The 61,749-nt window shown below is 32.1% G+C and overlaps 1 protein-coding gene across 1 annotated transcript; it reads left to right on the top strand.

The window, feature by feature from the left end:
- The first annotated feature begins 14,745 nt into the window (after window positions 1–14,745).
- LOC126867194 (uncharacterized) lies at window positions 14,746–20,398 on the top strand. Its single transcript, XM_050621441.1, has 3 exons — window positions 14,746–14,957; window positions 19,406–19,636; window positions 19,909–20,398. Exons 1-3 carry the CDS (start codon window positions 14,897–14,899, stop codon window positions 20,148–20,150), a joined length of 534 nt encoding a protein of 177 aa, XP_050477398.1. The 5' UTR covers window positions 14,746–14,896; the 3' UTR covers window positions 20,151–20,398.
- The last annotated feature ends 41,351 nt before the right edge of the window (window positions 20,399–61,749 follow it).

The raw sequence follows: 61,749 nt of genomic DNA, 5'->3' as shown, positions 1-61,749 counted from the left end.
ATATACATGTACATATACATGAAAATCGTATTTAACTTGCGCTTATAAATTTGGGCAAGACATGGACGATTTTAAAGCTACTTGAACCTACTTTCATTTATAATTTATTTATGATTTATAATTTATGATCAAGGAAATATACGTTCGAGACACGCAAATTAATATGTCTTGCGAGAGTTACACAGTCATATTGCTTTATTACTTCCACTTTTATAAAAAAATTTTATTACATTTAGACTCTATAAGAACCATATAAGACATTCTAGCCATAAGGCTAAAATTTGTTCCCTTCGAGAACTGCTTTTGTTACTATAGTGAATCGTGTGTGAATAAGAGTCAATCGCATATCGTATTTTATTTTCTCCTTCTTTTTCTTTTTTTCACTTTGACGCAGAAAAATATAGTAGACAAAAGTCGAATAGCTACAAAGGAGACAGAATTTGACAGTGTAAATGAACATGTAGAGCATATATGAATTAGCGTATTGAAAGAGTCTAGGAAAAAATTGCCCAAGACACACCCAGAACAGGTCATTCTGATACCGTTCGAAGAAATGTAAAAGGGCAAACGTTGAAAATTCTGAACACATATTCTGAATAAAAATATTAAGAATAAGTGAGCCAACCGTACTCGATAGTTTCCAGTGTTTCGATAACTGATCGTTCCGTTAAACGGTCTTCTCATAATGGTTTTTGAGCAGTTTCGTCGTACTTGAAGCGACAAATTTGAAGAAATTAGTTACTGCTTTTAGCACTATTCCTACTTTTTTCACTTTTCTTTTAAAGGCAGTGAGAAAGAGACTCTCTTCTTCGCTATTTTATATAGAATAATATACAAATATTTATGACATAAAAATATTTATAATACGTATAAGGAGGTATGGAAAGAATATTTTGGAAAGAAAATTCGGGGACGAAGCAGAAGATGTTAAATCTAACCTTTTATAGCGCTGAACCTCGTTTATTAATCACCCAAAATTCATTACATTCTGCTGTTTCAATACTGTTTATCTTGAATGTGACTTACGTATGTTGTGGTTTAATGATGTTACTATTATGCAACTAATATGCAGTAAATCGCTACGTTTATGCACTGTGGACTGTGGACTGTGGACTGTGGAATGTGGACTGTGGACTGTGGACGAAGTGTCGGCACTTCGGCTTTCTGGCGACATTGTTTATAGTTCGCCCGATATCTCTTAGATCTTTCATCCACCATACTACAATATTTTTCAGAAAAAAACAGTTTTCTTCGTTTGGTATGTCCCAAGGACCACGCTTAATACTTTCTTCCCGTTTTTAGAAATGTACAATATTTTCTCGCGTTAAGAATTAATATCGTCAATTAAGAGCTATTATTTATAACGTATTAAAAAATAATGTTCAATAAAACAAATGACTATCATCAAAATTTTTTACAATTGATCTTCTCAGTAACAAATAATCTCATATTTTTACAGTTTGGAATGTTTTCAGCATGCTTATCCTGTATAATTATTTTTTATTTCCTCTTATGCAAATTTCAACACATATACCTCATTATTATTATAGTTGCTAATTATTATAATTATTACAATACAGAGCCAGCAGCATTACCGAGAGCTACCTCATTTTATGTGTACCTACTGTATTCGCAATCATCATTGCCTGCATACAAGGATTTGGGAAATTCACAGGAAAGATCAGACGTAAAAGTTTGGTCTCACAGAGCTGCTAAATAAATAAGAAAATACAAGCTTATCGTTCATGTTCTCCGATAAAATTTCATGGGTTCGCCGTAATGATAATTTAAAGAATGACGTATGATTAATATCAGAGTTCAAAATTGCAAGAATTAGGAATTATTCTCTAGAAAATTCGGTATAATTAATACAAATTGAGGATTTAATATAGTATACGGGCTGTAAAATTCTTATTCTGAATGTATTTTTCCGGTAGTGTTTTAGGTCGCTAAAGCTGAAAATGAGTGTCGTTTTTTATAGAAATTAACGGTTTTAACAATTCGTTCATATGAACATTTTTTACGAAACATTCGTCGTTACGAACATCGACAAAGGTTATTGGACATACAGAGTGGATATACAGAGCGATAAGCGGTAAGTGGAAAAACAAGGGTTGGCACAGCCAATGTCAATGTTCCAAATGCCAATTTTGCTGCTCACCGCTTACCGCTTTCTGTTTGGTCGTGACCTCACGACACGGAGAGCGGAAATAAAAAAAGATAAGCCAAACCTAATCCAATACTAACGATTCAAACGTATTCATAGTAACCCTTCAGCGGATTAAGAGAATCAAATTTTGAAAAAAGTACCATCAAAATCCATAAGGACGTTACACATTAATAGATCGATTGCAATTTTTTACGCGTTATTTCCGCGAAAAACGATCCTCATTTTTGGCTTCAGCGACCTCAGAAATCCTCAAAAAGTGTCATTCTAGGGGAATATTTTGCAGTCCGGGCACTATACCACAGTCCAAATTGATATAACTGAAGTATTGTACAATTGATAAGTAAAATGAATATATACTGTGATAATCAGTCAAATATCATTGATGGATTAATGTAATTTTAAATATTACTTTTTATTCGCGAAATATTTTTAAACTGCATTCTTCGTCATAAATCGTAATTCTATGCAATTTCTTATAGTCAGAAAACAAAGTTTTCGTAACTTGCGATGCAGACTATCTAGAAAAATATTAAAGTATATTATAAAAAGCTTTTACAATTTATTTAGAAGAATTGAATTTAAATATTAATGAAAACACTCTTTTTAAACAAACATAAAATACATTGTACTATTACGCTATTAAGAAAGGATTATTTTTTAACACTTTTCAGTTCGAATATAATTTTGCTATTTTTTTATGCTTTAAAAGTTATGCAAGCGAATAATTCAAATTTTTCACCTGAACCAACATTGCCAGATGTTTGACATACGCACGTATTTATGAAGGATAACTTCTATACGTAAGATGAATTAGAGCGTACTATATTTACATATTTCTCGAGATTTTCTTTGTTCTTTGTTTGGTCTAATAACTCGCGTTCCTGTTTATAGGATTACATAAATACTAAAGAACGTAAATGATATACCGGTCATAATTTCAACGACGAGAAGAGAAGCTTTTGTATTAACTTTTCCAAAATTTAATATTCTATAATTTCTATAATTTGCATTTACTCCTTTAAAATGTTAATTCTCTTGGTGTATTATAAAAGTATGGGGGTTAATTTCTATTCTCTCTCCCTCTCTCTCTCTCTCTCTCTCTCTACTTGGTATTAATTAAACAAAATAAATCTATTTTGTAGTTCAATCTATTTCTGAAAATTGCTTCACTGCACAGCATAAACAAGTGTCTGAATATCAGCAGGATATGAAAACAAGACAATTATTTGATAAAAAGGTAAGTGATAAATGATAGGATTGAATGCTATTCTTATGAAGCAATTGTTTACGTATCTTCGCGTTACAATGAACGATTCGTATTCTCTTAGAATAAGTAGCACAATATTTTACCTTTTCGAGACTATTGGGACAACATGTCCCGAGATAACCTTCAGTATGTCAACTGGGATATATGCTCCTGAATTCAGTTGCTTATCTTTATTCACGTCACAGATATATGACATGCAAGAGGTCCACAATAGTGAGAGCAATGCATAAATGAGCGAAATAGAAAAAAGGAAATTCATGTCGATAGTCTCACGTTATTAACATAACCTTATATATGTATATATATATATATATATATATATATATATATATATATATATATAATGTAACTATGTAATAATATATGTAACTAATGTAATATAATATATATAATGTAATATATATATATATAATATATATATAATGTAATACAATATATATACATATATATATGTAATATATATATATATATACATTTACAGCTTTATATTTATGTACATATATAATACAATTTTTCCTATTCCCACTAAGGCTTGTTGGGACATATGACTCCACTGTGAAGAACTGATGAGACTATATATCTCAATTTCAAAGATACGCTTAACTTAATTTTTTTAACCATCGAATATACTACGGTACACGTTATATTACTGCATTCATGATCGGAAAAAATACGCCTCAAAGCGGTTAAATTATTCCCTCTTGTACGCAAAGCAAGAAATACAGGGACAGTGCTGTGTTCGAAGTGATTAACGTGAGTAATTGTATATAATTATATCTTATCACTGTATGGACTTATATTTAATCCTTTGTCGAATGCGTATTATTTATTATTTGTACAATATTTATATTTATTTATATTTATTTATATTTAACTATTTAACTATTGCCATAAATTTCGTGGTTAGTATTCAAAGGTAACGAATAAATGATACGAAAGGAAATCGATTAACATGCCTACACAGGATTATGTATTTGAAAATAATTTGTTAAGACAAGATGATTTGCAAGAATAGAAAATCAGAGAAATATTTGAATAGATCGATTCGTAAACTGCGATGACGAAAATAAAGGAAGTTCTGTGCTAGATCTTATAGTAATTGCTAAATTCAAAACTGAGCTAGACGATGGCGTCGTTCGCGTCGTGGATAGGCGCCGCGGTGCCGGACGTCTCTCGTTTTCATCCTTCCCCTCCTTTATCCTGTTTTCTTTGCTATACCGTACTGATTTTACGCAAGAACGAAGTTTACGACGTATCCGACTACACAGCGAGCAAAATGACTGGACAACGATTAATGATGCTGTCTAATGAAAATTGCAGTACAATTTTATAAGCAGCGATTTTCTCGGAAATTTCAAAACTGGAAACGTTTGAACGAAAAAGGTCATAGCGAGTATATATCGTAGGCGAAAAGCACGCACTTTATTAAATTTTCGTTTAACCATAAAACTAAAAGAATTCTAGTCATAGACATACGCTATTTATATAGACTATAAATGGGCGGAATAGCTTTAGCAGTTTACGAGGCACAGGATAAACAATTCAAGCAACTGAACCGAGTCATTTGTGAAATTCGGTTATTGTTATTCTCATTTGATTATTTTTAATCTAGTTAGCATTAGCAAAGAGTATTAGTGCAGAACAATATTTCTATACGTACAATTTTTATTGCCAATATATGATGATATTTCAATCGTTATAAATTTTATTTATTTCTTAATCGTCTTTAAATTTTAGTAAGCATCCTGATAAATTAAATTGTATATCCTTTTTTAAATAGGAAAAGTAGTTAAGTGGAATTAAACACTGGGTATTATCATGCCATATCTTAACATCTTTGTGCTTTGAAGCGTTAGGTTGTCCTCAGACGATCAATACATATTGTCAATACAGTACTGTCAATATTTATTGATAAATCGTGTCTTCGTTGAGATCCTTGAAATATTAACAATATTATTGATTGTCGAAGGAGACCCCTATAGAAATATGATTGCATGCTTTTATTTTGCGTAACGAAACTTCTTTCGGTATATTAATCTAAGTAAATGCAAACAATTATATTTTAATAATTTCCGAATAAGTGATTACTTTTTGTTTATTAACTTGTCAAGAAGACTGACAAGGGAAATTTTCAATTACGCTAGATGTTGGAAGTAGAATTTTGAAGAATTAGGAACGAAATTTTACGCTAGGTCTATAACATAACAGGCAATAAACGTAATGTATAATAATTTTGAGGTACTTAGACTCTCTGAAAAAGTGAACTTAGATCGATTAACGAAAGTGATGCTATCTGAACCAATTTGTACTTAATACATAAATATCAAGTGTTTTAATACTTAGTGTTTTAATATTTTACCAGTAGTGTACATTTCTTAAAAATCACAAAGTTATTTAAACAGTTAATACCACTATACTAATAAGTTTCAGCATTATTAGACTATTCGTATCATGCTAATTTCTTTCTAAACGCATGTTTGGAATAAACGTCTGAAACTCGTAACTTTTATACATATACTCAGATTGATTTCAAATTTTACTAGCATAGCGATATCTCATTACAGTGTTAATGAAAAAGATTTCAAAAAATTTTATATAATACCTACAAATTAATATACTGATAAATTTCTCTATAATAAGCGTTCAAATACTTTCATAAGCCATTGTAGAGTTCATAAAAAAGTACGTTAGAATTTAGTATTGAAGACGAGTTTAGAAAGATTTTATTATTATTATTCGGTAAGGATGAAAATAACAGAAGCAGAAAATATTGAATACATGAGAGACCACATTAAGGAAATTAAAGAAAAATGAAAATAAATTTCATGCTTCGTAGATAATTATTTGAAGATTTTTACAAAAAGTTTCTCGATATCATTGTATAAAAATGAATATCAACGAATCCTATTAATTTCTTCAATGAATAAGTGTCTTGTTGTCACTGTACCAGTAGCACTCGATCAACGTGTGATTAGGAAAACATTAATGTTGCGTTAAACAATGCGATGAGAATGTTGCTTAGTCATAGATGAGTGAACGTATCTATATCTAAATTACCTATAATAATTTTAAATTGAAGCCATTTACGTGCTCTGACGTTAAGTGAGCGACAGTGTTAATAGTCTGCACGGTCGGAAGATCTAGGGGGAAATTTTGCGATTTTGCCAAAAATCGTCTAGAAGCTGACATCAGTGCAGACAACGTTTATCTCTTCCACGAAAAGGCATACTAAGAGCGAGTAGAATAGAAAAACGTTCGCAGTACTATAAAAGGATACTAATTGGAAGTCATCTGTATTCAATAGGAATTATTGGTATACTGAAAGTGTAAATATACTTCAGTATACATATTTCCAGAAACTAGACTAGGAATTATAGTAAATGGAAGGGCCATGTCGGGATGGTAAAATTAGTCAGTGATTAAAATTTACAACTTTCGGTGATCGCGATAATTACTACAATTGGAAGTGGCGATTGTAAAGAGTAGAGCTTCGCCTACGAATGTATCATGTCAGCTCTTGCTTTACACTGCCTGGATCTAGAAGAAGTGTATCTCCTTGTAAAGGAAACGATTAGATTAGTTGGATTACGCATGTTTCCGTAATACGTGCTGCAATTAAATCTATAACTAACGTGAGAAGATTCATACTTGGTAAATATATTGATTTATAAACTCCATTAACAACGAAACTGTTAAATAGGCTAATAATAATTAGACCAAATAATACAACAATGATTATTATTACTATTAACGAATTTTGTGACTGTATTCTATTAGATATGTTTCGCTTTAGTTGCACCGAACATAATAATTATAATATATGATGACCATAAGTGACAATTAATAGTAAACAGTCAATAAGACGGAACTTTCGTTGAAAGAAACAGTGGAAGATAAAATGTCTGCACTATTGGTCCTGCTATTAACTCATGGTAAGTCTTCGTGTATTCTAAATGCGCTAAAATACTCAGAAGAATGCGTTGTTTTCCTATTTTCCTATGTAAGGGGAAATATTTCTAAGAAAAATATAGAAATTAAGCACTGGAGTGGTTAAAATATCTTCTCTGATGAAACGCACGAGATCGTAGAATGACCTGGCACGTTATCTACAATCTACCTATGTGATATTTACATACGCCTTGGGTCGTAATTCGTAATGCGAGTGAAGTTGAGAATATTCTGCATCTCAAGATAAGATGAAAATGAAGAATATCAAAATCGCCTTGTAAGTATCATTTTTTAGAGGATCAACCTTGAAAACTTGTCAGATATACGTAAGCTTGGTTAATTCCCCTGCTTGCAATTGACCATCGGTCAATCTGTTTTAATATTATTCACAATTTGCCTTATAAATAGAAATTTGATTTCCGCTTAAAAAATTCAAGACGATCTGGAGCCTTCTTTATCTTCTTCTTTTCATTTCTTCTTCTTCTTTATCAGACTGCCGATGAAAATAAGGCGTACAAATGTATAAAAGGTGCACAACGCGAGAAGGTATATAAAATATTCGAATTTAATATTTTGTAATATTTAGTTACTAAATAATTTAGTAGTTTTTATAATATTTAGCAAGCGAAACAACAAATCTCTACTTCATTAGTTCACTGAATTTATGGTTGTTTCTGTTAAAATTTTACTATGCTGTTCTATGTTTTACAGTGTGGTCACTTTGCATTTGAAGAATTACATTGAAGCGAATAATTTTTAAGAAACATATTTTCATGTTTCGTACTACAAAAATATGGTCTGTGTACCGTCTTTGTCATGGATATCGCTAGCTTTAATTAGGCTAATAGACAATTAACGTTCTTCGACGTATTCGCGCTGCCCTTCAACCCCGACGTCAATCGTTACTGCCACAATTTATACGGTTCTCTTTAGTAATGTGTTACTTTGATGTGATCTGCAAGGAAATGTATTTGGAATTCTTGCCAACTAGTTTTAAATGTATTTCCCATGTGGATTGTATACTAAATCTTAATTCAGTGAGAGTTATACAATCCATGACTCATAGTTGATTAAACAAATGTGTACGTGACTAAACGTATTAAATGATAAAGTGTCTCATTCATCATGTTACGTAATATTTAAATTAGATAATATTTAAACTAGGTAAATAAATTAATATTTTTAATTGTACAGTATCAGGTATGTACATATATGAGAAATCAAAAATGTTTAATAAGATGTAAGTACTTCCAGTAGTAAATTCTATCACTTTATCATGTCACGTAATTGTCGGTTGACGAAACATTTTTTAAGAGGAAGTATTCGCTCGTAACTAATGTAGCTAGTCGTCATACATTAAATGTATTTGAAGTCTGACTTTGATGACCAGCGATTAATAAAGGTTCAGTTTTAATTATTAAAAGTTATTGTAAATTATAGCGACAAGCAGTGTTGCGTAAGGTCATATTATCGATTTATTATTAATTACGTAACTTAACTAGTTTAATACTAAACCTACCGGCGCGGTCAAATTGACCGCTCTCGCGACTTCTACACAAATTCAACCACATTTAAACTTTATCATATTGCTTCATAATTTCTGACTTTTCCTAAAACATGCATACAATATATTTTTCGGTATTTAATTTTAGTTTGCTCTTTTATTTTCTAAGAAAAATTTGTACTCTGCCTTGTCTACCGTGAGCGGTCATTTTAACGGCCCGACAATATATGTTAGTTATTCTTAGAATAAATGCAATCAGTACAACGAAAAGGCTATCTTAAGACAAACAAAATCAGTAATAACAAATAATAACAACTGTTACACCCGTAATCTTGTCATAAAACAATCCATCCCTCGATCAAGATAGTCATCAGCTGTCAAGACATATCAACTCAGGTTCATAATAATCCTAAGGAACCGCTACAAAATTTAGCACTTTTTACAGTCCATTGTTACAAACATTTTTAAAAGTCGAGAAGTTTTTTAGGGTTATTGCTCATTGCTATAAAACACGGGAAAAGTTTTCCCATCCTCCAGTAATCGAGTAACCGTTGGTGGAGAACAGTCATCAATATTTTCATATAAATATCGATATTTCGTATAAATATCGCCGTCACAGATCATATTTTTACATGCTATTGCCTTTTCGACTGGAATACATCCCGGCTTGTTAGTCAATTAGTCGATATCTAAACTTGTTATCTCTAAAACTCAGACAGAAAGCATCTCAGAGCGTTTTGTATAAAGTTGTTATAAAAGGAAAAGTAAAGCATGTCAAATTTGACAATAATTTTGTATTCCGTACATGGTATTATTCTGTGATAAATATTTACCCTAGAAATGTCAAGATTTAAAAAAAAATTATAAAAATAAAAATAACGGACATAGAGGAAGACTGTTCAATGTGCGATAAACAAGAAACTTCAGCAACTGAAAACGGCATGGAAACATATGAAAAACTATTTACAACTGGATCAGAGTTGAATATTATAAATAAGCGTTTATGTAAGGGCAAAAAGGAAAGAAATTATCGTTGACAGCAGAGAGTGAAACTGGGCCCGATGGAACAGTTTGGAAAGAAATAGATGCAAGTTCCAAATCTGGCAGGACATCAGTTCATAATATTTTTAGGGATATGTTAAACGGCATACAATGAAAGGACAAGCAAAGACGGCATATTATCTTATCATTGATCACCATATAAGGGATCATATAATAAAATGTACGGAAGTAGAAGCATTTAGAGTATTGGGGACTAAGAGGGAGCTAGATGCAACAAAACTAGATGCATTTATTGCTCTGCTATATATCCGCGGTGCATATCAGGTAAAGAATTTAGATCTCTCATATATATGGAATAATATTTGGAGACCTGCATTTTTTTAAAAACAATGAACAGGAATGACTTTGCTGAAATTATGAGGTTTATAGGATTTGATAAGAAGAACGAAAGAAGTTAACGTTTATGAACCAATAAATTTGCAATGGTATCTACAGTATGGGGCCAATTTACAGAGAATTCACAAAATTGTTATAAACCTAATGCATACATTACTTTTATGTAAGGAATCGCGGGAAAAGACCATGCAATAAAACTATCAACAAGTTCAGATTCATTACTACAAAAAACTTGTCAAGTAAAAAATTGTAAAGGTTACAAAATTACCAAAATTTGTTTAAGATGCGGGAAATATTTATGCGGCAAATGTACATTTGATAATAAGATAATTTGTAAAAAATGCAGCAAAGTTGAATAAGATATATCTCTATATAAATAAAAGTGTAATTCTATCTAAGTCTATAATTGCAATTAAACAAAAGTAAATTTGGACGAAATTTTATGAAAGTTCATCATTTTATATACATTAAGTTATAAATTAACCATTATCTAAGTTAAGTCATAAAAACTATTACTTCTTTAATCATCGGTCATTTTGATCGCACACGGTAGGAATAGGTATACACGAAGTGTCGGTAGGTTTAGTGTTAATGGAAGAGGTCGGTAAAGTTCGTGTATAACTAAATATTCAAATTATGATAAAAAACGAATTTCATTTATAAAATTCAAAGTTATTTTCGTATTTCGTCGAAGATATTTTTCTACAAAAAATTATTTTGACAATGTGACTAATAAAATGTCTACGAATTATGACGTAAATGCTATAATATTATAGTACACAGAGGATTTTTAATAAAAACGTGTTCCCGAGATTGATTTCAACGTTAAAATTCTTTTTAATTTAACCAATCTATTGCTTTTTATGACTTGATTGATTCCAGTGTAGTGAGTCCTAAAACATACCAGATGTAACATTGTCATAGTTTTGCTTTCAAACATAGTATGATGTTAGACATTTAAAATTTTTTATTGTGATACTTTATAATCCGACTATGAAATTAATACTGTACCAGTTCAGGGTTAGTCAGTTTGTTTGCTCAATTATGTTTCATTCTTCGTGAACGATGTCTTGCACTATTTGAAACGTGACAATTTACGGATACAATTACAACGATAATAAACAAAAAGCAGAGAAATAGAATAAATAGAGGAAAAACAAAAAATGTAGAGGAAATTAAATATCTAAGGATCTTAAAAACACATTTTGTGTGATACATAACAATAGTGAATTTCAACAAAAGCTTCATAGAACTCTGTTTACCTTCACAATTAAGAGACGTGTACATATGTTGGAGAACGTTATTTATTCATATTTTTTATGAAGATATTAACAAATATCTAAAAAAGATAGAGGGAAAATATACGCCTAATATGTATTCCTACATGAAATTGTACATAACGTGATGATACATACACATGTACATGCGTGAAATGTTAGTACAATTAACATCAGTATCTAAAGTTACCGGTACAGATAGACTTTAAAGTAACGAGAAGGCAACTAAACGACTGAAAAGGAAAAAAGATGTTATTGCAAATTTTCGTAACAAGTGCGAAGTTCTGCACGAAGTTTTTGAAATTGGAAATAAACTAAGATCAACAATTCAAGGAATCATAGACAGATATAGCGATGGAAAAATTAAAAGAGAAAATAAACCAGGTAACAGGCGTTTAGGAAAGGGAAATGAATATACCGGTCTGTGCATAATTGGCAAGATAAAACAGCAGAAAACAAATGCGATGAAAATAGCATAATGGGTTTGAAAATTGTTTTAATGTTAATGTACAGTCTGCCACAAAAATATTCGGCCATCGTGATATTAACTATTTTACTCTATAGTTTAAGTAATTATGGGAATAAGTAAAAGTATGCTTTACTTTATGTTAGATTATAATTTGCAGTTAACGTAGACATTTTATTCGTTTATTAAATATTAAATAGCTTTACAAATACTAAATTGTAAAAGGAAACGTCCAGTTCTGACGTTACAAAAATATTCGGAAATACTTTGCAAAGACTATAGGACATTAATTTATATCTGGAATATAAAGTATGGCAACAAAGAAATACTAAACATAAAGCAGTCGACTATAAAACATGATGGGGAATAAGATCAGTCACAATTTGGGGTCGTGTGAATGCCAGCTAGTTTATGGTATATCTTATTTATCTTATATTATCTTATTTATATTATATTGTCTTATTTATGGTATATATTTATGGACCGTAAAGCGCGTATCGATATTTTGAAAGAACATATTCAAGTTAATGCAAACAATATTGGGCTAGAAGATAATTATATTTTTTTCACAAAATAATAATGAAACACGATGTTTATAAATTTAGGTACGATGTAAGATGAAAATCCAAATTCCAGTTTATCAATATTTTGTGCAATTATTTCAAATTTACACATGTGCATTTTACAATAAAAGTATGTCACTTTCTATTATCATTTTTAAACAAATGAATTTTTAAAAGTCCTATTTACGCAAATGAATTCCTTAGTTAAAAACAACCAATTTTGATAGTTGAACCACTTTTCTAGACCCAATAGTTTTCGAGATATCCTGCAAAATATGTTCCCAACCCCCAACTTTCTTTTCATCCCTCCAACGTGAATATGAGCACATAAAAGAAAATGTATCTGTCAAATATTTTTCGAGAACTACACATACATAAATTTGGTTACAATTAACGTTTGGAGATGTTCCCTTGTTAGTGTTGATATGAAACACCTTATACATATTTCGTTAAATGTATTTATTTCCACATCATTCTCCTTGAATTCAATTCAAGATATTTTTTAATCAAATTATGTTTTATAACGAGTTACCATTTCCAATAAACTCTTATTTGTGTATCAAATTTTATTCTTACCTTTTTTCACTAGTGAAAAATGACCTGTCTCTGTTTAGTAATTCAAAAATTTGTTATGATTACATACAAGGATTTGTCGTTTAACTATGGTTGGGAAAGGTTTCATTGAATTCACCGACACAATTTTTATCGGCACTGTTTTTACCGATAACAATCCACCGGCGATAGCTTTAACCGACGACAACCTCGATAGCAGCTTTAACTAACAAGCAATATTAGCACAGAAAAATAAGAGAGGGTTTTTGGTTACGTAGGTTTATCGCTGCAGATAGTTGATAACCAGCTGCCTTACGGTGATCGGATTAAAAAAACTAATCTAAATGCAATACAGAGCACGGCTGACCAGCAATTAAGTAAATTATGCTTTTGTTTCAATTAATTTACGTTCGTAAGTTCTAGTGTAATCTTAACACAAATAAATATCAAATTCATGGTCCGTGTTAGGTTTGAGGTGACATTTTTAATGCAACGCGGCGTGAGGCAGCCGATCATCATTAATTACAGCAATAAGTAAAAAAAAGAAAAATAAAAATACAGCAAAGGTACAATAAATACAAGTACGGCAAATAAGCAAAAATACCTACATAAGCAAAGATCTTTTTCTATTTCCCCTTGCTAATACTGTCAATCATTTGAGGCACTAGTTAGTCAAAGCTGTTGTTAGCGAAGTTTGGTGTCGGTGGTCTGGCATCGATGAAATCTGGTGTCGGTGAATTGTTGTCGGTGATTTCAATGGGAACCGATTGAAAATGATTGAAGTCGTCTCAGTGATTACATCTTTCAATCTTAGAGGCAACAATAGAGTAACTTGCTTCTTCTATATTTAATACGTATATCCCATTTTATATAATTTTTAAAATCTAAGTCAATTTTATTAATTTCAATTTTTCACGCGAATAGAACAGATTATATTTCAACTGTAAATTTTCCATACATTCAGGTTGTAACAAAAGTACCTTTACTAAAAGAAAAAAGAAAAAGAGAACAAGAATGTAATACCCATAGAAAAAATGTATATACAAATTGAAAAAAAATTTTAACTTCATTAAAATATAAAAATATAAAAAATTTTAACTAATTCTCGATCAGTAGTTTAAAGTAATTTTTCATTTATTTCCACATTTTTCTTTAAATTTCGCTTTGCTTAAAGAAGTTACATCAACGTGTAGTAACGAATATTATTGCATGATGTTCTAGAAATTTGGAAGAGTATTCAAGAACTTTAGAGGCTTCTACAAAGCACAAAAATCCAAAAAAGGACTGTATGGACTTAAACGACCCAGTATTCGGACGACGTCAATAAAATAAGGTTGCAAACGAAGGATTAATAATAGTATTGCATAAGAGATTAGTTTTCTTTTCGGAAAATAAGAATTCACATGAGCATTTGGTAAAGCTGAATGCCTAATACTGATCTAGACGTCGAACGATCTAGAGGAAAGGCTTCAAAGGGAAAAAGAAGCTAAATCTCTGCGCGACTTGCGCGATTATGCGATCTGTGGAGGAGAGGCGAAAAACAGTGAGGAGTGGTGAAAAGAGGAGAGGAGGTCGGTGAGTGGCGTGGTGAGTGGCGGACCTCGCAATCTCATACTCGCGATCAGGCTGTCGACTCGGCGACAATCCTTCCTTGTGCCAGTGCTTCAACCCCCGTCACGAATCGCAGTTTGTATTCTGTTCCCCGAGAGTAAACTTCTTCAAGTGAAACCTTGTCTCTCGCAACTCCCGGGATGTATCGAAGAATCCTAGTGTTAATTGTTAATCTCGCGTTCGTGTTGACGGCTCGTGCAGGTGATTATACTGAAAATTTACTTTTTACAAAACGATGCGAAAAGATTTCTTTTTTTTTTCAAATATGGTGGAACACTAGTGAAAATACAAATGAAAGTTTGTTCAGCAATACGTTGATTTTACAAGCTGTTGGTGTGCCAATATGAAACATTTACATTTTATGTTTTTAACATTGATCCCATGTTGTGATTAATTTATTGAACGCTTTTCTTTGCAATTTTTCTATAGTAACGCTCATAGGATATATAGTGGTTTATAAAATACAGTCTATTAGAGTAATAGGATAAACATAACAGTACACATACTGTGCATATAGTATATGTATGTGTTATTCTTATATATATATATATGTATATAAAGTGTTCCAAATTTCTTCCACCAAACTTCTGCGTATTCTATGAGTAACAATAAAAAAAGGAACTGAACTTATATATAAGCTCATAAATATTTTATTAAACACTTACAGGAGAAGTATGAAATAACAATGGACTAATTTTTCATTTAAAAAAGCATAAGGGCATGCGTATTAGCGGTATTTACGTTAATTCCATTTCAAAGTATTGTTCGATTTTATAAAAATATAATTGGTGAAAGTTGGATTTACTACGTTACGAAACTTTCATTCGTTTCTTTGAATTTCTTTATATTAATTCTTTGTATTGATCCTTTATATTATCTCTTTGTATCAATTCTTAGTGTACAATTAATTCTTATCTGGCAAATCTTTCGCTTTAAAGTTTCTTAATATTTGGTCATATGAGGGGGCGAATAATTGGCCCTCCTCAGCTTGTCGTTGAGGTTAATGCTCGTTTAAACATTTTATCAAACGAAAACGCACTTTCCTGTTGTTTCGTATTTTTATCATAGTCTGTGTATGACACTTTTTTTTATTTTTATTCTAGAATGTAATAGTACCGTTTGACGGAAAATAACTTCAGACACTGTATATACACATCATATATGGTACTTATTGTTAATATATGTTAAAAATGTGTTAGTTTAAAATTTTCGTTCATAATATCCTATACAAATTGATGACATTATTAATATGTATTTCAATTAAAATTAAAAAAGATGTAAATATAGAAAAGCTCGTTAAAAGCTAAGTAATTAGAAATTTTTATTTACGAAATAGATATATGAAGGTAAGAAATTAACTATGATAACTAGTATAATGTATTAGATTATTTCGGAAACTATGCAGATAGATTTATTAGACGAATTATTAAACATCATAGTACTTTTTAGTCCTTTTACTTTTGTTACAAAGAAGTTCTCATTACCTATTTTATGGTTTTATATTATTATGATTATTTCCAGTCCTTATGTTTCTAAACCGCAAACATTAATTTCGATACCAAAAATTAATATAACATTTAACTCTTACAAGAATATATTTGCACTTGTATTTCAGAAGTACTGTGATTAAGGGCATAGAAACAAATATTCTTTATCGAATAAATATATATTTCTGATCTCTTTGCATTGCCTTTTAGCATAAAAATTTCAAAAATACAAAGGTACCCCTACTGGCAGGCAATTTATCATACACAAGTAGCCCTGGATATTTCGGTAATGCTTTGAGTAACAGATTGCATATTTCCTGATTTAGAAGCTGTACGTATTTAAATTTTATTACTGCCTAACTATATCAATCACAATATTTTTGTAAATATTAAAAGAAATTTCATCATGTTATTTTCATACTAATTTCGGAATAACCGATTAAAGATGTTCCTTACAATCTAATGATTAGACAATATTAGCTACTAGATTCTGCTATAGTTGTGCACTATGATAACTGCTGAAATTATTGGGAACGTTAACAATACAGTATTATGATGTTGCCGTATACACGTTAGTACAAAAATATTCCAATTAATATTGCTAACTGTGTTAAAATTAATGTACATAAATTAATTATCATATAGTATCTAAGCAGTATAGACAATGCAATTTTTATATAAAACTATGTTAAAAACCTATACATTGTATAAACGTTAGGCCAGTACATGACAACTTAACGTCAGTAAACGTTCCTTTGCATGATTAAAAATGTTACAGGAGGCTACGACTAGATCAGATATATGTAGATTTGCTGGTCAAAGATATTTCCCAATATTCCGCATTGTTCAGCTTTCGATTAGCTATTTGTCCCGTGTATATAGTAATCATATTTACAGTTGACGTTAATTAACTGTCAGAAACTCTTGATAACTTCGAGATGTCTTTTAATATATATTTATGAGACAACGTGAAAATAAAAAAGATAAAAAAACCGTTACTCTCGAGTCGCGGATATTCTCAATCGATTCGAAACAGTCTGAAACTAGATGAGTAGTACGTAGGAGTAGGTTAACTATCGTTTGTCGAACTACGAGATATGGAACAATTTGTAGGGGTGAGTAATATAGTGTCGCGACTCTTGGCGCCACAATACTGCGACCCAAATAATAACTACATTGAACATGCGTATGTTTGAAAACGGGACATTGGAAATATACGCTCGATTATAAACATTCTCACGGTACGTAAGCACCATCCATTGGTTTGTTAGAATTATGTGCGACAGTAGAGAATGTTCCGACGTCGTAGAGGCGTCTACCAGGCGCCAGAGGAAATAGATTATTTACTTCTTCCGGAAAACAAACAATCGTTGAATTGAAATGGACTATAATCTAGAAAAATGGCTTCTATATTTTTCTAAGGAGATTCATACGTTATTATTCTGGAACATTTACGTCTTTCTCTATTTTCTTACCGTTATTGTACTAGATATACGCTGAACAAGAGTGAAAAACGTTTCATCTATGTAAGATTAATTTTTGAATCTATATGTTTCTGTATATATTCTTATTTGTTTGGATTTTAAAAATAATTATCGTGATCTTTTCACGTTCTTATTTTATGTAATATTTAATTCTATGTGTTGTTCACTGACTTTTTTACCATATTTTTTATATCAATGTAGAAAGTTGCAAAAATCGTAGCACTTAGTTTTGCAATGACAATCTAATCATTATCTAATAATTATTTGAGCGTAACTTTAAATAGTTAGAAAGCTAGTAATATCTTTTTTATTATTTCTCGAACAAAATTTAAATTTGTTATTAGCTGTTATCAACTCTTTTGTCTGTTAAAACTAAAAATCCAGTTTTATGAATCAAATATATATAAAATCACTTAATTATAATCTCATCTATTTTCTAAAACGTGAACTTTATAGTGTTTATAATAACGGAGTGGTGAGTTGTTTTGATTTTTAAGTAATAAAATTTCTTGCTGAAACAAACATTAAGCAAATACACACAACCGTGATCATATCTTGTAAATATTTCGTGTCAAACATGAAACATGTAAAGTACTTGTGAGAGGTGTATGAAAATACTGCAATGTCAAACTCAACAACTTTCGAGTGATACAAACGTTGAAGGTGAAGAATCGCGAGATAATGACGAAAGAAGTGACTGTCCGTGCACAATGGGATATGAATTTGCTAATTGCAATTTATGAAAAAAAGTTCGATATTCTATTTACTCGACGAAATGGAATTCTTGTAGATTTATCTCAATTTCCAAAATTCAATTAGAACTGAAAAATCAACGTTTTGCAAAAATATCGATTATTCAAAAAAATGTTACAAGTGAATCAAATGATATATAAAAACAAGCTATTGTTTATTACTTTTCTGTTGTTGAACGATTACTGCAAAATATACCATGTTCATGTAGTTTTATGTATGTTTACTACATGTAAGTAGAATTACAAGCAATAACGTCATTAGTAGTATGCTTGTACTTAATATTAGATTGTCCGAAAAGTTTCTTTCGTTTTATGAGGAATTAATGGACGTACAACGTTTTTTGTTTTATATTATTTTGTCGAATTACGTACGATTCATTTTGTTCCGTTGAGATAAACACCGTGACATTTCACAGACTTGGTTTCACGTTTGCTTGAAGGTGCACTGTTGTAAAAAACACGTTTGGGAAAGAAAGACACTTTTCGGGCAACCTAGTAATTACTTCATTAAATAATCAATTAAACTGTATTATTTCGTACTATTACAACAAGACTACTGGGGTATTCATAATCTTCAGAAACCTAACAATATTGAATCTCTATTATCATAATTTTGCATGCTCCATCAATAAAATCTGATATATAGAGAATATCTTTTGAGATTATATTATTTGAGAAAAATGGTTCAAATCAATGTTTCAAGGTTTTAAAAATTCTATTGAATGTTCATATTCGTTTGATCTTGAGTGGATCTAGGTTACATTTTTGGAAAAATTGTTTCGTTTTCAAAATATTTGGCCGTTTTCAGGCTTATCTAACGTCCTGTACGTTTAATATTATGCGACGGAAACAATTCTAATTCTGAAAAAATTATTTTTATAAGAACCTATTTTGTATTACAAATAACTGTTCTTTTTGTTTCACAGATAAGAATGTAAGATGCTATGTGTGTACTTCATTAACGCATCCTAATTGTGAAACAGATCCTAAGGCACATAACCTTGAACTTGTCGAATGTACTTTAGACCAAATGCTGGATTGGAAACTGAGAATTCAACAGCATAAAGCTTTAACTTGGGCAGCTCCAATTTTTGAGGTTGACGATTTGGATCATCAACTTGTCGCTCCAATGGCGTGTGCTAAAATGATTTTGAAAGGTAAATTATTCAGAGTATGACAATTTTAGTTCATCATCGTGATAGATTTCAAATTTAGAAATGGTGTGAATAAACAAGCGAATGCGTGAATACGAGGGTGAAAGTGCCAAACGAAAAACTGTTGCGCTATACTTCTACTATTATCTTTATATTCAAACGTATCATTATTATTCAAATTATCATTTATCTGATTAATTACCTACCTAATTATTTAATTACCAATTATCCATCGAACGAATGTAAGCGAAGGAACTTTTATTTATGTTTATTAGATAAATATCAAAACATCACAATGAGAAGTTGCCAAACAGCGAAGACTGAGACCGTTGACCCGTGCAAATCGATAAATGCAATGATCCCTACATTAACTACGGACGATAAGAAGCTGGAATTTTGTGAATTATGCACGGAGGATGCTTGCAATAGTTCGATTACAATTTCGCCAACAATTTCCTTTACTTTGTTATCCGCTCTTGGAGCTGTAATTTTGGGCTGTTTTTATAACAGCGCGTAACCTTTATATATCAAAATATAGAGTTGATTGCGATCAGCCTTACAGGCGTTGCTCGTTAATCGATTCATAGCGTATTCTAAGACTTGAAAACACACACATTAAGCATATATATATATTGTTCACTAATATTTCACATCGTGCCACGAGTATGTATCATACAATGAATATTCGAAAAAAAGAAAAAAAAATTAAAAATTCAGCGTTGTTAGATTAATTTTTCACTAACGAATAAATTATTTTTCTGTATATTTTTATTGTTTTCTATATACGCACATAATTTTTATTTGTATTTTCTGTAGCGAGATCGTAAATTCCTATTTCGTACAGACGAAAGATGCAAATTATTAAATAATCAAACTTCTTGTCGTGGTTAAATTACCTTTCGATAGTCTATAAGGGAATTCACCAGATTTGTTCCATTACTTTAGAATGACTTCTGATATATATATAAACGTTTCCGTCTTGTTTCTTTCTTGTTTCATAACGAAATGAAAACAACGAAATACCTATGAAAGAATTCCAGACAGAAATGTGACTTTCCACACAATTTCTATTGTCCAAATTTTAAGAAAAATTGGCTAGCAGATTTTGTATATCGAATACTTCGAGAAGCCCATGTCTATAGAATTATATTTAACGATTAATAACTTTATGCTGATTGAGCAATGGTCATTGCTTGTATGTGTGTTCATTATAAAAATTCGGATGTTATGTATATTTGTCAAATTGCATTTGCGATTAAATTCATTAAGCACGACCTTACAAGCATAAAGAAGTAAATATATGTATATTATATATGTACTTGAACTTATATGTGTATTGTACATACAAACGAAGAGGCTTATGAAATATCAAATTTGGCTAATGTTTATATCACGGAATGCTACTTAGCTTCTAAAGATGGAATATATTATTATCGAAAATTGTGACGAGCAATAAATATATATCGACCGGTTGTACTGTATTATCGTTAAAAATTCAATCCGCAATTTTTCGACAAATAACTGAATACTAAGCAATAAGAATTTTAAACTTTGTACATAAATGTGCGCATTAGAAAAATATACGTAATCCGTGAGGTTTCTCCAAGCGGATAAGAGCGATGTCTTTTCATATTAATTGAAATATACGTTTTCGAGAAAAATTTTAAAGAATGATATTCTCAAACGTAGAAACGTAGACTACCAATTTCAAGCTTATCAAATAGTGAAATAAATGAAAATTTATGTATGCGTGGTTCTTAAAAGAAATGATAGGTGATATGCGGTTAAAACTTGTCACGGCATTATCTATATTATTCACTTTTCTATTAATGTTATTTGTAAATATGTATTAATATTCACACTTAGTTTTAATATTAACACCGTGTTTTTTTACAATAATTCGAAAGATATTACAGCTTGATTTTTAAATTTGTATTCTAACGTAATATCTGTGCACTATAATTCTAAACGAGAATTTAAAAAATATATGATTGGAAGGGTTTGAAAATGCAATTACTCTGTACAGTTTTTTTATGGTACTTACTTTATGGTGATTATTCAATTATTAAATGCAACACTGAGGAACAATGTTGTTTGATAATTTTAACGTTTATAGATTATTACGTACACGAGGAAGATTGTATGCATAATATGTATGTATTTCTTAATACGTTTAACATCTGCACTGCAGACATCTGCTACAGTCCTTACCTTTATTATCATAGATAAGATAGCAGGTAGAACCAACATGGCTGCACAAGTAAGTTTGGCGATAATAATCGTTCTCATGAATTTGGGTAAGTAGAGCTTAAATCGGTAGCTTTTAATATTATTTTTGTGTAAGCGTTCAATGGAAATGACACATAGTTAAATTTACTATTAACGCAATTGATAAGTGTTAGGACAATTCAAAACAAATTTAATAGACAGTAATTATTGTAAGTATTTTGTTATAATTCTTAGTCGAAAAAGTTTAGTAATTCACGAAAGATCCATTTACAATTGACAAAGAATAATTGCAATTATGCAAAGTGTCACCACTATGATATTCATTAATATCTTGTATATAGCTGTAATGATTTATAGTTAGATTAATTCCGTTACTTCACCTTTAACTTTGTTTACTTTTAAGCTTAACATTCTTTTCAACCTTACTTGTTGACTACTTTAAAATCGAGAAAATTCAACCACTTAACAGAATACACGACAGGAGGAAATCTATGGTGTTACCAATGCAATACCGATTTGACAAACGGACATACAAGAGAGTGCAACGATCCTTACGTCCCGACGCCTTATTTCGACTTAGTTCTCTGTCCCCAAAACGAGTCGCAGAATTGTCTTAAAAGTGTCATCGATTGTGCGTATAAAGTATATCCAGTTGTAAATTACTGTTGCGTGCGCTCACCTTCATTACGTGCACGCATCGTATACATGTATGTAAATCGCATATGCACATATCTACTACGTGCTTATATTAACGTTGATTGCATTCGCACACGCTTCTACATACTAAATAGCTAATACCTTGGTAGTCCTTAGACTATGTCAAGAAATGTGTTTGTATTGTCCAAATGTCATATAAGTGACATATGCGAACATTTACAAATGAAACGTTTACATATCCACAAAGCGTTTCTTCTTGCAAAACTGTCGGTATATTTTATGTATGAGTAAGAATGAAAAAAATGTTATGCAAATGAGACTCGTAAATGCTTTATTAGCAAATTTACTGCTGAAATACAAAATGGTAACAAATTATTTTTCATTTAAATATAGTAATTAAACAAGCACAAGTTTAATATTAATGCAACTCTCATTACTAGACATTGCGACATTGGATTTTTCATTGCATAAAATATCAAAAGAAAACATTTGCACGATAAGATTAAGGAATTTTTTTACAATGGAAATAAAAAAAATAATCTTTTATGTACATACAGGGGTTGCGAACAGTATTTGTACTATTTTTGACCTACATTTCATTTTCACAGTACGAATTTTTTAACAAAAAAAAAAAAAATGCTATGATAAATACAATAATAAAAAAAAATGTATTGGAGGGAAGAACTTTATATACCTAATGGTGTTTATATTTATGGTGGTATATAGACATGTATCTATCTATCGTATACAGACTCAGAAATGCTATACTTTATGTAGCTCACTCTGTATATCATGTTTCTAATTACAAATATGCAAATTTCAAATTGAACAACAATGTCACGCAATCGAACTTAATGTACATTTTGCAATTAACATAGCACAGATGCTTTACATTTTTCAAGAGTATATTCAGTTTTTGATGAATTATTTATTAACTGTGATACAAAGTGTTTCAATTAAAAACTGGTTATTATATTATAATGCAATAACATCATAAAGGATTTTTAATTATATTTTCGTAACTTAAGAAACATATGATTTTATAATGATTATGCCATAATTCAAAAGCATGTAGTTTCTCTTATGATCTTCAATTGATTTGTAATATTTTTGAAACATATGCCACAAACTAATTTTCAGTTAAAACTTGTTTTATGCTTTCACTAGTCATTCTTTTTTATTATTTAGTGTTAACTTTTCTTTAATTAAAGAGTCTTCTAATATTGCTTTTCAATCATTTAAAATTTCCCATGTAGTCTACTCTCGGTTGCAATTCTCCAGGATTTACGATTATGTATTCATAATTTATTCATAATTAATTTATAATATAATATTTATTCATAATTATCATCTCATGATTTTGAGCTTTATCTTATTTCAAATGTTTACGCCACTCGAAAATTATTGAGAAAATCTAAAGAAATATTTTGATATGGCTTTCTTTCCAGTTAATAATGTTTACTTAATACTTATACTTTTAGCGTAACACATGAAATTTCATAATTTAATTGAGTATTATATTATTTGCGTTTGATATTAATATATACAGGGTGGTTGGTAACTGGTGGTACAAGCGGAAAAGGGGTGATTTTACGCGAAAAAAGAAGTCGAAAATATAGAATAAAAATGTTTTTTTAATTTTTTTAAAACTTTTTTTAATTTTTTTTAAAAATCTACAGTGAGATCTGTTATAACGAGACGCGATAAAGTGCACGCGTACCGAGCGAAAATTCAAAGTCGATTTTCTCGAAAACAAAGCCTCAAACGAAAATTTTTTATTCTATATTTTCGACTTCTTTTTTCGCGTAATCACCCCCTTTCCGCTTTTACCACCAGTTACCAACCACCCTGTATATAAATTGATCACTTTAATTGTTTCTTTGGAATACGTATAGGAGCATTTGTTCCGTTCAGAATATACTAAAGATTTCGTGAGATCTTCGCGAGTAAAACTTACCAGCATGGTCACAAAGAAAGAATATTTTTGAGCAGGAATCTTAAAATATTATTTTTTAGAAGTTTTAGTTTCTTCTGCAATCAATAATCAGCGTACTAAAATAATAAATGAAGTGTTATAAACTCAGTATTTTCGAAGGATAATATAGAGACACGTTGCTGAAAGATACAAGTTGTTGAAGTTCCTGACCTGGATAAAATATGGCCAAATTTTCAAGGAACACAGATTATTTCACGTCATGTCAGTTCAGATACCGTCACACCCTTACCGGAAAAGGGATTATTGCGACACTAATGGTGATCGGAATATTGACTTTTTAATAATAATCATATGTATCCTAATATATATATGTATCCTAAGCATACTAAGGGTATCTTGGACATTCTGAACAAAATCCACAGTAGGCGTCTTTTAACATTCAAAATACGAACGTTAAACAGGCACTTAGGCATCTTTTAACATCTACGAAGTAGACATCTTCTAATACTAGCAGATCAAATATCAGGCGAACACACAAAGATACATTCTGTATTTACAGCAACACGATTGTATAAACACATATAATTATGTTCAAAATATTACGTAATAAATCTTTCGCATCTAAAATGACGGATACGGACTTTTGAAGGATTAATGAAACATCAAAATACGTTTGAATTCTTAATTTTTCTCTCATAAAGGGATATGTCACTTTCAATACTGTATTGAATAATATAAACTTCGGACAGATGTTACATTTAATTTTTTGATTTATTTTTACATGCAAAATCATTCTTCGAAGTATCACTTTCCAAAGACGATAGGATAATGCTTACGTTTAAACATAAACATAAAGTTTATGATCGTATAATAATTTAGTCATTTATTGAAGTCCACAACAAAGATCTATCTATGTCAGATGAGTGACATGAAGTAGTGATAACAATTTATAGTAACTATACAAACATGGAATTATTTTTTTATTTACTGTTAATTTGTTAGTAAAATCAAAATCACATTCAGTCTTCTGAGAAGTCAGTTGTTTTAATGGCGTCGTAAGATTCCTTCTCACGTTTGTAAGCAATTATATAAAATAAATACTTGATACGCTACATTCAATGCTAAACTTAGCAACGCTGGTATCCAATCTTGTAATTCTTGCTTTTTACCACCGTCACATTGATTTTCATTTAGCTTAGTTTTAAGCTTTTTCTGTTTATGACACTGCCAAGACTATAAAATAACTACATATTTCCTTCATGATGTAGATGGGCACATATTGGTAACGGTGCGAGGGTGCGTCCCGTCACGAGAAATCGATGGATACTGCCAATTAGAGGAATATTTTCAGGGATCCAGCATTGCGTGTTCTTTCTGCGAAGGCTACGCTTGTAACAATCAAAGTTCTATTCGTGTATTCCTGCTACACAATTTAGCATTTCTTTTAGCTTCCATCGCTATAATATTGTATTTATAATAATATTTACTTTGCGTCTTATTTAATTCATAATTATTCCATTCCAGAAATATTAAGTTGCAACATATGATACGATCGATTCCACAAACACGAAAAATGTTTCAAATTCTAGCGTAGTTAAATGTGTAGTTAAATACGTTAGTAGTCTGTAATCTGTAATATTTTTATGATTAATATTTTAAAATAAATGTAAATAATAATTCCTCGCTAATATTTAATTTTACAAATAATCTGTTATTTAGTATTCTGATGGTGATGTAATTAAAAAAATTTTAATATGCGCGATGCCGAAGTTGCGGAACCGATTTGTTTTCTCGTTAGTGATATTAAAAATTATATTAAAAATTTATCAACGAAAAGATTTAATTCTGTGTGAAAATTTGTACAAATCATGTCCTAGTCTATGAGAAGATAGATTCCGTAGAAAATAGATAGATGAAAATTATCGAGTCAAAATGAAATTCAATCATTTATCGCTCTGGAATATTTCAATTTTTGAGAATAAAGATTTTGTGCCACAAAACACGTGAAATGTAAAATTAAAAGTATAAAATTGTTTTCTACACTCGATATATCACTTTTAGATTTGAAGCTGTTCGGATACAACATGATCGGTGTTTTATCAGTTGCTTTATTTTAAAATGACAGGAATTGCGTCGATACGGACTATAGATGAGAATCAAATTTGTGTGCTTTTTCTGTATAAATTTGGATTTGATTATATCACAGTGGAAAGTGTTCACCATATTGACATAGTTTTGAGAAAAGATGTAATAAATGAACATACCTAAAGATGAGGAGATTCAAATGTCGACGACCAAACAAAACAAGTTTCAGATTAAGTTCAATTAAAGATTTCAATTGAATATCGTATGCGTAAGTTCACCAAATGTTGTATAAAAATTAGATTTATATAACACATTTATGTCATTTATCAGCCACAGAGAAAATCAAAAGTTGGTCTAATGATTTTATTATGTTTAGAAGCAATAATACTTAGAAATATATAAACTTTTTTTTTCTCTTGTACAAAATAATAAACTTAAGCATTTATACACAAAAAGGTATACCTCACCAATTTCATTTACTTTCACATATATTGTCAAGCTCAATGTTCAGAATAATTTCACTTGTACATACATACATACATACATACATACATATATACATATATACGTCTGTCGCAAAAGCAACCGAACTTTTAAATAACAAGGCAGAGGCATCGTTTTGAGGAAAATTTTTCATTTTATTCAAACCACATTTCCTCTAGGGCGATACAACTATTTGTATGACAAACTAATGCGACAAACAATTGTTACACGTTTTCTTATTCCTTTGAGAATGCTCGTCACAGCCTTGCAAATGTCTTGAATGTTGAATACTGTCATAATACGCTATATTATATTACGTTATAATCTATTACGTTATAGAGTATGACGTTATATAATATTACGTTATAACGTATTACGTTATATTACGGTATATTACATTACGTTATATTGTATTATGTTATACAGAATGACGTTATATTATATTACTTTATAGTGTATTATGTTATAATAAACTACGTTGTATTATGTTACCTTATAATGTATTTACATTATAATGTTTTTCGTTATATAGTACTACATTATATCATATTACGTTATATTATATCACGTTACAATGTATTACGTTATATAGTATTTCGTTATATTGTATTACGTTATAATATGTTTCGTTATAATGTATTACGTTATATTATATCACGTTATAATGTCTTATGTTAAATTATATTACGTTGTAGCATATTACCTGTATTGTATTGCGTGGTATTATATTAGGGTATATTATATTACCTTATGTTATATTACGTTATACTGTATTACGTGGTATTGTATTACATTATATTACATCACATTATATTATATTGCATTATGTTTTATTACGTTATATTATATTACGTTATTGTATTGTATTTCGTTATATTATATCGCTTAAGTATCACTACACGTAATTAATTTATGAACTTTTATGCACGAAGAATTTAGTACAGAATCTAAGGAAGCTTCTGCAATTCCTTGGAGAGTGACTTAATTTCGCATAAAGTTGGCATATATGAAAAATCGCAGACACGAGGGGCGACTCCTCGAACTTCCACATAATGTACGCCACATGTAATTATTTTATGAATATTTATGCACGAAGAATTTAGTACAGGATTTAAGGAAGTTTCTCCAATGCCTTAGAGAGTGAATTAATATTTTTTTTTTTTATTTATTTGTTGAAATTACAATCAATTCTCGCGTTGAGAATTTTCAGTAATTTTCCTGGCGTGGCGCAGTGACATGGCTGTTTATTTACAATAAGTTAATACTTATTATAGATAGATATAATTTATAATCTATAAGTATTATAAGTAAGTGCATATGCTTGATTTGGATAATTAAATGAATCTAACGTTTAGGTCTAGCGGGTAGTGCCTCTTCAGCCTGCGAATCTGGTCCGTCGTATCGAGTAGTCCAGTGATTAGGGGGTTTCGGTGTTTGTTGATTCTTTTGCTGTATCTGTCGCTATATTTTGCTATTTCCTCTTTGACGGTGGGTATCTTGAGGTCGCGGTGTATTGTTTCATTGGTTACATACCAAGGTGCGTCAATTAGGGATCTTAGCGTTTTCGATTGAAAGCGTTGGAGTATTTCGATGTTGGAGTTATTTGCTGTTCCCCATAGTTGGATTCCGTAGGTCCAGACAGGTTTTATTACGGTCTTGTAGAGGGTAATTTTATTCTGTAAATTTAGTTTGGAGCGTCGGCCCGTGAGCCAATAGAGTTTTTTTAGTTTGTCCTTTAGTTGCTTCCTTTTATCTGAGATGTGTGTCTTCCACGTTAGTCTCCTGTCCAGGGTCATGCCCAGGTATCGGACTGTGTCCCTGCTAGGAACTGTTGCATTGTTGATGGTGACCTGGGGGCAGGTTTGTTTTCGGAGCGTGAAGGTTACATGTGAGGATTTCTTTTCGTTGATTTTGAAGCCCCATTTGTGAAACCACTTTTCCATGGAGTCGAGACTTCGCTGGAGAGTGGATGAGGCTATTACCGGGTCTGCGTGGGAAGCTAATAGCGCTGTGTCGTCTGCAAATGTCGCTATTGTTATATCGTTTGATATAGGTAGGTCGGCAGTGTAGATGGAGTACAGTAGGAGTCCGAGGACACTACCTTGGGGTATGCCGGCTTCTATTGGGAATGTTGCGGAAGTGGCGTCTAGGTATTTAACCATGAATTGTCTATTGGTTAGGTATGATTTTAGGATGGAGAAGTAGGGGTGGGGTAGGATCTTTTTAAGTTTGCATAGTAGCCCTTCATGCCATACTTTATCGAATGCCTGTTGGATGTCTAGGAAAACCGCTGAGCAATATTTTTTCTTTTCGAGTGTTTGGCTGATCGTATGAGTTAAGCGGTGGATTTGCTCTACTGTAGAATGATGTTTTCGGAAACCGAATTGGTGATCTGGGAGTGTTTTCAAGTTCTCTAGGATTGGAAGGAGTCGGTTCGTGAGCATCTTCTCGAATAGTTTGGACAGGGTAGGTAAAAGACTGATTGGGCGATAGGAGCAGGTTTCGTGTATCGGTTTACCGGGTTTAGGGATGAGGGTAATCAATGAGATTTTCTAAGCCTTAGGATAGTGTTCCAGGCGAAGGATAGCATTAAAAATCGATGTGATGAGTGCTATCCCTTTTGTGGGAAGTTCCTTGATTGCTCTATTGCCTATTAGGTCGTGTCCTGCTGCTTTCTTGGGGTTTAGGCGACTGATTGTTTCTATAGTCTCAGCAGAGGAGAAGGGTTCGATAGGAGGGGACATTTGGAAGGGGGTGTGTAGGTATTCAGCAACGTCCGCGGCGGCTTGGGGGGAATGGGGTTTGAATACTTTTGACAAGTGTTTTGCAAACAGGTCGGCTTTTTCTATAGGGCTTCGCGCCCATCCACCTTGCGGACGGCGGATTATTTGTGGGGGGCGTGTGAGTTTCCTGGAGGCCTTCCATAGTGAGTAGTTGGTGTCGGCTGTGGGCGATAAGCTGGCGAGGTATTTATGGAAGCAGTCGTTTTTATAGTTTGTTAAGGTTCTGGTTAGCTTTCTAGTTGCGTTGTTAAGTTTGCGTTTGTCCTCCGATGTTCTGTGGGTCTGCCATACTCTTCTTAGTCTACGTTTTTCTGCTATTTTTTTTAGTATGTATTGGGGATATTCTTGTTTGCTGCTAGATGGCTTTGTCGGTGTGGAGAGGCGGATTGCGTTTATTATGCTCCTGTTTAAGTATTCCGTGGCTGCTTCGATATCTTCCTTTGTTTTTAGTAGGGTGAAGGCTGAGGTTGAGTGTGTAAAGACTTCTCTGAAGAGTTGCCAGTTGGTGTGTTGGTTGTGAATGGAGCCATTAGGTGTATTCTCGATGATTGTTGAACTGACTGTTGCTATCACGGGAGAATGATCAGAGGAGAGATCAGCCGAGGAGTTGATCTGGACGTGTCTTGATGGGATATTTTTAGTTATGAAGAAGTCGAGAAGGTCGGGTATTTTGTTGGTGTCAGTGGGCCAGTATGTGGGTTCGTATGTGGTGAGGTAGTTGAGGTTGTTGTTTATTATGCTGTTTAAGAGGTTTTTGCCTCTTGCTGTAACCAGTCTGCTGCCCCATTGGATGTGCTTGGCGTTATAGTCTCCTCCAACTATGAATCTATTGCCCAGGGTGTCCAGGAAGTTATCAAAGTCTTCTTTGGCGATGGAGTGTCTGGGAGGGCAGTATACTGCTGAGGTGGTGATTGAGCCATGACAGTCTTCTATTGCTACGTTTGTTGCTTGGAGGTAGTCTTTCTGGAATGGTGGGAGTTCGTAGTGCTTAATACTTGCTTTGATTATTATTCCGGTGCCTTTCCGCTGGGGTGTTGGGTATGGTAGAATTTGTAACCATTTATTTTCAGGTAGCTCTTATCGGTGAAGTGGGTTTCCGATACGAGCATTACGTCGATTTGCTGGTGTTTTAAGAAGAGTTCTAGTTCACGTTTGTGTTGCGCTAGAACGTTGGCGTTCCAGAGAGCTATGCGTCTTGGTTTTATTTTGAGTCGGGGCGTGCTAATTTTTCCACGATGAGTGTTAGTAGCGATAGCAAGTGATTTATTTGCTCCGATTGTTTCTCTATTAGCTTTTCGAGCCTTGAGGAGTTGTCTGCGTTTGGTGGGTTGGGGACACTGTTTTGGGGAAGGTTCCTTTGGCTGTTCGGGTTATTTTGGATGCCTTGTACTGCTTGGGCATAGGAGGTTGAGGTGGAGATGAATTTGGTAGGACTGGGTGTTTGGTTGGTTGAGGGGGTTGGGGTAGTCGTGAATTTCGGCGGGCTGGGTGTTTGGTTGGATACCTCTTTTGCTCTGAGCTTAGGGTACCTGTTCGTGTATAGTTTTTTATATGCTGGGCAGCCTTTGTAGTTGGCAGGGTGGTCCCCTTGGCAGTGGATGCATTTCGCTGGGGTTTCCGTTGATTTGGCGCACTGGTCAGTGGAGTGAGTGCCTGCGCATTTAACGCAGCGGAAAGTATGGTTGCAGTATTTCTGCGTATGACCGTACCTTTGGCACCTTTTGCACTGCACTATTTCTTTTTTCACACGGTGGTTCGATCTTTACTATCGCGTTCATTAGGCGACTGATGTTGTATATTTCCTTGTTATTCGGTTTTTGTTTAATGTCTAGGAAGAATAAGGATAACGGGTCTTTCGAGACTCTATGCCTTATATTACTTACGTTGATGACTTCGTGGCCGAGTTTTGAGAGTTCGTATTTGAGTTCGTCTATGTCTGCTGAGTGGTGTATGTTTCGTAGGACCACCCGGAAAGGCCTTTCCTGTTTGAGTTGGTAGGTGTGGAAGTTGGCGTTCAGGGTCCTGAGTGTCTTGGTGAGTTTTCTGTAAGCTTCTGGGTTCGTCGGTAGTATTTTCACCTTGTTGTTGCTTATCTTAAGGTTATATTCCTCCTTGTTGGTATCTCTCTCTAGGGACTTGGTCATTGTCTGTATGTCAATGACGTCGTCTACAAATATTGGTGGGGGAGGGGGGATTCTCTGTGAATGTTGGTTTGGTGGCGGTTCTACGATTTCCATAGCGTCGTTTGAGGATTCCAATACGGCGAATCTGTTGTGTGTGTTTATTTGCGTTGCTGGTTCTATTTTCCTTTTCTTTGTAGTGTTAGCGTCGTTAGTGCGGAGAGTTCTGCTGCACTTCTGCCACGGGGGGGGGTAGCACGGGGTAGCTGCGAGTCTGCTCCGGAGAGCCTGGTCGCGGTTGCTGGGCCATCATCGAGCTAGTTAATTCGGAATGAACAACTAGTCGTGAGGCTGTGAGGCTAGTATTCGGGTTGGGGTTAGGTGCGTGGGATTTTCTTCACCCTAGAGGGTAAGGGACACTTAGCTGCGTTCTCTTTCGACGGTTGGGCGACACGTGTTGTTTTCGAACTACGCTGGGCACTAGAGACACGTCTGCACGCTAGTGAATTAATATAGCAAAGAATTCTCACGTATGAAAAATCGCAGACCCCTATCGCGCTAGCCGCGATATTTGCTACGATAACTGTCCATAACTAATTAACTAAAGGGAAATTGTTTCTAAGAAGACTAAAACAGAAAAGAATTTCTAAATTTGTAAGAAAGCAAATATGGGAATTTTACTAGGTTACAATGAGGTCGGTTATGGCGTTCTTGTAGATAAAATAATAGTTGCGAGACATGTTGATATCGTAGAAAAAGATGTAAAATGTATTGGTTTAGATAAATCAGATGAAGAAAATAACGATTGTGTAAATGACAAATCATCGGATGATAGCTTTGAAAGCGCTGATGAAATTGAACAAGAAAAAGTTAAAGAAAATAAAAATGATTCGAAATCTAAGATTGATTTTGTGCATATACCACGTAAATCAAAACGCGAGAGAAAAGAACCAACTAAATATCCAGGAAATATATGTCGGAGATGAAAGAACACCGGAGCCTTTGGAATTTTGGATAATCCCGTAACATTGTAACCTAGAGTCTACTATAGCTGTAATTGAACAATTGTAGTTATTCAATCCGATTGTAATTGTTCGAGAGTTGTGATAAAGAGCTTGGGCTCGAGGCGACAGTCAGTCGCCGAACGTAGCCGCGGTCACGGGATGAACGCTTTGTCTAACAAAGGCATGGAATAATTCTATAGCTCTCTTTAAAAAGGAAATAGTTGTAACACTCGACAGTAAACACTCCAACGGTCTCTGTCCCGCAGCTCGCCACACGCAGACCCTATTCTTCGAGTAAGATGATTGCCAGATGTCGATGCGTCTCCGCAGTACATGTTCAGCTAGCCTGAGGGCCCGTTATAAATCTTAAGATTTAGCCAACTAAAGTCCTTCAAAAGACAAACAGTCTTTGTCCCAACTATGGGAAAATAGGGGAGACCTATTTTTCAACGAGCGGCGTCTCCCACTAGCAACTTTCCCTCGAGGGTGGCTAGCATCTTTTTCTAACCACCGATATGGAGATTGACAAATTAGCAGCAACGCCAATTTCCCTCACTTTCTGAACGAAGGCTTTTCTCGACGAATCCGATGATCTCGTGTCCTTAGACACACCCCATTATAATTTTCCTCTGTGGCATCATCGGGACGGGAAAGTCATTCTCGCTCGCGATCTCATCGATGAAAATCTAACCTAACCCCAACCTAACCCCAACCTAACCCTTTACGACCAGTGAATATTACACGTCCGATTTAGATTTTGTGAGTACGTTCATCTATCATCCCGTCGACCGCGGATTCGTTATTGAACCTAGGATCATTGTCATTAGTTTCTCGAGTACCTAAGTACCACAGTTACTTGTCCGGTTCTATAATAATCGTATTTGCACTAGTCAATGTCTTCTCTATTGCATAACGACAACGTGTAACCCAAACGAAGATTCATTTCACGCCCCTAACCCTAATTCTAATGTAAACCCGACATATATATAGTAATAATATTTACGCAAATTATTGTAGTGTAGATAGTCCTCTTACATTTGAGGAGACGATGGAAAGTAATTTTTTTTTTATTTATTTATTTTACAATTTTACAATTTGTCCAGTAGGACATTTGGTAAAATATTATAGCGGTATGCTAATATAACATGTGGGTGGCTACCCCCAGCGGGATACCATCATCGTGTTTGTTAGGTTATGTCCTTTGTGAGATCTGTTGGGTGTTTCCTTTTTAATCTTCTTTTTATGCTTGATGTGTCGACCGTTTCCGCTGCCAGCCGGTTTGGGTGCGTTGCTATTCTTTCTCCGTGCCTTCTTGCACTTTTGTTAATCTCCTCCTTGACCGTTGGTATTCCCAGGTCTTTCCGAATGTCCTCGTTCCTAACGTACCATGGCGCGTTTACTATTGTTCTGAGTATTTTCGATTGCGTTGCCTCTATTTTGGTTATATGGCTCATTGCTGCTGTTCCCCATAGTGCTATCCGTTCGTCCAGATTGGTTTTATGACCATTTTATATATTTTTAGTTTGTTTTCTATGCTTAGTTTGGATTTTCGACTTGTAAGCCAGTACATTTGTCTCCTTGCCATCTGTATTTTGTCTATTGTTGCTTTAATATGCTGTTTCCATGTGAATCATGTATCTAAGTGGAGTCCTAGGTATTTGACTTGCCTTGTTTGTATTATGTGCGTGCCGTTCAGTATAATGTTTGGAGGTATCTGTTTTCGCAGTGTGAATGTAATGTGGTTGCATTTATCGGGGTTTGCTTTAATTTGTTTAACTTGAAACCACTTTTCTATTTTTGTGATATGTTTGTTACTCCGCCTAAAACATCTGCACACCAGCCCGCGCGACCGGATAACAACCGGCCTGCGTAACGTCACTTCGACCCTCAATAAACCTAAGAACCCACCATAATTTTCACTTCCCTGTATTGTTTCGCCATGTGTCTTCAATCCGTTTGTCTTGAAGAATTTCTAAAGCTTAAAAATATTCTCGAAACACAGTCGGTTTTTAGAGAGGTCCTTGGGTTTATTAGGCGCACTTAAAACACGGAGAAAGCGGGTATGCACCCATTAGGAAAATCCGAATAGCCCTCTAATAAAACAAGCTAGGTTTTCCTCACGCACACAGTCATCTATCCACCACGATGGTAGGAGACTTCCTACTCATCCCTTCGAGCAGTAGTGCAGGTCATGACCAATCGACACCGCGGTTCGTTACCCTCACTTTTCCTAACGAAAGTGGGAACAACGAATCCGCGTTCTTTAGGCACAGGGGCACACCCACACCGAACTTTTCTTCCGTATTAGAAAAAGAGCGACAGTCAGTCTAAAAACTAACGCCTAACGCGGCAGTCTACACATAGCGCGAGAGTCGCATACTTCACGCAAATCTTTTGTCGGTTCTCGGTGTTGTCGAACATACATCTTCTCTCCTAAATATATTATAGTGCTAAGTCCATTAATACATTAATTTCCATTATAAGAGCTCTGCTCTAGCGTACATATCTATCGCATCTTCGTGCGACAAGTTGTTAACTATTTATTTCTCTACGTCAGTGTAATCTAAGTGTTGGAAATATATAATTTATAATTCTGTGAATCACAGTGTTATACAAACTCAATCACCCCTATTATCTCAACGGAAATCAGGGGATCGATCAATTCGTGGTGTCGATTGTTATAATCGTAACGGGGATTTACGACCCCCGTTGACGTCTCTCCTCGCGATTACGTCTCCCCGCAATTGGTCGAATTTACAATGTTTTGTAGTGATGTGACTGCTGTTGCAGGGTCAGTGTGTCTGACTAGTACCGCTGTGTCGTCCGCGAATGTCAGTATCTTGCTATTAGTAGTTGTTGGTATGTTGGCCGTGTATAGTGTGTATAGAATTGGTGCTAAGACGCTTCCTTGCGGAACCCCTGCCTTGGTGTCTTTAACTTCAGAGTATGTGTCTTTAATTTTTATTACGAAGGTTCTGCTGCTTAAGTAGGATTTTATTAATTGGTATATTTGTTCCGGGAATTGTTTCCTGATTGTTTGTAGAAGACTTTCGAGGTTTATTTTGTCGAATGTCTTCTCTATGTCCATAAAGAGGGCTGTACAGTATTGCTTGTTTTCTAGTGCTAGTATTATTTCGTTGACCAGTCTGTGCATTTGCTCTATAGTGGAGTGTTTGTTTCTGAATCCGAATTGGTGATCCGGTATTAATTTTTCCTTCTCTATTATTGGTTTTATACGGTCGTAAATTACTTTCTTTAGTATTTTAGAGAACACAGGAAGTAATGATATTGGTCGCGAGGGAAACGCGCCAGCGAGAGGCGTAAATTCTCGCTACGATTTGGTGAATCGACGCCGCGAAGTAGTCGTTCCCCTGTTTCGGTTAAGATAACAGAGGTGGTTAAATGAATATGACACAGTAGAGTAAGTTATATTTCACCGTTTATTCCAACAACTTATAACGAGGACAGTTACGCTGGTGCGTATGTACGAGATGAGTGAGTGACTGATCTGCGGGTGTGTATACCCGGTGGAAGGATGTTGACCGTTCGAAGGATATAAAATCAGTACCGTCTTGGAAGACGATGCAGTGTCGGAGGAAAGCTAAGGATGGGCGTGTCTAGCGCACGGGACCATCGGATTTGTTGGTGCCGATGTTAGTTAAGAGAGTGAGGGAATAGGCTTCGTTGTTAATTGGTTAAACGAAGGGTCTTAACCGCCCTCGAGAGAAAGTGGTTAGTGGGAGGAAGGTTGCAGCGTACGTGAGAAAAACTAACTTTCCCTAGTTAAGCCGTGGTAGACAATAGTCTTTGGAAATTCTTCGGAAACAGATGTTTGTTTGGTTTGAAGGACCTTTTCTAGGAAATCTATGAGATTTATGGAAGGTACTTGAAACTATGGAGGATACGCTGCGAGTATCCGAAGACATCTGATTGCCATATTGCCCGCGGTGTGTGGCCTCGGCTAGGTAGAGTGTTACGCGACGTAACATTATGATCTGTGTCAGTTTCCAAATTTTAGGAAAGTATTGAATTCTTAGTATTGCGTTAAATATTATTGTGATTTGTCTTATCGCTTTTGGCGGAAGGTTTTTCAAGATTTTGCCATTGATTAGGTCGATTCCTGGTGCTTTATTATTTTTTGTTTTCTCGATTATGTTTCTAATTTCTTGTGCTGCTGTTTTAGGTATGGTGTAGTGTTTGTCAGTTGATGTACTAGTGGTTAGCGCATCCTCGTCCGTATGACTATTGTGGTTGCTGTTGTTCATATTATGTGGTGTAAATGTGTTGCATAGGTGGTTGGAAAATTCTTCAGCTTGCTCTTCGTTGCTTCTTGCCCATGTGTTATCTCGATGAACTTTGTGAACTCGTTGTTGTTGTGTTCTTTTATTTTGTTTTTTATTTCCTTTACTAAGTTTGTTTAGGTATTTTTTGTTTTCTTTTGTTCTATATTTTTGCCATTTTTTTTTCGCTTTTCTTTCTTCTCTAATTTTTTCGAGGATGTCTAATGGAATTATTTTCGTTTGTCTGTTGGTTGATTCAGGTATAGTGGTTGCCCATGCTGCTTCTTGAATAGTTTCTGTAAATGTTGTTACTGCTTGATCGATGTGTTTAGGTGTTTTCAATGGGATGTTGCAGTTGACTTTGCTCTCAATTATTTCTTTAAATGTTTGCCATTTGGTGGTTTTATTGCATAGCGTCTCTGAATTACTGTAAAGTATTGGTTTGTTTCTGTATGTAATTATTATGGATGTATGGTCGGAGGTAAGCTCGAGGCTGGGTGCTATGTTTAGTTTATTTGCGTTTAGTCCCTTTGTAACTGCAAAATCAAGTAGGTCAGGTATTTTGCTCAGGTCTGTCGGCCAGTATGTCGGTCTTCCCGTGGATAATATATTGAGGTTATTGTTTCTAATGTAGTTTTCCAAAGTTCTACCTCGTGGTGTAGTGATTCTTGATCCCCATAGTGTGTGCTTTGAGTTGTAGTCTCCAGCTGCGATATATTTGTCACCTAAGTGTCGAAAGTACTCTTCCCACATTTGCGATGCAATTTTGTGTCGCGGCGGTACATATACTGCTGACAACTGTAATTTGCTGCTAGTTTGTACAGTAACGGTGGTTGCTTGTATATGTTCCTTACTAACTTGGCTGTGTAAATGATGTTTAATGTCGTTTTTTATTACTACTGCGGTTTTCCTGAGGGATGCTTGGTATCATATATGGTGTAGTACAGTATTTTTATATAACTTTTTATAGTGAAGTATGTTTCTGAAACGAGTAGTATATCGATATTATTGTTATACAGGAATGTTTTAGTTTCTAGGGCCCTTTGGTGTAGGCCGTTAGAGTTCCAGGCTGCTATTTTAAGCATGTTCATTTTTATTTCTTATTTTTTGCTCAGCATGTTTGTAAGTAGTTGTAGCATAACTGTAATTTGTTCCGTTTGCTGTCTGAGGACCGCGTTTTGGTCGCTTACCATTTTTTTTTTAGTACTTCGGTGTTTTTGATTGATTGTTTTAGTAGTTCTTTGATTTCTGTAGCGTCTTCGGTGTTGTTGCTTTGACTCTGATTGTTTATGGGCGTTGCTTGTCTAATGTTTTGGGTTGCTTGCGCGTAGCTTCGGTTTCTTTGGAGATCTGTGTTTCTGCTTATAGCTTTTATTTCCTTTTGTGCTTTCAATGTTGCTTCGTTATCCGTTGTACTTTGTTGTTGTTGGTAGTTATCGACTGATCTATTGCGAAGTGGTGGAAACAGTTTACGTTGAAGTTGTTTCCTGATTACACATCTTTTATAGCTGGCTGGGTGGTTTCCGTTACAATTATAACATCTAACTTCTTCTATTTTTCCTGTGTATGGGCAGTGTATTGTTAAGTGGTTTTTTTGCACATTTAACACATGCTGGGCTTCTGTTACAATAATTTTTTGTGTGACCGTATTGTTGGCACCGCATGCATTGTGGTATATCTTTTTTGTAGCGTGGTGGTTCCACTGTTACTATTGTGTTTAGAACTTTTTTGATTTCATAAATTTCCTTGTTATTGGTTCTGGGTTCCAGTTCTATTAATGGTAATGGTTGCTTCGTATCGTACCTTGTTATGTTGTTTATTGTTCTTGTTTGATGGCCAATTTTTGCTAGTTCGTCACTTAATTTTTCTGTGTTAATTTTTGGATGTAATCCTTGTATTTTCGACCAATCACGGGGAGACGCAATCGCGAGGAGAGACGTCAACGGGAGTCGTAAATTCCCGTTACGATTATAGCAATCGACACCACGAAATGATCGATCCCCTGATTTCGCTTAAGATAATAGGGGTGATTCAGTTAGTATAACACTGTGATTCACAGAATTATAAATTATATATTTCCAACACTTAAGTTACACTGTTGAGTAGGTATAAATCGCAGATCACAACTTATCGCACGAATATAAGGTAGATATGCACAATAGAGCAAGGCTATTATAGTTAAATTTAGTATGTTAGTGGAAGTAGCACTCGAGGATGCTTAATAGAGCAGCTTCGACAATACCGAGAACCGACTTAGATAGTTGACGTGAATTATACTCCTCTAGCGTTGTGCTTAGACTTAGACGTTAGGCGTTAGATTTTGTACTTAATTGTTGACTTTTCTCGCGGTGTAGAAGAAATACTTGACTTTGCTAGTGATGTAGAAGAAGTAGTTGACTTGACCCACCTGATGTAGGAGAAGTAAAGTACAGTGACGATGCTATGTCGGAGAAAAGCTAGCGATGGGTGTGTCCAGCGCACGGGACCATCGGATTTGTTCATGACATTTTTGGTCAGGAAAGTGAGGGCAGTATACATTGCTCCTGATTGGATAAACGAAGGTTGGTGGACTAGGAAGGGTCTTAGCCGCCCTCGATAGAAAGTTGCTAGTAGGAAGTATCGTACGTGAGAAAAACTAACTTTCCCGTGTCAAGCCGTAGTAGACAATACTCTTTAGAAAGAGATTTAGAAAAAAGACATTTGTTGGGCCTGAAGGACCTTAGCTAGCAAATTATTGGGATTTATGATGGCCCCTTGAGACTATTGAGGGTACGCAGTAAGGATGAGCGGACATCTGGTTCTCGTTTGGCCCGCGGTGTACGGCCTGGTTTAGGTAGAGGGTCGCCCGACGTAACAATCCCCTTATAACTACTTTGTAGCTCCTTTCCGTTTTGAGCTGGTATGTGTGGAATATAGCATTTTTCCCCTTAATTCTTTTATAACTTTCCTATAATTTTCTGGTGTGTTTGTTTGGATTTTTTCCTGTTCTAATTTTGTTTGTTTTATTGTGTAATTATCCTTTCCAACTATAATGTTTAGTTGATCAATAAGCGGGTCATTTGCACATCAAGAAATATTGGTGGAGGTTTTGTAATGTGTGTTGCTGCTTTTCCGAATCTAGATTACCTGTTATTTTTCTATTTTTGTTATACCTGGCTACCTTCTAGCTTTCGTCCTGTTGAGCTGCACCTTTGTTGATTAGCATATCAACTTCAATTGTGGCTGAGCAGTCCTGTACTTGGTTTATTTGTCGACTTGTTTTTGATGTATCTGTTGTTATGTATATGTAGTATTGATCTTTTTTGTATATAATTTTTATTGGTGCAATACTTCTCATGGTAGGGTTGCTAGACTTCTTAATAGAAGACACGGGTTTCCACCGTTTGGCTATAGGCGTAAACGTTCTTAAATTTCTCTCCCCGACTTGCCGCACTTTTGTGAAGCACTACTTTGCACGACCAGTTAGCTCGGCAGCTCGGGCAATACCGCTATATCGTTATAACGTATTACGTTATGTGGTATAACGTTATAACGTAATACGTTATATGGAATAACGGTATAACGTATTACGTTATATAGTACAACGTTATAACGTATTACGTTATATGTTATAACGTTATAACGTAATACGTTATATGGAATGACGTTATAACGTATTACGTTATATGAGACGACGTTAGAACGTATTACGTTATATGGTATAACGTTATAACGTATTACGTTATACTGTATACCGTTATAACGTATTAGGTTATATGGTATAACGTTATAACGTATTACGTTATACTGTATACCGTTATAACGTATTACGTTATATGTTATAACGTTATAACGTAATACGTTATATGGTATGACGTTATAACGTATTACGTTAAATGGTATAACGGTATATCGTATTACGTTATATGGTATATCGGTATAACGTATTACGTTTATGGTTTAACGTTATAACGCATTACGTTATACTGTATACCGTTATAACGTATTAGGTTATATGGTATAACGTTATAACGTATTACGTTATACTGTATACCGTTATAACGTATTACGTTATATGTTATAACGTTATAACGTAATACGTTATATGGTATGACGTTATAACGTATTACGTTATATGGGACGACGTTAGAACGTATTACGTTTATGGTTTAACGTTATAACGCATTACGTTATACTGTATACCGTTATAACGTATTAGGTTATATGGTATAACGTTATAACGTATTACGTTATACTGTATACCGTTATAACGTATTACGTTATATGTTATAACGTTATAACGTAATACGTTATATGGTATGACGTTATAACGTATTACGTTAAATGGTATAACGGTATATCGTATTACGTTATATGGTATATCGGTATAACGTATTACGTTTATGGTTTAACGTTATAACGCATTACGTTATACTGTATACCGTTATAACGTATTAGGTTATATGGTATAACGTTATAACGTATTACGTTATACTGTATACCGTTATAACGTTATATGTTATAACGTTATAACGTAATACGTTATATGGTATGACGTTATAACGTATTACGTTATATGGGACGACGTTAGAACGTATTACGTTTATGGTTTAACGTTATAACGCATTACGTTATACTGTATACCGTTATAACGTATTAGGTTATATGGTATAACGTTATAACGTATTACGTTATACTGTATACCGTTATAACGTATTACGTTATATGTTATAACGTTATAACGTAATACGTTATATGGTATAACGTTATAACGTATTACGTTATATGGTATATCGTTATAACTTATTACGTTATAAGGTATAACGTTATAACGTATTACGTTATACTGTATACCGTTATAACGTATTACGTTATATGTTATAACGTTATAACGTAATACGTTATATGGAATGACGTTATAACGTATTACGTTATATGGTATAACTTTAAAACGTATTACGTTATATGGGATGTCGATATAACGAATTACTTTGTATGGGACGACGTTATAACGTATTACGTTATATTGTATAACGTTATAACGTATTACGTTATACTGTATTCCGTTATAACGTATTACGTTATATGTTATAACGTTATAACGTAATACGTTATATGGTATAACGTTATAACGTATTACGTTATATGGTATATCGTTATAACTTATTACGTTATAAGGTATAACGTTATAACGTATTACGTTATACTGTATACCGTTATAACGTATTACGTTATATGTTATAACGTTATAACGTAATACGTTATATGGTATGACGTTAAAACGTATTACGTTATATGGGACGAAGTTAGAACGTATTACGTTATATGGTATAACGTTATAACGTATTACGTTATATTGTATACCGTTATAACGTATTACGTTATATGGTATAACGTTATGTCGTATTACGTTATATTGAATACCGTTATAACGTATTAGGTTATATGGTATAACGTTATAACGTATTACGTTATACTGTATACCGTTATAACGTATTACGTTATATGTTATAACGTTATAACGTAATACGTTATATGGTATGACGTTATAACGTATTACGTTAAATGGTATAACGGTATATCGTATTACGTTATATGGTATATCGGTATAACGTATTACGTTTATGGTTTAACGTTATAACGCATTACGTTATACTGTATACCGTTATAACGTATTAGGTTATATGGTATAACGTTATAACGTATTACGTTATACTGTATACCGTTATAACGTTATATGTTATAACGTTATAACGTAATACGTTATATGGTATGACGTTATAACGTATTACGTTATATGGGACGACGTTAGAACGTATTACGTTTATGGTTTAACGTTATAACGCATTACGTTATACTGTATACCGTTATAACGTATTAGGTTATATGGTATAACGTTATAACGTATTACGTTATACTGTATACCGTTATAACGTATTACGTTATATGTTATAACGTTATAACGTAATACGTTATATGGTATAACGTTATAACGTATTACGTTATATGGTATATCGTTATAACTTATTACGTTATAAGGTATAACGTTATAACGTATTACGTTATACTGTATACCGTTATAACGTATTACGTTATATGTTATAACGTTATAACGTAATACGTTATATGGAATGACGTTATAACGTATTACGTTATATGGTATAACTTTAAAACGTATTACGTTATATGGGATGTCGATATAACGAATTACTTTGTATGGGACGACGTTATAACGTATTACGTTATATTGTATAACGTTATAACGTATTACGTTATACTGTATTCCGTTATAACGTATTACGTTATATGTTATAACGTTATAACGTAATACGTTATATGGTATAACGTTATAACGTATTACGTTATATGGTATATCGTTATAACTTATTACGTTATAAGGTATAACGTTATAACGTATTACGTTATACTGTATACCGTTATAACGTATTACGTTATATGTTATAACGTTATAACGTAATACGTTATATGGTATGACGTTAAAACGTATTACGTTATATGGGACGAAGTTAGAACGTATTACGTTATATGGTATAACGTTATAACGTATTGCGTTATATTGTATACCGTTATAACGTATTACGTTATATGGTATAACGTTATGTCGTATTACGTTATATTGAATACCGTTATAACGTATTACGTTATATGGGACGACGTTAGAACGTATTACGTTATATGATATTACGTTACAACGTATTACGTTATACTGTATACCGTTATAACGTATTACGTTATATGTTATAACGTTATAACGTAATACGTTATATGGTATAACGTTATAACGTATTACGTTATATGGTATAACGTTATGTCGTATTACGTTATATGGTGTAACGTCACACGGGACGACGTTATAACGTATTACGTCATATGTTATAACGTTATAACGTAATACTTTATATGGTATGTCGTAATACGTAATACGTTATATGGAATGACGTTATAACGTATTACGCTAAATGGTATAACGGTATATCGTATTACGTTATAACGTTATAACATATAACGTAATACGATATACCGTTATATGGTATAACGTTATAACGTATTACGTTATATGGTATATCGTTATAACGTATTACGTTTATGGTTTAACGTTATAACGTATTACGTTATATGGTATAACGTTATAACGTATTACGTTATATGGTATAACCCTATAACGTATTACGTTATATGGTATAACGTTATAACATATAACGTTATATGGTATAACGCTGTAACGTATTACGTTATAGGGTATAACGTTATAACGTATTACGTTATATGATATAACCTTATAACGTAATACGTTATATGGTATAACGTTATAACGTATTACGTTATATGGTATAACGTTATGTCGTATTACGTTATATGGTATGACGTTATAACGTATAACGTCTTGTGGTATAACGTTATAACGTATTGCGTTTATGGTTTAACCTTAAAACGTATAACGTTATATGGTATAACGTTATAACGTATTACGTTATATGTTATAACGTTATATCGTAATACGTTATATGGTATGACGTTATAACGTATTACGTTATATGTTATAACGTTATAACGTAATACGTTAAATGTTATAACGTTATAACGTAATACGTTATATGGAATGACGTTATAACGTATTACGTTATATGGTATAACTTTAAAACGCATTACGTTATATGGGATGTCGATATAACGAATTACTTTGTATGGGACGACGTTATAACGTATTACGTTATATTGTATAACGTTATAACGTATTACGTTATACTGTATTCCGTTATAACGTATTACGTTATATGTTATAACGTTATAACGTAATACGTTATATGGTATAACGTTATAACGTATTACGTTATATGGTATATCGTTATAACTTATTACGTTATAAGGTATAACGTTATAACGTATTACGTTATACTGTATACCGTTATAACGTATTACGTTATATGTTATAACGTTATAACGTAATACGTTATATGGTATGACGTTATAATGTATTACGTTATATGGGACGAAGTTAGAACGTATTACGTTATATGGTATAACGTTATAACGTATTACGTTATATTGTATACCGTTATAACGTATTACGTTATATGGTATAACGTTATGTCGTATTACGTTATATTGAATACCGTTATAACGTATTACGTTATATGGGACGACGTTAGAACGTATTACGTTATATGATATTACGTTACAACGTATTACGTTATACTGTATACCGTTATAACGTATTACGTTATATGTTATAACGTTATAACGTAATACGTTATATGGTATAACGTTATATAGTAATACGTTATATGGTATGACGTTATAACATATAACATTATATGGGATGACGTTATAACGTATTACGTTATATGTTATAACGTTATATCGTAATACGTTATATGGTATGACGTTATGACGTATTACGTTATATGTTATAACGTTATATCGTAATACGTTATATGGTATGACGTTATAACGTATTACGTTATATGTTATAACGTTATAACGTAATACGTTATATGTTATAACGTTATAACGTAATACGTTATATGGTATGACGTTATAACGTATTACGTTATATGGTATGACGTTATAACGTATTACGTTGTATGGGATGACGTTTTAACGTATAACGTTATATGGGATGTCGTTATAACGTATTACGTTATATGGGACGACGTTATAACGTATTAAGTTACATGGTATAACGGTATAACGTATTACGTTATATGTTACAGCGTTATAATTTAATACGTTATATGGTATGACGTTATAACATATAACGTTATATGGGATGATGTTATAACGTATTACGTTATATGTTATAACGTTATATCTTAATACGTTATATGGTATGACGTTATAACGTATTACGTTATATGTTATAACGTTATATCGTAATACGTTATATGGTATGACGTTATAACGTATTACGTTGTATGGGATGACGTTATAACGTATAACGTTATATGTTATAACGTTATAACGTAATACGTTATATGTTACAACGTTATAACGTAATACGTTATATGGTATGTCATAATACGTAATAAGTTATATGGTATAACGTTATAACGTATTACGTTATATGGTATAATGTTATAACGTATTTCGTTATATGGGACGACGTTAAAACGTATTACGTTATATGGTATGACGTCATATGGTATGACGTCATATGGTATAACGCTATAACGTATTATGTTATATGGTATATCGTTATAACGTATTACGTTATATGGTATATCGTCATAACGTATTACGTTATATGGTATAACGGTATAACGTATTACGTTATATGGTATAATGTTATAACGTATTACGTTATATGGTATAAGGTTATAACGTATTAATTTATATGGTATAACGGTATAACGTATTACGTTATATGGTGTAACGTCATATGGGACGACGTTATAACGTATTACGTCATATTTTATAACGTTATAACGTTATACGTTACATGGTATAACGTTATAACGTAATACGCTATATGTTATAACGTTATAACGTAATACGTTATATGGTATGACGTTATAACGTATTACGTTATATGTTATAACGTTATAACGTAATACGTTATATGTTATAACGTTATAACGTAATACGTTATATGGTATGACGTTATAACGTATTACGTTATGTGGTATAACGGTATAACCTATTACGTTTATGGTTTAACTTTATAACGTATTACGTCATATGGTATAACGCTATAACGTATTATGTTATATGGTATAACGTTATAACGTATTACGTTATATGGTATATCGTCATAACGTATTACGTTATATGGTATAACGGTATAACGTATTACGTTTATGGTTTAACTTTATAACGTATTACGTTATATGTTATAACGTTATAACGTAATACGTTATATGTTATAACGTTATAACGTAATACGTTATATGGTATGACGTTATAACGTATTACGTTATATGGTATGACGTTATAACGTATTACGTTGTATGGGATGACGTTATAACGTATAACGTTATATGGGACGACGTTATAACGTATTAAGTTACATGGTATAACGGTATAACTTATTACGTTATATGTTACAGCGTTATAATTTAATACGTTATATGGTATGACGTTATAACCTATTACGTTATGTGGGACGACGTTATAACGTATTACGTTATATTGTATATCGTTATAACGTATTACGTTTATGGTTTAACGTTATAACGTATTACGTTATATGTTATAACGTTATATCGTAATACGTTATATGGTATGACGTTATAACATATAACGTTATATGGGATGACGTTAGAACGTATTACGTTATATGTTATAACGTTATATCGTAATACGTTATATGGAATGACGTTATAACGTATTACGTTATATGGTATAAGGTTATAACGTATTAATTTATATGGTATAACGGTATAACGTATTACGTTATATGGTATAAGGTTATAACGTATTAATTTATATGGTATAACGGTATAACGTATTACGTTATATGGTGTAACGTCATATGGGACGACGTTATAACGTATTACGTCATATTTTATAACGTTATAACGTTATACGTTATATGGTATAACGTTATAACGTAATACGCTATATGGTATGTCGTAATAGGTAATACGTTATATGGTATGACGTTGTAACTTATTACGTTATATGGTATAACGTTATAACGTATTACGATATATGGAATATCGTTATAACGTATTACGTTTATGGTTTAACTTTATAACGTATTACTTTATATGATATAACGTTATAACGTTATATCGTAATACGTTGTATGGTATGACGTTATAACGTATTACGTTATATGCTATAACGTTATAACGTTATAACGTATTACGTTATATGGTATGACATTATAACGTATTACGTTATATGATATAACGTTATAACTTATTACGTCATATGGTATAACGTTGGAACGTATTACCTTTTATGGTATATCGTTATAACGTATTAATTTGTATGGTATAACGTTATACCGTATTACGTTATATGGTATAACGTTATAAGGTATTACGCTTTATGGTATAACGTTATAACGTATTAATTTATATGGTATAACGTTATACCGTATTACGTTATATGGTATAACGTTATAACGTATTACGTTATACTGTATACCGTTATAACGTATTACGTTGTATGTTATAACGTTATAACGTAATACGTTATATGGTATGACGTTATAACGTATTACGTTATGGGACGACGTTAGAACGTATTACGTTATATGGTATAACGTTATAACGTATTACGTTATGGGACGACGTTAGAACGTATTACGTTATATGCTATAACGTTATGTGGTATTACGTTATATGGTATGACGTTATAACGTACAACGTTTTGTGGTATAACGTTATAACGTATTACGTTATATGGTATAACCCTATAACGTATTACGTTATATGGTATAACGTTATAATATATAACGTTATATGGTATAACGCTGTAACGTATTACGTTATAGGGTATAACGTTATAACGTAATACGTTATAGGGTTATAACGTTATAACGTAATACGTTATAGGGTTATAACGTTATAACGTAATACGTTATATGGTATGACGTTATAACGTATTACGTTATATGGTATGACGTTATAACGTATTACGTTGTATGGGATGACGTTATAACGTATAACGTTATATGGGATGTCGTTATAACGTATTACGTTTATGGTTTAACGTTATAACGCATTACGTTATACTGTATATCGTTATAACGTATTAGGTTATATGGTATAACGTTATAACGTATTACGTTATACTGTATACCGTTATAACGTATTACGTTATATGTTATAACGTTATAACGTAATACGTTATATGGTATGACGTTATAACGTATTACGTTAAATGGTATAACGGTATATCGTATTACGTTATATGGTATATCGTCATATCGTATTACGTTATATGGTACAACGTTATAACGTATTACGTTTTATGGTATAACGCTATAACGTATTACGTTATATGGTATAACGATATATCGTATTACGTTATATGTTATAAGGTTATTACGTATTGCGTTATATGGTATAACGTTATAACGTATTATGTTATATGGTATGACGTTATAACGTATTACGTTATATGATATAACGTTATAACATATTACGTCATATGGTATAACGTTGGAACGTATTACGTTATGTGCTATATCGTTATAACGTATTACGTTATATGGTATAACGCTATAACGTATTACGTTATATGGTATAACGATATATCGTGTTACGTTATATGTTAGAAGGTTATAACGTAATACGTTATATGGTATAACGTTATAACGAAATACGTTATATGGTATGTCATAATACGTAATACGTTATATGGTATAACGTTATAACGTATTACGTTATATGGTATAAGGTTATAACGTATTAATTTATATGGTATAACGGTATAACGTATTGCGTTATATGGTATAAGGTTATAACGTATTAATTTATATGGTATAACGGTATAACGTATTACGTTATATGGTGTAACGTCATATGGGACGACGTTATAACGTATTACGTCATATTTTATAACGTTATAACGTTATACCATATAACGTATAACGTTATAACGTAATACGCTATATGGTATGTCGTAATACGTAATACGTTATATGGTATAACGTTATAACGTATTACGATATATGGAATATCGTTATAACGTATTACGTTTATGGTTTAACTTTATAACGTATTACTTTATATGATATAACGTTATAACGTATTACGTTATATGGTATAACGTTATATCGTATTACGTTTATGGTTTAACGTTAAAACGTATAACGTTATATGGTATAACGTTATAACATATTACGTTATATGGTATATCGTTATAACGTATTACGTTTATGGTTTAACGTTATAACGTATTACGTTATATGGTATAACTTTAAAACGTATTACGTTATATGGGATGACGATATAACGAATTACTTTGTACGGGACGACGTTATAACGTATAACGTTTTGTGGTATAACGTTATAACGTATTACGTTATATGGTATATCGTTATAACGTATTACGTTATATGGTATGAGGTTATAACGTATTACGTTATATGGTGTAACGTCACACGGGACGACGTTATAACGTATTACGTCATATGTTATAACGTTATAACGTAATACGTTATATGGTATGTCGTAATACGTAATACGTTATATGGTATGACGTTATAACGTATTACGTTAAATGGTATAACGGTATATCGTATTACGTTATATGTTATAACGTTATAACGTAATACGTTATATGGTATAACGTTATAACGTATTACGTTATATGGTATATCGTTATAACGTATTACGTTGTATGGGATGACGTTATAACGTATAACGTTATATGGTATAACGTTATAACGTATTACGTTATATGGTATATCGTTATAACGTATTACGTTTATGGTTTAACGTTATAACGTATTACGTTATATGGTATAACTTTAAAACGTATTACGTTATATGGGATGACGATATAACGAATTACTTTGTATGGGACGACGTTATAACGTATTACGTTATATTGTATAACGTTATAACGTATTACGTTATATGTTATAACATTATATCGTAATACGTTATATGGTATGACGTTATAACATATAACGTTATATGGGATGACGTCATATCGTATTACGTTATATGTTATAAAGTTATAACGTAATACGTTATATGGTATAACGTTATAACGTATTACGTTATATGGTATAATGTTATAACGTATTTCGTTATATGGGACGACGTTAAAACGTATTACGTTATATGGTATGACGTCATATGGTATATCGCTATAACGTATGACGTTATATGGTATAACGTTATAACGTATTACGTTATATGGTATAATGTTATAACGTATTTCGTTATATGGGACGACGTTAAAACGTATTACGTTATATGGTATGACGTCATATGGTATATCGCTATAACGTATGACGTTATATGGTATAACGTTATAACGTATTACGTTATATGGTATAAGGTTATAACGTATTAATTTATATGGTATAACGGTATAACGTATTACGTTATATGGTATAAGGTTATAACGTATTAATTTATATGGTATAACGGTATAACGTATTACGTTATATGGTGTAACGTCATATGGGACGACGTTATAACGTATTACGTCATATTTTATGACGTTATAACGTTATACGTTATATGGTATAACGTTATAACGTAATACGCTATATGGTATGTCGTAATAGGTAATACGTTATATGGTATGACGTTGTAACTTATTACGTTATATGGTATAACGTTATAACGTATTACGATATATGGAATATCGTTATAACGTATTACGTTTATGGTTTAACTTTATAACGTATTACTTTATATGATATAACGTTATAACGTATTACGTTATATGTTATAACGTTATATCGTAATACGTTGTATGGTATGACGTTATAACGTATTACGTTATATGCTATAACGTTATAACGTTATAACGTATTACGTTATATGGTATGACATTATAACGTATTACGTTATATGATATAACGTTATAACTTATTACGTCATATGGTATAACGTTGGAACGTATTACGTTATATGGTATATCGCTATAACGTATTACGTTTATGGTTTAACGTTATAACGTATTACTTTATATGGTATAACGTTATAACGTATTACGTTATATGGTATAACGTTATATCGTATTACGTTATATGGTATGACGTTATAACGTATTACCTTTTATGGTATATCGTTATAACGTATTAATTTGTATGGTATAACGTTATACCGTATTACGTTATATGGTATAACGTTATAACGTATTACGCTTTATGGTATAACGTTATAACGTATTAATTTATATGGTATAACGTTATACCGTATTACGTTATATGGTATAACGTTATAACGTATTACGTTATATGGTATGACGTAATACGTAATATGTTGTATGGTATGACGTTATAACGTATTACGTTATATGCTATAACGTTATAACGTTATAACGTATTACGTTATATGTTATAACGTTATAACGTAATACGTTATATGTTATAACTTTATAACGTAATACGTTATATGGTATTACGTTATAACGTATTACGTTATATGTTATGACGTTATGACGTATTACGTTGTATGGGATGACGTTATAACGTAATACGTTATATGTTATAACGTTATAACGTAATGCGTTATATGGTATGACGTTATAACGTATTACGTTATATGGTATGACGTTATAACGTATTACGTTGTATGGGATGACGTTATAACGTATAACGTTATATGGTATGATGTTATAACGTATTACGTTATATGCGATGACGTTATAACGTATAACGATATAGGGGACGACGTTATAACGTATTACGTTATATGGTATAACGTTATAACTTATTACGTCATATGGTATTGTAATATCGTAGAATAGATTTGAATTAGAGATCGGTTGAAAATAGAAAAAACCGTGTACGTCGTCCTTCTGTGGTTCGTTTACATTTAAGAGCGCCTATGTGACTAAAGTCACCTAGTTCTTACAGAGATATGAGAAAAACAAGAAACAACGTTAGAGCAGAAAGACGGTTTCGTGTTTCAAGGGCGGACGACCGGGAGGTCAGAGTATGCGAGTCGAAAAGCGAGTGTGTTGCGAGGGTCAGAGCTAATTGAATCGTTGAAGAGTAGAGTCGTTAGAGGTTTCGAGTTGTCGAAGAGTAGAGTCGTTAGAGGTTTCGAGTTGTCGAAGAGTAGAGTCGTGAGAATTGATAGAGTTGTTAGAGAGAGAGAGTGTGTGTGTGTTAGATTCGTTGTGACGAGAGTGATCAAATAACTGTAAAGATATTTGATATAGATAAGAGTATTGCATTTAGTTCCGTTAAATAAATATCGTTCTCTGTCCAATTTATATTTGTATATTCAATTTAATATTAATAAATTGTAAGTAATCGAAAAACAAAATTTCTATCCTTATTTTCCGATATTACAGTATAACGTTGGAACGTATTACGTTATGTGCTATATCGTTATAACGTATTACGTTATATGGTATAACGTTATAACTTATTACGTTTATGGTTTAACGTTAAAACGTATTACGTCATATGTTATGACGTTATAACGTAATACGTCATATGGTATAACATTATAACGTAATACGTTATATGGTATGTCGTAATACGTAATACGTTATATGGTATGACGTTATAACGCATTACGTTATATGGTATAACGTCATATCGTATTACGTTATATGGTACAACGTTATAACGTATTACGTTTTATGGTATAACGCTATAACGTATTACGTTATATGGTATAACGATATATCGTATTACGTTATATGTTATAAGGTTATTACGTATTGCGTTATATGGTACAACGTTATAACGTATTACGTTATATGGTATGACGTTATAACGTATTACGTTATATGGTATAACGTTATAACTTATTACGTCATATGGTATAACGTTGGAACGTATTACGTTATATGCTATATCGTTATAACGTATTACGTTATATGGTATAACGTTATAACGTAATACGTTATATGGAATAACGTTATATCGTATTACGTTATATGTTATAACGTTATAACGTAATACGTTATATGGTATGACGTAATACGTAATATGTTGTATGGTATGACGTTATAACGTATTACGTTATATGGTATAACGTTATGTCGTATTACGTTATATGTTATAACGTTATAACGTATTACGATAAATGTTATAACGTATTACGTTATATGGTATAACGTTATATCGTATTACGTTATATGTTATAACGTATTACGTTATATGGTATAACGCTATAACGTATTACGTTATATGGTATAACGATATATCGTGTTACGTTATATGTTAGAAGGTTATAACGTAATACGTTATATGGTATAACGTTATAACGAAATACGTTATATGGTATGTCTTAATACGTAATACGTTATATGGTATAACGTTATAACGTATTACGTTATATGGTATAATGCTATAACGTATTTCGTTATATGGGACGACGTTAAAACGTATTACGCTATATGGTATGACGTCATATGGTATATCGCTATAACGTATTACGTTATATGGTATAACGTTATAACGTATTACGTTATATGGTATATCGTTATAACGTATTACGTTATATGGTATAAGGTTATAACGTATTAATTTATATGGTATAACGGTATAACGTATTACGTTATATGGTATAAGGTTATAACGTATTAATTTATATGGTATAACGGTATAACGTATTACGTTATATGGTGTAACGTCATATGGGACGACGTTATAACGTATTACGTCATATTTTATAACGTTATAACGCTATACGTTATATGGTATAACGTTATAACGTAATACGCTATATGGTATGTCGTAATAGGTAATACGTTATATGGTATAACGTTATAACGTATTACGATATATGGAATATCGTTATAACGTATTACGTTTATGGTTTAACTTTATAACGTATTACTTTATATGATATAACGTTATAACGTATTACGTTATATGGTATAACGTTATATCGTATTACGCTTATGGTTTAACGTTAAAACGTATAACGTTATATGGTATAACGTTATAACATATTACGTTATATGGTATATCGTTATAACGTATTACGTTTATGGTTTAACGTTATAACGTATTACGTTATATGGTATAACTTTAAAACGTATTACGTTATATGGGATGACGATATAACGAATTACTATGTATGGGACGATGTTATAACGTATAACGTTTTGTGGTATAACGTTATAACGTATTACGTTATATGGTATATCGTTATAACGTATTACGTTATATGGTATGAGGTTATAACGTATTGCGTTATATGGTGTAACGTCACACGGGACGACGTTATAACGTATTACGTTATATTATATAACGTTATACCGTATTACGTTATATGGTATAACGTTATAACGTATTACGTTATATGGTATGTCATAATACGTAATACGTTATATGGTATAACGTTATAACGTATTACGTTATATGGTATAACGTTATAACGTATTACGTCATATGGTATAACGTTGGAACGTATTACGTTATATGGTATAACGTTATAACGTATTACGTTTATGGTTTAACGTTAAAACGTATTACGTTATATGGTATAACGTTATAACGTATTACGTTATATGGAATAACGCTATAACGTATTACGTTATATGGTATAACGTTGGAACGTATTACGTTATATGGTATAACGTTATAGCGTATTACGTTATATGGTATGACGTTATAACGTATTACGTTGTATGGGATGACGTTATAACGTATTACGTTATATGGTATATCGTTATAACGTATTACGTTTATGGTTTATCGTTATAACGTATTACTTTATATGATATAACGTTATAACGTATTACTTTATATGGTATAACGTTATATCGTATTGAGTTTATGGTTTAACGTTAAAACGTATAACGTTATATGGTATAACGTTATAACATATTACGTTATATGGTATATCGTTATAACGTATTACGTTATATGGTATGACGTTATAACGTATTACGTTGTACGGGATGACGTTATAACGTATTACGTTATATGGGATGACGATATAACGAATTACTTTGTATGGGACGACGTTATAACGTATTACGTTATATTGTATAACGTTATAACGTATTACGTTATATGGTATATCGTTATAACGTATTACGTTATATGGTATATCGTTATAACGTATTACGTTTATGGTTTAACGTTATAACGTATTACGTTATATGGTATGACGTTATAACGTATTACGTTATATGGTATATCGTTATAACGTATTACGTTTATGGTTTAACGTTATAACGTATTACGTTATATGGTATAACTTTAAAACGTATTACGTTATATGGGATGACGATATAACGAATTACTTTGTATGGGACGACGTTATAACGTATTACGTTATATTGTATAACGTTATAACGTATTACGTTATATGGTATATCGTTATAACGTATTACGTTTATGGTTTAACGTTATAACGTATTACGTTATATGGTATAACGTTATAACGTATTACGTTATATGGTATATCGTTATAACGTATTACGTTTATGGTTTAACGTTATAACGTATTACGTTATATGGTATAACTTTAAAACGTATTACGTTATATGGGATGACGATATAACGAATTACTTTGTATGGGACGACGTTATAACGTATTACGTTATATTGTATAACGTTATAACGTATTACGTTATATGGTATATCGTTATAACGTATTACGTTTATGGTTTAACGTTATAACGTATTACGTTATATGGTATGACGTTATAACGTATTACGTTATATGGTATGACGTTATAACGTATTACGTTGTACGGGATGACGTTATAACGTATTGCGTTATATGGTATATCGTTATAACGTATTACGTTTATGGTTTAACGTTATAACGTAATACGTTATATGTTATAACGTTATAACGTAATACGTTATATGGTATGACGTTATAACGTATTGCGTTATATGGTATGACGTTATAACGTATTACGTTATATGCGATGACGTTATAACGTATAACGATATAGGGGACGACGTTATATCGTAATACGTTATATGGTATGACGTTATAACGTATTACGTTATACGTTATAACGTTATATCGTAATACGTTATATGGTATAACGTTATAACGTATTACGTTATATGGTATGACGTTATAACGTATTACGTTATATGGTATAACGCTGTAACGTATTACGTTATAGGGTATAACGTTATAACGTATTACGTCATATATTATACCATAACGTCATATATTATACCATAACGTTATAACGTAATACGCTATATGGTATGTCGTAATAGGTAATACGTTATATGGTATGACGTTATTTCGTATTACGTTATATGGTATAACGTTATATCGTATTACGTTATATGGTACAACGTTATAACGTATTACGTTATATGGTATAACGCTATAACGTATTACGTTAAATGGTATAACGATATATCGTATTACGTTATATGTTATAAGGTTATTACGTATTACGTTATATGGTATAACGTTATAACGTATTACGTTATATGGTATGACGTTATAACGTATTACGTTATATGGTACAACGTTATAACTTATTACGTCATATGGTATAACGTTGGAACGTATTACGTTATGTGCTATAACGTTGGAACGTATTACGTTATGTGCTATATCGTTATAACGTATTACGTTATATGGTATAACGTTATAACGTATTACGTTATATGGTATGACGTAATGCGTATTACGTTATATGGAATTACGTTATATCGTATTACGTTATACGTTATAACGTTATAACGTTATACGTTATATGGTATGACGTAATACGTAATATGTAATATGGTATGACGTTATATCGTATTACGTTATATGGTATAACGTTATATCGTATTACGTTATATGGTACAACGTTATATCGTATTATGTTATATGGTATAACGTTATAACGTATTATGTTATATGGTATGACGTTATAACGTATTACGTTATATGGTATAACCTTATCGCGTAATACGTTATATGGTATAACGTTGGAACGTATTATGTTATGTGCTATATCGTTATAACGTATTACGTTATATGGTATAACGGTATAACGTATTACGTTATATGGTATAACGTTATAACGTATTACGTTATATGGTATATCGTTATAACGTATTACGTTTATGGTTTAACATTATAACGTATTACTTTATATGGTATAACGTTATAACTTGTTACGTTATATGGTATAACGTTATAACGTGTTACGTTATATGGTATGACGTTATAACGTATTACCTTTTATGGTATATCGTTATAACGTATTAATTTGTACGGTATAACGTTATACCGTATTACGTTATATGGTATAACGTTATACCGTATTACGTTATATGGTATAACGTTATAACGTATTACGTTATATGGTATGTCATAATACGTAATACGTTATATGGTATAACGTTATAACGTATTACGTTATATGGTATAACGTTATAACGTATTACGTCATATGGTATAACGTTGGAACGTATTACGTTGTATGGTATGACGTAATGCGTATTACGTTATATGGAATTACGTTATATCGTATTACGTTATATGTTATAACGTTATAACGTTATACGTTATATGGTATGACGTAATATGTAATATGTAATATGGTATGACGTTATATCGTATTACGTTATATGGTATAACGTTATATCGTATTACGTTATATGGTACAACGTTATATCGTATTACGTTATATGGTATAACGTTATAACGTATTATGTTATATGGTATGACGTTATAACGTATTACGTTATATGGTATAACGTTATAACTTATTACGTCATATGGTATAACGTTGGAACGTATTACGTTATGTGCTATATCGTTATAACGTATTACGTTATATGGTATAACGGTATAACGTATTACGCTATATGGTACAACGTTATAACGTATTACGTTATATGGTATATCGTTATAACGTATTACGTTTATGGTTTAACATTATAACGTATTACTTTATATGGTATAACGTTATAACTTATTACGTTATATGGTATAACGTTATAACGTGTTACGTTATATGGTATGACGTTATAACGTATTACCTTTTATGGTATATCGTTATAACGTATTAATTTGTACGGTATAACGTTATACCGTATTACGTTATATGGTATAACGTTATACCGTATTACGTTATATGGTATAACGTTATAACGTATTACGTTATATGGTATGTCATAATACGTAATACGTTATATGGTATAACGTTATAACGTATTACGTTATATGGTATAACGTTATACCGTATTACGTTATATGGTATAACGTTATACCGTATTACGTTATATGGTATAACGTTATAACGTATTACGTTATATGGTATGTCATAATACGTATTACGTTATATATGGTATAACGTTATAACGTATTACGTCATATGGTATACCGTTATAACGCATTACGTCATATGGTATAACGTTATAACGCATTACGTTGTACGGAATAACGTTATAGCGTATTACGTCATATGGTATAACGTTGGAGCGTATTACGTTATATGGTATGACGTTATAACGTATTACGTTATATGGTACAACGTTATAACGTATTACGTTATATGGTATAACGCTATAACGTATTACGTTATAGGGTGTAACGATATATCGTATTACGTTATATGGTATGACGTTATAACGTATTACGTTGTATGGGATGACGTTATAACGTATTACGTTATATGGTATATCGTTATAACGTATTACGTTTATGGTTTAACGTTATAACGTATTACTTTATATGATATAACTTTATAACGTATTACGTTATATGGTATAACGTTATATCGTATAACGTTTATGGTTTAACGTTAAAACGTATAACGTTATATGGTATAACGTTATAACGTATTACGTTATATGGAATAACGTTATATCGTATTACGTTATATGTTATAACGTTATAACGTAATACGTTATAGGGTATGACGTAATACGTAATATGTTGTATGGTATGACGTTATATCGTATTACGTTATATGGTATAACGTTATATCGTATTACGTTATATGTTATAACGTTATAAAGTATTACGATATATGTTATAACGTATTACGTTATATGGTATAACGTTATATCGTATTACGTTATATGTTATAACGTATTACGTTATATGGTATAACGATATATCGTATTACGTTATATGGTATATCGTTATAACGTATTACGTTTATGGTTTAACGTTATAACGTATTAATTTATATGGTATAACGTTATACCGTATTACGTTATATGGTATAACGTTATAACGTATTACGTTATATGGTATGACGTAATACGTAATACGTTATATGGAATAACGTTATATCGTTTTACGTTATATGATATGACGTTATAACGTATTACGTTTATGGTTTAACATTATAACGTAATACGTTATAGGGTATGACGTAATACGTAATATGTTGTATGGTATGACGTTATAACGTATTACGTTTATGGTTTAACGTTATAACGTATTACGTTATATGGTATAACGTTATAACGTATTACGTTATATGGTATATCGTTATAACGTATTACGTTTATGGTTTAACGTTATAACGTATTACTTTATATGATATAACGTTATAACGTATTACGTTATATGGTATAACGTTATACCGTATTACGTTATATGGTATAACGTTATAACGTATTACGTTATATGGTATGACGTAATACGTAATACGTTATATGGAATAACGTTATATCGTTTTACGTTATATGTTATAACGTTATAACGTAATACGTTATAGGGTATGACGTAATACGTAATATGTTGTATGGTATGACGTTATAACGTATTACGTTATATGGTATAACTCTATAACATATCACGTTATATGGTATAACGTTATAACATATAACGTCATATGGTATAACGCTGTAACGTATTACGTTATAGGGTATAACGTTATAACGTATTACGTTATATGATATAACCTTATAACGTAATACGTTATATGGTATAACGTTATAACGTATTACGTTTATGGTTTAACGTTATAACGTATTACGTTATATGGTATAACGTTATAACGTATTACGTTATATGATATAACCTTATAGCGTATAACGTTATAACGTATTACTTTATATGATATAACGTTATAACGTATTACGTTATATGGTATAACGTTATATCGTATTACGTTTATGGTTTAACGTTAAAACGTATAACCTTATATGGTATAACGTTATAACGTATTACGTTATATGGTATATCGTTATAACATATTACGTTATATGGTATGACGTTATAACGTATTACGTTATATGGTATGACGTTATAACGTATTACGTTGTATGGGATGACGTTATAACGTATTACGTTATATGGTATATCGTTATAACGTATTACGTTTATGGTTTAACGTTATAACGTATTACTTTATATGATATAACGTTATAACGTATTACGTTATATGGTATAACGTTATATCGTATAACGTTTATGGTTTAACGTTAAAACGTATAACGTTATATGGTATAACGTTATAACGTATTACGTTATATGGTATATCGTTATAACGTATTACGTTTATGGTTTAACGTTATAACGTATTACGTTATATGGTCTAACTTTAAAACGTATTACGTTATATGGGATGACGATATAACGAATTACTTTGTATGGGACGACGTTATAACGTATTACGTTATATTGTATAACGTTATAACCTATTACGTTATGTGTTATAACGTTATAACGTAATACGTTATATGTTATAACGTTATAACGTAATACGTTATATGGTATGACGTTATAACGTATTACGTTATATGGTATATCGTTATAACGTATTACGTTATATGGAATGACGTTATAACGTATTACGTTATATGGTATGACGTTATAACGTATTACGTTGTATGGGATGACGTTATAACGTATTACGTTATATGGTATATCGTTATAACGTATTACGTTTATGGTTTAACGTTATAACGTATTACGTTATATGGTATAACGATATAACGTATTACGTTATATGGTATAACCCTATAACGTATTACGTTATATGGTATAACGTTA

This window comes from Bombus huntii, chromosome 6, assembly GCF_024542735.1.
Source record: "Bombus huntii isolate Logan2020A chromosome 6, iyBomHunt1.1, whole genome shotgun sequence".
NCBI classification, from domain to species: domain Eukaryota; kingdom Metazoa; phylum Arthropoda; class Insecta; order Hymenoptera; family Apidae; genus Bombus; species Bombus huntii.
Note: the sequence above shows the minus strand (reverse complement) of the source record. Positions and strands in the feature narration are given on the sequence as shown.

Coding starts and splice junctions, on each gene's coding strand:
- LOC126867194 (XM_050621441.1), top strand. CDS start 14,897: ATGTATCGAAGAATCCTAGTGTTAATTGTTAATCTCGCGTTCGTGTTG. Junction 14,958..19,405: donor CGTGTTGACGGCTCGTGCAG/GTGATTATACTG, acceptor TTTGTTTCACAG/ATAAGAATGTAAGATGCTAT. Junction 19,637..19,908: donor TGCTAAAATGATTTTGAAAG/GTAAATTATTCA, acceptor TATGTTTATTAG/ATAAATATCAAAACATCACA.